Source organism: Takifugu rubripes, chromosome 15 (genome assembly GCF_901000725.2).
Source record: "Takifugu rubripes chromosome 15, fTakRub1.2, whole genome shotgun sequence".
NCBI lineage: Eukaryota > Metazoa > Chordata > Actinopteri > Tetraodontiformes > Tetraodontidae > Takifugu > Takifugu rubripes.
Window position 1 is genome coordinate 15,745,995 of NC_042299.1, and position 60,000 is coordinate 15,805,994.

General features: G+C 52.5%; 1 pseudogene; it reads left to right on the plus strand.

The window, feature by feature from the left end:
• The first annotated feature begins 7,279 nt into the window (after nt 1-7,279).
• Nucleotides 7,280-52,344, plus strand: LOC101077429 (protocadherin-16-like; annotated as a pseudogene).
• Nucleotides 52,345-60,000: the final 7,656 nt, after the last annotated feature.

Consider the following 60,000-nt stretch of genomic DNA (forward strand, 5'->3'; position numbering starts at 1 on the left):
AATGGTTGAGATATTTTGTTGCAAAGCCAATTAAAACAACGACGGGCCTAATTCCCGGGCTTACCACGTAAAATGGAAAAGAGTAACCCGATCCACAGGCATTCCCGCGCACGGGACAGCTGCCGGCGTGCCGCTGATCCAGGAGTCGGTGGAGAATTTCGTAAGAAACAAGGCTAGTCACCACGAGTTAAGCTAGCGAGGAGCCAGATTCCCGGTCTGGACCGGTCAAGTGAGGCCATTTCTCACAGGAAGCTCCCGACCTCCTTCCGCCCTCTGGAAAGGACCTTTCAACCAAACATGGGGCGCGTTGATTAATGCTAATGTGTTTGGTGGAACAATAAACACGCCGGTGCTGCTGCGTCCCTCCTCCCATTGGCCGGGAGCGGAGCGTGCGAGTGTGTTTACGGCTTCACCAGCACATGTTTAAATTACAAAATGGATCTTCGGTTTCCCTTTTCCTGGGCCTGTTGTGGCTCAGCTGGGTGGGATTCTTCCCCGTTCATTCATTAGCCAACGCCATTGTTTGCCTAGTGTCCTTCTGAATCTGAGGCGCGACATTCCTCTCTCCTTAACAGCTAATTTATTGCCGGAACACTTTAAATATGTAACACGGGGTGGCTCGGGATTACAAACATTACTCACCAAATATGTGCGCTCGCTGTAATCAAGCGCGCTCGTGTTTGCTACGTGTTTGACCATGTGCAGCCATCAGCTAGCTCGCGCATGCTAATGTCTTCCACATTCACTGATAAGAAGATTTCCTGATGTTTAACTGCTTCCAGTCTCTGGACCGCTGGGCTTAATTGGGGGGACGCACCCCTGGCGGAGCCCAAAGGAGAGGATGTGGAGCCTCTGGTGGGGTAACAGAGGGGCGGTTGGACTCCACAGGGTGCCCGTGTGGGGTATTAAACGTGCCGTGATGGGGGGGGGCGACGCCGACGGCGGCTGCTCGCCACCTTCGGGGACGTCATTTTTTTGGGAGGGTCTCTGCTCTGGGATGTTTTCTCCTTGGTGTCTCATTAGTTAAATTCCTCCGCATATTTTCCGTTTCTTGTTCTTTATCCTCTGGAAAACAGCACAAACCAAACACGTGCACACACTTATCGGCGGAACCCAAAAGAACCCGCCAGTACATTCGCTTGGCAAGGCGGGTCCAGAGATTAGTGAATCACCTCCAGCTGTGTTTTCACTTGCTCCCCGGCTCCGCTGCCGGTTCAGAGGGTGCGTTATTTATGTGCACGCAGACGTGCGCACATCTCCGCGCTCACGGCAGCTGAGCCGAGCCGGGTTTCCATGTTTCGGTCTCCGTCACCGTCTCCTGGCCCGCTGGGCAGGGAAACCCGGGACGACCCGTCACGGGGGGGGGGGGGGCGCCTGCTGTTGGGAAGAGCGAACTGTAATTCCAGTTTTGACGGAAAAGAAACAAATCCGAGTCTTCAGTTGTTTTCCTTTGCATCCCCGCGGGATCGAACGGGTTAAAACGTGTGGAGGATCCACCAGTAGGTCTATGGAACCGATCCCGCCAGTCTGGGGCTCGATGTCGCCGAGGAATTAGCAGTTTCTGTGATGACGTGCCCCCCCCTCGTCACCCGGTCCTGCAGCCAGGCCGTCTGACGAGATTCCAGAGTTTAGGAACGAAGGCTGCATTTCTCCTGTTTCAGGGAGATAGCTCTTAATTAGGAAAGAGGAATGGAGGAACAAATGAAAGGATGCAGGTTGAAGAGCCGCCTCTCACTGTAGCTGAGGAACTCGCCAGCGCTTCATCATGGTTAATTAAATTGTCCCGTCTTAGACGCACATTCCCGGCGAACCAGGTTTGGGTTTCGCAGCTCCTGAGTGCTTTTCCGGCTGCTCCCCCGGCCGAGCCGGGACCCGACACACTCGTGAACTCTCTGAGACGCGGCGGCATTAATATTGATGGTGCCCCGGGCCGGCGTGCACGTATGTTTCAGCGCGCGTGTAAATGTGCCGACGCCGGTCGTCTGGACGTCTGAGCGGCTGCTGTTGAGATCTATTAGATCCATAAACCCCCTTTTTAGGTCGAGTGAAAGAGCAGGAGAGGGCACGGCGCTGGTGAGGTGGCTCTATACAGCCCCAACCTGCCCCAACCTGCCCCATACAGCCCCAACCTGCCCCAACCTGCCCCATACAGCCCCAACCTGCCCCAACTAGCCCCAACTAGCCCCAACCTGCCCCAACCTGCCCCAACCTGCCCCAACCTGCCCCAACCTGCCCCATACAGCCCCAACCAGCCCCAACCTGCCCCAACCTGCCCCAACTAGCCCCAACTAGCCCCAACCTGCCCCAACCTGCCCCAACCTGCCCCATACAGCCCCAACCTGCCCCATACAGCCCCAACCTGCCCCAACCTGCCCCATACAGCCCCAACCTGCCCTATACAGCCCCAACCTGCCCCAACCTGCCCCAACCTGCCCCATACAGCCCCAACCTGCCCCAACCAGCCCCAACCTGCCCCAACCTGCCCCATACAGCCCCAACCAGCCCCAACCTGCCCCAACCAGCCCCAACCTGCCCCAACCTGCCCCAACCTGCCCCATACAGCCCCAACCTGCCCCAACCTGCCCCAACCTGCCCCAACCTGCCCCATACAGCCCCAACCTGCCCCAACCTGCCCCATACAGCCCCAACCTGCCCCATACAGCCCCAACCTGCCCCAACCTGCCCCATACAGCCCCAACCTGCCCCAACCTGCCCCAACCTGCCCCATACAGCCCCAACCTGCCCCAACCTGCCCCAACCTGCCCCATACAGCCCCAACCTGCCCCATACAGCCCCAACCTGCCCCAACCTGCCCCATACAGCCCCAACCTGCCCCATACAGCCCCAACCTGCCCCATACAGCCCCAACCTGCCCCAACCTGCCCCATACAGCCCCAACCTGCCCCATACAGCCCCAACCTGCCCCAACCAGCCCCAACCTGCCCCAACCTGCCCCATACAGCCCCAACCAGCCCCAACCTGCCCCAACCTGCCCCATACAGCCCCAACCAGCCCCAACCTGCCCCATACAGCCCCAACCTGCCCCAACTAGCCCCAACCTGCCCCAACAGCCCCAACCAGCCCCAACCTGCCCCAACCAGCCCCAACCTGCCCCAACCTGCCCCATACAGCCCCAACCAGCCCCAACCTGCCCCAACCAGCCCCAACCTGCCCCAACCTGCCCCATACAGCCCCAACCAGCCCCAACCTGCCCCATACAGCCCCAACCAGCCCCAACCTGCCCCAACCAGCCCCAACCTGCCCCAACCTGCCCCATACAGCCCCAACCAGCCCCAACCCCCAACCTGCCCCAACCTGCCCCAACCAGCCCCATACAGCCCCAACCTGCCCCAACTAGCCCCAACTAGCCCCATACAGCCCCAACCAGCCCCAACCTGCCCCATACAGCCCCAACTGCCCCAACCTGCCCCAACCTGCCCCATACAGCCCCAACCTGCCCCAACCTGCCCCATACAGCCCCATCCAGCCCCAACCTGCCCCATACAGCCCCAACCTGCCCCAACCTGCCCCAACCTGCCCCATACAGCCCCAACCTGCCCCAACTAGCCCCAACCAGCCCCAACCTGCCCCATACAGCCCCAACCTGCCCCAACCTGCCCCATACAGCCCCAACCTGCCCCAACCTGCCCCAACCAGCCCCAACCTGCCCCAACTAGCCCCATACAGCCCCAACCAGCCCCAACCTGCCCCATACAGCCCCAACCTGCCCCATACAGCCCCAACCTGCCCCAACCTGCGCCAACCTGCGCCAACCTGCCCCATACTGCGCCAACCTGCCCCATACAGCCCCAACCTGCGCCAACCTGCCCCATACAGCCCCAACCTGCCCCAACCTGCCCATACAGCCCCAAGCTGCCCCAACCAGCCCCAACCTGCCCCATAGAGCCCCAACCTGCCCCCCAACCAGCCCCAACCTGCCCCGACCTGCCCCATACAGCCCCAACCAGCCCCATACAGCCCCAACCTGCCCCATACAGCCCCAACCTGCCCCATACAGCCCCATACAGCCCCAACCTGCCCCATACAGCCCCAACCTGCCCCAATCTTTTAGTCTCAAGGTTCAGTGTTGGTTTAACAGTTTCAAAACAAATGTTTTAATGAAACTCAAGCTAAACTCTCGGGTTTCCTCAAAAAACCATCAAGAGCGTCTTTCCTGAGAATTCCTGCGCGTTAACATTTTTATTTTGACAGCTCTTCCCGTTATTCGTTCCCTCTCTGACTCCGCCGTCAATCCCGGGATCTGGCTTGTGTTTGTTCAGGGTGACACAGAAGCACTTGTCGGTCTAAACGAGCAGCTCCCGGCTCCTGGCTCCTGGCTCCGGTGCCAGACCTCTCCACCCACGAGGAGCTCTCTGGACCTCACTCCTGTGCTGTTCATCAAAGCAGAAAAAAACACCCCTCCGGTTGAGCGGGAGGTCATGCGGTGCGGCCACTGCTCGCCGTGGCGTGCCTGGCCAGGGCTGTTAAATCCATTATGAGGGAGGTGGGGTAGAGCGGGAGGGGGGAGGAGCAGCATGAAACGGATGGAAAGAGAGGTCTGTTTGGAAATGGCAGAGCTTGAGGAAAATGGACCATTGTTGACAACGCGGATGAAACGGCGTGGAGACGCTCGCGCGCATCCTCCCGCACGTGCAGCGCCGCTTTGGACCGCTCCGCTCGGCCAGAGCGGCGCGGAGCGGAGCCCCGTGTCTTTGAGGCTTTGAGGGTTCCGTGCAGCGGGGGCAGATTATGGGGGTGTAATGCCAGATAATAATGTGGCTGAGACTGCACGGAGCCCTGCGAGTCTGGCCCGCTTGTCAGTGCGGTTGCACCGAAATGATGTCACCCCTCGCGTGCACGTGTGTCGTGTCGGGATGCAAGAGGAGAGGGCAACACGGGGAAGGGAGCTTGCTGCTGCGCTTCCACACTCTGATCTCGGAATTCAGGATTTCTACAAGCGCTAACGTACCGGTTGGAAGCATCGCTTGCATAGACCAGCAGATCTTCCCAAAGCACCACTAGAGGGAGTGAAGCAGGTGTTTGGTTGCCTGTTTTGGGCCGTATTCTCTCAGCCCGCGGTGGAGTTTGGACCCGGCTCTCTGTGCTCCTCTGTTTTCCAGAGTAAACACATGTGAAACACTGCACACCTCCGAAACGGGCCGATGATGTCATGCGCCGACTGCTCATTGACAGTGACAGATTGCAGCCGTGCGATCTGTTCATCAGCATAACCTTTGGTTGACTCGGCGATGGTGAGAGAACCAGAAGGAACACGCACGCGCACATGCACATCCTTGAGAGTCCACCTCCTGACTTCCCACTTCAATCACAAGCCTCCGGTACGCTGCTGCCTGAACAGAGGCCAGTTAAGCCAAACACTGAAATCCCTCCTCGGAATGAAAGGGGTTTTTTGTGTGTGTCCTAATTTTACTTTTTTGCTCCACTTTGTTCTTTGTCTGTTTCCCCGGTGCTGTCAATGACTCCCGTATGGTCCTGCACTCTCTCCCAGGGCTCCGACTCGCCAATAGAAAGGTCTCTTTTCATCATCACGCCCCTAATTGTTCCTCAAACTTCCCCCTTAAACAACTCAAATAGTCCCACATGCACAAAATGGTCATCAGAACCAAGACAAACACCCGACCAAGGGAGTGCGAGTGTGCAGAGTCCCTGGTTGGGATTTGTAGCAACTGTCCACAGCAGCCGTCTGGACACATGCAAAGGTCAACGGGTGAGGGGGGGGGGGGGGGGGGGGGGGGTATCGGTCTCCTGCTATCTGTCCCAGTGGGGCTATAGAGTTTATTAATCCTTTCTCCTCTCAGGGCTCATAAACTGCTGGGTTAGGGGGAGAAAAAAGCAGGTGTTATGTAAAATAGCAGCAGGATTCATTCGCTAACATGCGTGTTATTGATCCCAGATAGTGTTTTTGCCCCATGTGCTGGAGGGATTGTGAGGATTTTCAGCTATCTGGCAAAAACCTGAATAAATGAATACAATCAAACAGGTCAAGCACTTCCATGTGTGACCATAATATAACCCCTCCTCCAATTATGTTACGAGACCAAAAAAGGTGTATTTTTCCACACCAGACTATAATATATAGCAGTCACCCGTCGCGATGACCTGCAGGAGCATCCATCCGTGCCTCGGTCCAGGCTTTGTTGAGACCCTGCAGCAGGCTAAATGCTGCCTTTCTCCTTTGGCTTGGACAACATTCCCAAAGTTAACTGCCCAGATTATACGTGCACAGGGGGAGTGATCGCACTGTTGAATATAGCGGGAGAGGGAAGGCCAACTCCCTCTATGGTGACTAAACTCCTGTGGGCTACTGGTCCTTTGTTTATGTCACACATTTGAACGTTTGATCATTTGGAGCAGTTAGAGTTTAAGACATGGACGTAATCCCAGTTCTTTCCTTTCCGCTCCGACTGGAACGGTTATGTCGGAACCAAACAGTCTTCCTCATCACACGATGCTTTGAAGAATTACGTGCTCAATAACTCTTCCCTTGTAAATATGAGATGAGCATGCACAGTTGGTTTTATTTTGAGCATAAAGGTTTGTAAAGCTTCTCGAAGCACTCGGTGAACATCTATCTTCTGAGCATTTAGAACAGTCACTCAGGTTCAATGGCATCACTTTTTTCAGTGTGTTTCCAGAATTTTGTGGTGATCTTTGAAAATATGCACGCTAAACCTGGGCCAAATATTTTTTGGGAAAAAAAAAAGGTTCTGATTTTTTTGACTTGAGGTACCAGATGTTGAATGTGTTGCTTTTGTAACTAAGAAAGTGTTAGGTGAGTTTCTGATAGCCTTCATAAAGTCTTGCCTTTGTTGCAGTCAGCGAGTATTTTTGGTGAGAACAAAAGTTTAAAGCATGTGTATCTCCTCCTGATGATAAATCTGACTTAGCTTGACCATAAGGAGGATATTATCCTCATGGATTTGTGATTTACTGTTTGGGGAATCTGCGAGCTCGGCTTACTGTCTTTACTTCTCTATAAAGGTCCTGTTGAAGCAGCTGGAAGCTCGCAGTATTTTCCCATGCATTCCAAATATTTCTCTATCATTCTGTACCAGCATTGCTTTAAGAAATCAAAATGTAGAGGGTATCTTGCCTGGTTCAATATAACTTTTAATTCTTTTGAGACAGTATGTGGCTTCGTTTGAGCTTCCATTGTTACAGGCTGATGCCTCTTTTCCTTTAGAGGAACACATGTTATAATCTAGCTGTTTGCTGTTGTTCAAGTTAACGTAGTACTTTAGTGTAGGGGTCAGATTCTAATACAGAGTCTCTCTGTCTCTCTCTTCTCAGGTGTAGCAGTGCCCAGTCATGCTGTTAACAAGTAAAAGGTCAAGACGGAGGTCGTGGGTCAGAGGACCCTCCGAGTGGCTGAGCCTGGGGCGACAGGAGCCGCTCTATTATTTCTACATAGTCCTCGTTCTGGTGCAGTCGCCCACCGTCCTCGGGGTGCTGGAGCTGCAGCTGGACGAAGGGCAGCCGGCGGGGACAATTGTTGGAGACATCAGCGCCGGGTTACCTGCTGGTGAAACTACCAGTCTGTACTTCATCTCAGACCACGAGGGCACGGGCGTGGGCAGCGATCTCAACATTGACGAGACCACCGGCATCATCACCACCGCACGAAGTCTGGATCGGGAAAAGAGGGACCACTACAGCTTTATCGCCGTGACGATGACAGGTGTCACGATTGAGGTGTCCATCACAGTTAACGACATCAATGACCATGCGCCCGAGTTCCCCAAAAAGAAAGCCGTGCTTAAAATCCCAGAGCACACAGCAATTGGAACGAGGTTTTCCCTGGAGCCTGCAACAGATGCAGACAAGGACCAGCTGACCACCCAAGGATACACTATTCGAGAGGGAAATGTGGGTCAGGTTTTCCAACTGGAAACCAAGAGAGCTACAAACAAGGTCCTGTATCTGGACCTGGTCATCGGTGAACTGCTGGACAGAGAAAACGCTCATCCTACCACCCCTTATGATTGAAGCCTTTGATGGGGGATCGCCCAAAAGGATCGGGTCTATGACCCTAGAAGTGATCGTGACTGACATTAATGACCACCGCACCCATGTTCAACCAGAGCCGATACCACGCCATCATCTCTGAAAGCCTCCCTCAAGGCAGCAGCATCTTACAGGTCCGCTCAGTCTTCAGTCTTCAGGCCCTGAATCGTTGCTCGGCTGCATTCTCACCATACTTCTGTGTCTAACCTTTTCTCTCAGGTCTTCGCGACAGATGAAGACGAGGGAGATAACGGTCTGGTCCTTTATGAAATCAACCGGCGCCAGAGTGACCCTGACCGCTACTTTGTCATGGATGTCAAAACGGGTGTCATTACCCTCAACAGGCCCCTGGACTACGAACTGAAGAGAGTCCATGAACTGGTGGTCCAGGCGAGAGATAATGCCAGCCACCCTGAGGTATTTCATGATATATTTGATCTTTTTACACAGCTTAAATAGCAGGAGAAGACTTCTAGCAGTTCATCTGATTTTGTTGTAGAGTTTGGGGGGAAATCCTTGAGCTAACCCTTAGTGTGGGTAAAGTAAGGGACCTCATGTGACATTTGTGTCATTTATCCTCCTAGGTGACCAATGCATTCGTGACTATTCATGTCCGTGACTACAATGACAACCAGCCCACCATGACCATCATCTTCCTCAGTGAGGATGGTTCTCCAAGGATCTCAGAAGGGGCCCAACCAGGCCAGTATGTAGCTCGGATCTCTGTCACCGATCCGGACTACGGAGAGTACGCCAATGTGAACGTGTCCCTGGAGGGGGGCGATGGGAAGTTTGCTCTTAAGACAAAGGACAGCATAATCTACCTGATATACGTTGATCAGGAGCTGGACAGAGAGGAGCGGGATTCTTATGAGCTCAGGGTTATGGCGACAGACTCTGGCACGCCTCCCCTCAGAGCAGAGTCATCTTTCACCATTCAGGTGACCGATGTCAATGACAACCCCCCCCTGTTTGACCAGCAGGCATACAGACAGACCATTCCTGAAGTTGTCTACCCAGGCTCCTTCGTTCTCCAGGTCACTGCTAGGGACAAGGACCAAGGCCCCAATGGGGACGTCCGTTACAGACTTCTCAAGAGCAAAAACTCCCATTCTGATTGGTTCTCCATTGATCCAGTAACTGGGATCATTACCACAGCAACTGTTCTGGATTTTGAATCGGAGCCAGCCCCCAGTGTGACTGTTGTTGCGATGGATAATGGCCGGCCGCCGCTGTCGTCCACGGCAAAGGTGGATATCGTGCTGCAGGACGTCAATGACAACACGCCGGTGTTTTCCAGCAACTTTTACAATGCCTCCATCAAGGAGAACACCCCAGCTGGGACCTGCTTCTTAGAGGTAAGGAAGACATGTTTACATCCTTCCACTCTCCTTTTCAGCCTTATTAAGGTTGAATTTATTGGGTTTTAATTCATTTGCACGGGAAATGCCTTTTTTTAAAATCGTCATGGTGCTCAGTCTCGTTGGCCAGAAAACTGCTGCCCTACTTATGGAGCCAAACCTGCGTAGCCCCTCTCTGAGGTGTTCTGTCATCTCTCACAATATTTATGGCCCTGCTCTGTTGCTTTCTCCCTTTCCTCTCCCACCAAAAGCTGGAAATCAAAGTTGTGCTGAAATTAAACCAGTCTGTGGTAAAAACAAGTCGTGCACTTGAATTTGCTGGTTCGTAGAAACGGCGTAAGAGTGGACGAGCAGCGGCGTCCACTGTGGCCATTAGGAGGCCAAGCCATTTGTAAGAGAAGAAGAGAAATTTGCAGAACAGCAGGGAGGAAAGCTTCACCTGCATTCCTCAAGCTACTGTGTGAAGATTTACTGTCTGCTGATATGGCCTCGCTCTCACCTCAGGGGTTACCGCGGCAACCAAACCATCGACGCGGCGTGGACACCGTCTCATTGTAGCTCAGCTGTCCCGCTTTTATCTGTTTGAGAAGCACTTGCTATGTGTAAGGAGGACCTCTCCTGAGGAATGAAACACGATAACTGCACGTTTGTTTGCACGTCCTGAACTTCTCAAGCACATTTTGGAGCAACTGCCGTCGCAGGTTGTTGTTAGTCCTTAAAGTGATCAGGCTGAGAAGAAGCTTTTTTAGCTTCTTAGACTTTAGGGAGCTGGCTTCTGTGTAGACGAGGCACACAGATGAAGGTGGAATGGAATGGATATTAAAGGTGACAGGAACACATAACAATAAAAACATGGTAGATGAAGCTAAATCGACGATAAATCTGTCATTGATTTTTGGTTATGATGCATTTGCAGGCAGGGCCTGAGTTTGAGTCCCACCAGCTCAGGTGGGAGTGATATTAAAGGACATAATTAAGATTCAGAGACACTCAGGTTCCCTCTAATAGTTCCTTTAGCATGTCACACTTGAACAAGTGAACATGTGACCCGTTTGTGCCGGTTGTTGTATTTTTCTGTCTCCTTGCAGTCACATAACAAGAAATGTCAACTTCAGCCGGGAGCTTTGATTGGAAAGGTTCTAAACAATGCAACGCACCTCTAATTAGGCTGGACCCAGTAACTGAAAACCCTGGACTCCACTCCAGAGGTCTCTGCAGTTATACAGTAATCCAATGTTAGTTGTTTTGCTAATCCTAGCTGGCAGATATTCTGGCACTAGGTGCAGGCATCCTCCCATGCCAGACATCATGGGTGGTTTTCCAAAGTACCAGCGTGACTGAATGAGGCTTGATCCGCTCATTCCAGCACGTTCCTCAAGGCTTGTTTGGACCGAGCCAAGATTCTTCTAGCAAGACTCTCCCCAAGAGGTCTGCTATTTGCAGGATAATAGTAGTTGGAATAGGTTTAACTAGGCCAGTGGAATATGTGGCTGTGCAGGTAAGGAATGCAGAAAAAAACCCAGCAGCATTCGATTTGTTCTGTGTTGTCTCCGTGTGCCTGCCAGCCGACTGTTGGGCCGTCTGGGTGAGGTGCTCCAGTTTTTTTGGGCAGCAGTGGGATTGTGGTGGTCTGTCACGTTCCGAACAGAATCATGGCAGGCAGAAAGGCAGAATGTTCTCAGAATTGTACCAATATTTACAATAGCTAACAATAGCTGTTTGGCTGGGGATTATTATGGGCGCCTGGCTGGCCTTGTTTTAATTTTGGACAGTTTGTGTAAAACTGGGAAAAAATGGGGGGAAATATGTTATCAGGGCAAAAGGCGGAATAACACAAATAGGGTAAGATGCAGTTTCCCTTTCTGCGCCAACCGCAGGGCTTCTTTTTCCCATTATTTTCCCTTTTTTCTGTCTGTCTTTTGTTGTCTCCTAACTCGGTTGATTTGCCGTCCTTCTGCTTCGCTTAAAAATTTCTAATTTTTGCGATTTCTCTCCCTCGCACCAACAAACTCAGGCAGCAAGAATGTGTAGGAAGCTGCTTATCGGTTCGGATGCTATAGTAATCTGTAATGTGTAGCGCTGTTTATGGAGCCTTGACACAAAGGAGTTATTTATTTCTTGGTTTCCCTGGTTTCCTCTCCCCCTGCTTCCTTTGAGCATTTCTCAGGCAGGCAGGAGAGGCTATGGTGCCTCTTTGTGTGTGTGTGTGTGTGTGTGTGTGTGTGTGTGTGTGTGTGTGTGTGTCTGTGTGTACATTCATCGGATTCAGGTTCATATCCTGAAGGTTGAGATCATGAGAACAGCATGAACTGTGGCTGCTGGTGAGAAGTGACAGCGGAAATCACTGGCACTAATATCGCTAAATTGTTCGGAATACTTGGTTCTAATCCTCGCTTTTCAGCATCTAAGCGGATTTCCCACGTGGATTCTGCGTTGTGGTGTCAGACCAGTCTGATGACACGGTCTCTCATGGCGTGAACGGACCACTGGGAAGCCAGAGCAACAGCACCGGCAGGATGCCGCGGATGAGAAGCGGCGCTCGCTAAAGGAAACACAAACCGATGACGGCAAAAAAAGGGGAACAACAAAACTTCCAAAACAGGATGGGAGATTTGCCTGCGTGCTGAATTTACATGCGCATGCCTGGATGTCATATGTCTCCGTACGTGCCAAGAACTCCCTTTCAGCAGGTGATGCGTCTCCCCTGTGATGTTTAGCATGTGGTTTCCTGGTCAAGGCTGTTAAACAGCGTTCAATCACATGGACAGACGCACAGATGTGCTTCGGGCTGCAGTTTGGCTTCTTCCTGTTACAAGGTTATACCTCACAGCTGGGCAGAGGAATTCAGCAAATAAAAGTAATTACAATATTGACATTAAATAACTGTGGCTCGTCTGGATAACTGACACACAGAATTCCTGGTGTTCAAAGTGTTGACTTTTCCCAGGGAATGATGGTTTCATTTTAGCCTCAGCAGGTCGTCCTCGCTAAAATGAGCTTCACCTTCCGAGCAGGCCTCGGCGGTCCGATGGAACCCCGAAAGAAAGTCATTAAGTACATGTGAGAGGGGTCAAAATGTGAGAGATGCTGCACACGGAATACTACACAGAGTATTCTTTACGGAACGACATGTTTAGCAGGTGCACGTGCACGTTCTCGCCGAGGCTCCTCCTCTTGAATAAGGCGCTGGAGCCAAACATGTAAGGAGGAAACGGTTGAGCTGAAGCTTCCTGTAACCTGAGGAATCTTCCTCGGTTGTGTGGAACCTGCAAACCGGACAGAAAATGAATGAATTGCTGTTTTCCTTCATCGGCGCCGCTCTGCTGAAAGCCCGATTAGTGTGTTTGACTCCGTCCATCAGTGTGCTTGTTGGGTTTAGAGTAAGAGGCGAGGGAAGAGGAGAGGCAGGCAGGAGCTAACCGCATCTAACAGCTGATCAGCGATGACAAACGCTCAGGGTTGCACACAACCAGAGGCCGGATCACAGATTTGACAAATGGCCGATCGCCGGGAACAGCTGGCCTCGGTTCTGACACACTCTCCTCCGTCTTTCCGTCTCGGAGCTGCAAACTGTGCCGATGAGGGATCTGGACATTCGGACCATCAGTCGACCCGTGTGGGGACGTTGTCAACTGTTCTCGTCGCACACACAGGTGACGTTGACAAGATCTTTGTGTTCCTGCCCAAATCCTCACATTCTGGGAATGGACGGACGTTTGCTCATATTTTCCACATTTTAAATGGAAATTAAAGTTAAATTCGAACTCTGAGACTAGCAATTTTTAAAAGTTAAAACAACATCCATGTTTCTCCAGCACACAATTAGCTGGGTTTTTGTTCACTTTGTGGTACAAACGGCTTCGTCCATAAAGGTCCCAATCATGTGACTTCCAGTACCGGAGCCTCAGCCGGAGCCGTGCTGGAAAGATGGCAGCTGAGCCACAACTCCAGCACGATTGGAAGGATTTTCATGAAAATGCCGGGAATGGGAATCAGACTGGCTTTCGAAATTCCGACTTTCCTTCGGAGCTGACATTTATTGTTTTGAGTGAAACGTCTTAACAACTCTTGGTGGGACCGGTCCATGATTTGATCCGACGCGTTGGTGTCTCTTTACATATCGGCGTCACCGGTCCGAAGCTTCGGTTTGTCCAGTTCCCCCTCATTCTTCAGTCAAGTGTGCATTTTTCTTGGCTGCGCTGCAAACAAATAAATGCCGCTCTCGTGTTTACGAGTGATTCCTGGCCCCGGCGGGTCATCGTTACATCCTCCAACCGCAGATCTTGGCTCCGCTGCCGAGACTCAAACTGCAAAGTCTGTATAAACTCGCGGAGATCCTTTTTTCCCCCAACAGTTCAGAGATCAGATTCCCTGCTGATTCCTTTTTCTGCTGGAATATTTGTCTGCCCATTGCCAGGTGTTGGATTCTGGCACGTGTTGGGTAAATAGGGTTGTTTTCTATCCCCAGGAGCAGCAGTTCTGTTCCATATCACGAGCTGCTGGCCGAGGCTGCGTTCGAGAGCCCAAATCAGATTGTTCGTTCATGTGTGATGTGACTGGCCGGTGCCTCTGTGGAGAGGATGGCCTCATGCCTCATTAAGCTCAATACTTTCTACCATATGGCAGCGAGGGGCTTTTCTTCTCCAAGCTGAATGGTTCCTATTCCTTTTCTTCATCTCAGCTGTTCCCAAGCATCTCTTTCCATTCCTCTGCTCTTCCAGTCGCACCTCTGTTGCCATACATGGAGTTTTACTGTTTGGGGTTTCAGGGGTGGGTTGATGGAGCCAAATGCGACTTTGGAAAGTACCTTGTTCCTTCTGTGCTTTTGTCTTTGAAACAATTGATTCTTCCTAAAATTGCATCAATGCAGGGCCACTAAATTTCGCCAGGAAATCTAAAACCCCCTTGAATATTAGATTAAATGCCACTGCAATGGAAAAGCACAAAGAGGTCGGTGAATTGCAAATGACATGAAACAATTTCCTCTCCACTCGTCCCAAACTGAAAAGTCAGACTCGTTTAACTTATTTTAGCATTGACGGGACTAAAATAGGGACTGTGGAACAGACAGTTATCAAACAGCTGCAGGCTCCGCCGCGACACCCCTTAATGGCCAACGCACCCGTTTTTCTGTCCGTCTCTGCTCGTCAGCTTATCGCTCTTCTCCAGCGCCCCTGTGCTGATTCTGCTTTGTGTTTCTGGTGAAACTTATCGGCCCTCCAGACGACCCCCGCTCCCGGCTGGGCCTCCATTTTCTCATTGTCTGAGCTGCCGTCGATGCTCAACGTAAGAGAAAGAAACTCGCTCATGGAGGGATATTCAAACGGCCCTGTGCCTGAACGACACACACACACACACACACACACTCACTCACACACACACACACACACACGCACACACACTCACTCACACACACACACACACACACGCACAAACGCAGCAGGTGACACAAAGCATTTGGCCACACTAATCTAATTTTCTGAAACTGTGGGTTAACGTGGTAAATGAATGAGTGCTCTCCTTGGCTGCGGAGGGAGTCGGGGTTTGCAGTTGGGGGCAGCAGGTGCTCAATAACTTTGGGGTGGTGAGAGCTCTTGTTTCTCAGTGTATCAGATTTGGCTTTATGGAGACATTTGAAGTCACTGTTGGGCGTGACAGGGGCATTCCACTCCGAGTTGCTGAGTTCAGCTGTGTTTTGTCCACAGGAACTTTCACCATCAATTACGAACCTTCGGAGTGGCCGTGCGTCTTCGCTGCAGGGGTCGATTCTCTGGAATGTTTGTTTTTTGTCCCATGCAGAAATTTCCCTGGTCAGGGGTAGTTTCAGGAATGTTGGTGAGGGCTGTCGAGCATTCCTGACAGGCTCGACGTACTCGCCATGTTCCCTCATTCACAGTTGTGGACGTCACGTGGTGACGTTCCCTGAGATGGACAAGAAAACTCAGAACAGATGGAGGAGCCGCTTTGTTTAACTTGAATGATGGAATCAGCAACTTTAAGGAACATGTGAGGACAGACAGGTCGACAGAGGTTAATGAACATGTTGTCTGTGTGCAAGAACAAGAAGTTACAGAAGAACTATAAGAACCTGGAGACCAGAGAATTGGATGAGGAAGACGTTGCGTAATGACACTATGTCACCGTGGCAACCCAAATAACAATGGTCACATTGTGGAACTAAAACTCCAAACTGTGACAGTCTGCTGAAAATATGAATGATTTAAGTGTTTTTTCCCCACGTGTACGCTCCCGTGCACAGTTTTGTCTTCAAGCCTCGGAGCTGTTGTCGGGCTGGCTCGGCTCCTCCTCTCGTGTCTCTCCCAGCGCCAGACATTTTCCTCTCACGGGTCCAATTCTGCACATCCTCGGATATTTATCTTCTCAAACGAATCATCCAATTAATTATCGCCTTCTTCATCTTACCTCACAGACCTAAATGTGGGCAGATTCGAAGGGAGACGTCGGTATTCCGTATCCAATGTTGGCTTCACGGCGCCAAAAGACACGAAATGAAACAACACCGCCGATGCTGCCCGGTCCGTACGAGATCAGAGAAATGGCGCCGCCGAGCAGAGCAGTTTTTATTCAATATGGTCCACATCAGCCTCCCACTTCCTTCACATCTCCCAGATGCGTTTCTGTCAGGCGTGTTGGCTTTTCTCTGGACTTCAGCTTTTATAAGGATGCTTCTCACCATGTGATGTCTATTAAAGAAGAAGAAGAAGAAGAAGAAGAAGAAAGGGAACGAAAGTTTCCACTTCCCTGGCGTGGACTCTTTCAAGAGAAGTTCTGACCATTTACCACCTGCCCACCCGAGCCTTTGCTGGACTTCGGCTAGGCGCTGGATAGCAATAATTTGTAAATAATTGTTCGTAAAGAGGAGGAAAATTCGAATAAATCCCGGTGGGTTGGGTTAAAGCATTAGAAAAACACACTTATTTCCACTGTGGCTCGTGCTGACTGCGTGTGCGCTTGTGGTCACTGGCGGCGTTGGTCCGACTGGACTGGAAGGGCTGCGGGAGTGGAAACACACTCACTGTTTTCATGGGAAGCGGCTGTGATTTGTTTCGATGAACTGTACAAATCTGAAACCGCAAAGTCAATGGTACGGGAACCGAAACAAGAAAATGAGTGATGACAGTGCGCAGAGAGGTGATCAGAAAGGGAAGCACCATTCCAGACTTTTGCCTGTTTTTCCTTTAACACGAGTGGTTCCATCTTCAGGCGTGTTCTGAGCCCCCTGGACCAGTGAACCCGTCCACACAGGACCAGCAGGGTAACATTTAATGAGTAGCTTTCAGTTAAAGAGTAATCCTTGGAGCTTCTTTCCATTTTACACTGACAGCCAACAGAACGTGGCTCAAACGTTCTAAAAACCACCCTCTACTTAAACAATTGTCTCTCCTTTCTGCAAGGTCTCATTTAATTGCACAATCATGGCAACATTAATATCTTAATCCGGCACTGATGCAGCTTTTCAGGGTCCTCATCAATAATAATGGGCTGATCATCCTCCAAGCTCTCAGAAGTGCACCCGGCGTTCTAATTGAGGACACTTTTGGGCTCTCTAGGGTGGTCTGTACGAGCAGGAAGAGAGATTCTCCACGCTGTATGTCTTTGCCTTCTTCTATTCCCACTGTTACGTTTGGACGGAGACCTGCGTTTTCGCAGGACCTCGCCGTGCCGTCGGATCAGGCGTAAGCTGTTTGTGTTGGAGTCGTGTGAGGACTGCGCGATGAATCTTTCTGACATGAAACAGTAGTCGCTGCGTGTTGTTTTAACCTCACACTGAGTGCATTTACGGGCTTTTGGCTCGGCCCGTAGGTATTGGCGGCGTTTGGGTAAATCATCTGATTTGGCCTGGGCTTCGTCTGCCTGTTTGAAGCACTTCTAGAGTGAGGATGTGTCAGATTTAGTGTCAATTTAGGAGAACCAACAATTCTGGTGCATGTGGCTCAAATTCAGCGCTGTGGTTTTGGATCAGATTTAGTGCGGCTTATCGCGTCCAAGTGGGCCTCGCACCGTTTTAAGGAAGTTCTTTCACCCACCGCGAGTAAATCTCTCGGTTTTGAAATAGCACATCCGTCTTTAAGTAGTAAAGTCCTATAGAGGATGTAGCGAAAGCAACATGTGACAGAAATGCAGAGGAGGTGTACATTACAGGTCTGCGTGTCTGGATCAGGAAAGGCAGCAGGCTCGGCTCTAAAATATCGCACTTCCTGGACCAAAAGGATCAGATGAATTAGCAGCAGGGGGTAGCTGCAGCAGGCAACTCTCCGTGTCTGCGTCTGGTGACCCTTGCCGCCGTCACTCACCACAGCTTAATGTTTTCACATCATGGCTCAGCAGAGCAGGACGCTCCAGGCGAATGGGAGCAGTTGGCTGGCTGGAGGATGAAAAGGGAAACGCTTTTTTATGACCTTACCAGAGGATTCCTTTCATTGGCTGACTCACACCTGGCAGTCGGAGGGCATTGGACCACATAAAAGTCCAGGCGCGAATACACTCAACGAGCATTTGAGGGAATTGTGGGCGCGTCTGACACGCAACCTCCAGAAGGTGGTCTACTTCATCATTCAGCAGATAGTATGTGTAAAACAGGTCTGTGGGCATAAATAGAGCTGTAACTAAAAGCTCGACACTGGAACCAGAAATGAGAACAAATAGAAGCAGAAGTTGTGACGGAAAGCTTCTGAAACCTTAAAGCTTTTTTGGCTGATTTTTACTGACAGCAACTTCAAATTTTGTGGCTTCACTCTTGGTCGAAACAGTGATTTCTAATGACATGTTGACATTGAAGCAGCCGTTTCAGTGAACGGGGGGAGCGGCTGCGCAGCCCTGCACCCCCAATGCAGTCCCACCGAGATAAGGTCGGCAATAAAAGGCTATAAAAGGCTGCAGGGACGAGGATGCGTCACTGTGGAGTCGAGCAGACGTCATCCAATAAATACCGATGTGGAAAACCAGTACGCACGGTAATATGAGTGAAACATGTGTGTGGTGAGATAATCTGCATTTGCAATCCAGGCAAAAACAAAACAATTAATACCCCCCCCCCCCCCCCCCCCCCCACACACACACACACACTGATGGGATAGTGAAACCTTTTGGTGCCCCGGGGGCGATTAAAGAGGGGCTGCTGATTGCGAGCATCTCGGTGCTAATGTGTATTGAGACAGGGATGCAGAACAGATGATTCCTGCTGCCATGAAAGGTCCCGACGGATTCGGCAGCATCTGATCACAATCAGCATTGATGTGATAACGGAGAGAACAATAAGGTTGGATTTAATTGAGTGAAAGAAGGTGAAGCATTCTTGCTCAATGTCCCATTTAGACTGAACAATGGAACTAAAAGATCATTGGCAGGTTCTGAAAACAAAAAAGATCTGGCCGACGGGTGCTGAAGGTGAATAAAGGAACATTAGAAACAGCTGATGGAAACTGGCGTCAACCTGAACATCGGGACTGTCAGAACTCCACGGGTTTTAAAACAGGAAGCGAAATCAGCCAACATGAGCCGTCACAAATGTGAAGGAATTGGTACAAAAAGCTGTAAAAACAAAGTCCCCAAAAAAGAAAAACTCTTATGACTGCAGATATATGAGGAGCAGATACAGTCCAGGATTGAGAGGAGCAGAGATGTCTAGATGCTGAGCGTGGCGCGTGCAGGTCATGCTAGGCTGGTTACCATGGCAACGAGAGACGTGGAAGCAGGTCAGGAGAGGTGGGGCCCAGCCAATTCATCAGCCAGGGTGCTTTTGTGTGACTTCATCTCGTCCTTGGAAAGAACTGGAACGTCTTTGGGGAACCTTCCAGCAGGAGCGGAGCAGCTGAGTAGCGTTAGGAGAGGTCTGACCAGGCGGCCACGTTGTCCTACACACACGGCGGAGTCGGTGCACGCGTCTCCGTTAATATCGATCAGACGCTAATTAAAAAGGCCCAGATGAGGACGAACGTCTCTGTCTTTGTGTAAGTGGAGGAGGGTGCTGGGGAGGCACCCTTTATCCTGAGGTATGTTTCTGTGCTCTCAGGAGAAAAGAGAGTGTGTGTGTGTGTGTGGGGGGGGGGGGGGGGGGGGGGGGGGGGGGGGGGGCACAGAGGAGCCGGCAGACTCTGAACACTCGCCCGTGTGAGGGATGGCTGCCATTACCTCACACAGACAGCATGTGCACGGCCGCATGTGTGTGAAAGGGGAACCGTGATGGTTTTCAAAGGGGCTGGAGCCATCGCTTAGTGGTAACCATGGTAACAAGACTCTCAGGTCCACAGGGAGGTAAGAGTGTGTGTGTGTGTGGGGGGGGGGGACGAGAAGAGGAGGTCTGTGTCTTGTGATAAGACAATCGACATTAAACCTGGAATGCAGTTTGGGTTTTTCCGACCACGTGAGGACACACTTTAAATTTTGACCTCTTGAAACATGTGTGCTTAAAATTGTGAATTCTTTATTATTATTTTCCACTGAAAACACATCCGTCGTCTCCCAAGTGAGCAGATACAGCGATGTGTTTAGGGAAAAGGCAGGAACTCTTGATCCGGCTTTCTGGAAACACACCTTAATTTGACACATACTTCCAGGATGTATAATATAATGCTTGTCCGGGACCAAAACCGTGACTTAATATGACGTTAATGATTCCCTGCCAGCTGAAAATAAGTTTTATTCGCAGGACCCATAAATCCTGCTGCTGCCTGGAGGTAAACTGAGGTAATAGTCCCGGTCATGTTCCAAGCACGCAGGGCAGGCGCGCTGGTTGGAAATAGCAAAATAAACTACATTCATGCGCGTTCTCTTTTTAAGCTGCAGCTCTTATCAGAACTGACGGCTCGGGTTGGTTCCAGACCTCTGCATCCACAATACTTCCTCCTCCGACTGTTTTGATTTTGGACGCTCGCTCACGCGCCGAGCCTCCGACTGCAGCTCTAAATGGAGCCCTTTGTTTTCTTAATTGTCAAATTAAACATGTCGCTCCATTTGAATGGGAAGCACATATGCCAGCTGCCCGCTAACTGGGGAGAAATGGGGGATTTAGTCCTTTCATTCCAGAAATGAGACCCTTCCCCCAAAAACAACAGCTTGCAATCTCTCTCCTCTCTCTCCCCCTCTCCTCTCTCTCCTCTCTCTCCCCCTCTCCCTCTCTCTCGCACCCTCTCCCTCTCTCTCCTCTCTCTCTCCCCTCCTTCTCTCTCCTCTCTCTCTCTCTCCTCTCTCTTCCCTCTCTCTCCCCCTCTCCTCTCTCCCTCTCCCCCTCTGCTCTCTCTCCTCTCTATCTCCCCTCCCTCTCTCTCTCTCTCTCACCCTCTCCCTCTCTCTCACCCTCTCCCTCTCTCTCACCCACATGCATGCATGTGTGCATGTGAGCACGCAGGGAAGTCAGTGCAACCTTTTGTCTGTCACAGAGTGCGGCTGGATGACGACGCGGCTCATCTGGCAACAATCACCTCTCGGGCGGCCTCGCTGTCTCTCCTTAGTGTGATGAACATGTTTAGTGCTGGGAGCTGCATGTGGAGCTGCATGTGGAGCTGCATGTGGAGCTGCATGTGGGGCTGCATGTGGAGCTGCATGTGGGGCTGCATGTGGAGCTGCATGTGGAGCTGCATGTGGGGCTGCATGTGGAGCTGCATGTGGGGCTGCATGTGGGGCTGCATGTGGAGCTGCATGTGGGGCTGCATGTGGAGCTGCATGTGGGGCTGCATGTGGGGCTGCATGTGGAGCTGCATGTGGGGCTGCATGTGGAGCTGCATGTGGGGCTGCATGTGGGGCTGCATGTGGGGCTGCATGTGGAGCTGCATGTGGGGCTGCATGTGGAGCTGCATGTGGGGCTGCATGTGGAGCTGCATGTGGAGCTGCGTGTGGGGCTACATGTGGAGCTGCGTGTGGAGCTGCATGTGGAGCTGCGTGTGGGGCTGCATGTGGGGCTACATGTGGAGCTGCATGTGGGGCTACATGTGGAGCTGCATGTGGGGCTGCATGTGGGGCTGCGTGTGGGTTTCAGTGTGCTTTAGGCTGCCGCCAGGACGCACCGTCCATCCCGGTCTGTCTTCTCCGTCCCCGCTTTTATTCATCCTTGAGGTGGATTTTCCCAGCAGACTCCTCAGTCCAGTCACACACCCTGCGTTTGACCCCTCGGGCTGACCTTTGCTCCATCTGGCTCCCTCTCGTTGTGTTCCTGCCCGCAGCTCCATGCAATAATCCGTCACTCCCAGGAGCGGTTCTCCTGCCTGTCCCTCCATGAATGCTGCAAGGTGCTTCTCAGAGGAGGGATTTGTTACCTTAATTGATGTCCCCTGTTGCAGCCCTGGAGAGACATTATTATCCTCCATCTCAAGCTGCCTTCATTCACAGAAGAGCGATGAGAGCGACGTCCTGAGCCTGTCCTCCCCCAGGTCCAATCAATGGCTCGTTTAGTATTCCAGCAGCTGTCGGTTCTGCCAGAGCGCAGAGAATTTGGCAAAGGACGTTCAAAAACTTTCATTTATCTTTAAAGTGCATTGATCAAAACCTTAAAACAGCATATTTCCCCATGAAAACAGCTCCAAAACGTGTATCTGCATGTTTCATCTCGTGTTGGCTGTCTGACCTGTGCTCTCTGCTACAGGAGCCTTTTCCCATGTTGAACTTTAGATCTTTAATAGTTTCCCGGCTTCCACAACACTAATCTTCATGCCTGCAAAACACTGCAATCGTTTCTTGGCTTTACAAAGAATTCCATTGTGGACTGAGAAAAGAAAAACAGCAAAACTACGGAACATGTGGTGTATCGCAGCAACCAGGATATCACAGATTAAACTGGAGAAGAAGCTTGTTTTCTCATCCTCCTGCATCCGTAACTCGATTCATGCCATGATGGCAACTCTGTGTGTGTGTGTGTGTGTGTGTGTGTGTGTGTGTGTGTGTGTGCGTGTGTGTGTGAGCTTTACTCTCTTCCCCATCGACTAAACACACAGCAGGATGGGATCCAGGTTCTCTTCGGCCCAGGAGATAGGGTTAGGGTTCCGTTCTGCCTCATTAGGGGAGTGAGAAGAGAAAATCTGAAATAAATGTTCAACCAAGGTGAAGCCGACATATTCGCCTAAACACACAAAAAGGGTCATGAAGTGGAGGCGGCAGGTGGAGCGCTGACGAGGCTCGTTAGGAGCTCACTCGCTCACTTTCTACCGCTTGTTCCTCCACTGAGGGGCGCGGGGGGGCTGGAGCCTATCCCAGCACCCTGGACTGGACGCCAGTCGATCGCAGGGGTAACACGTATAGACAAACAACCATTCTCTCTCACACTCACACCTACGTTTCCAATTAGCCTAGTTCCCAATCATGCATGTCTTTGGACTGTGGGAGGAAGCCGGAGGACCCGGAGGAACCCACGCAGGCTCAGGGAGAACACGCAAACTCCCCACAGAAAGTCCCCAGCCTCAAAATTCACCCTCTTTCTGTTCGAATGTGTGGTTATAGAAGGTTAAAGCAGCGCTGGTGGTCTGTGTGATGGGTGTTCCATTAATCCTGTAGCTGTACATTATGCCCTCTGCAACACACACACACACACACACACACACACACACACACACACAGACACAGACATGCACGACATGGCAATTATACACCTAATAAATCAGCCATTCACTCATTTTTCCATGTATCTGCTCAATGTGTGCTCCCTTTTGTTTCCTCCAATTAATTAACATCACAACACACACAAACACACACACACTCACATGCATGCTCACAAATAGAAAGCCTTATATCATAGCATTATCTAAGAGGTCACCTTGGCTGCTGTGCACCAGGAGCGTGCACATACGGCGTTCATTTGGTGGCTGACAGCTGGCTCCTGCTGTAAAGGGACTGAGCAGAGCCCTGAGTGCTGCAGCCTGAAATTCTGGGCTGTCGCCTCTCGAGACAGACAGCGCTCCCTCAGATTCCACCGTGGGGTGGAGCGATGGAGGAAACCTGGACTGGGGGGGGGGTGAACACAGGCTACTGTCTGCTTTAGCCATCAGTCTCCCACATTTGGAATGAGGGTGGGGATTCCTCCGGGTCGAGGGGCTTCAGCTCGACTGGGAAAACAGGAAGACCGTGTCAGACGTGCTGGTGTTCCTCAGGTGTGGAGGACAAAGGTGCATTGAAGGCCCGACGACGGCGGCAGAATTCCTCCTGACAGCTTCTGCTGCGGAGTTTCCACCTGAGTTCATATCACGAGTTCAGAAAAGCAGAACCAACATCGGGAGCTGCTGAGTCGGCTGTCAACGCAAAGACAAACAGATCAAAGGAAAAACATCTCTGGGTCGGGGCGACGGACATCCCGTGTCTTCAGTTTTCCGAGGCCTAAAGCTTAAAAAGACCCGGTTAGGGTCACCAGTTTGTTCTGGGCTCCGGCTCTGACATCAGTGTCACCATGGAGGGGGCCGATGTGAAGGTCAGAGGGGGCTGACGCCGCTTTCATAGTGGAGCCGCACACATTTAAACCGTTAAATTGGCCGCTGGCGTCTTTCTGTCCCTCATTTATGGGAATTTACAGAGAAAAGGAGGGCTGTGATTTACTGGACGGTTTCAGCTCGTCCCCACTCCCGTCTGCTTCCTCGCGTCTGTTCTTTCTCATCCCTTTTCTTTTTTTTTGCTCTTGCTCCAGACTTTGTGGTACCTGGGCACGGGAATGCTACCAGTTGGTTTCTAACCTGGCCCCTCCCTGTTTGGAGCTGTAATCCGACCCTCAGGCTCCGTCCTGTGTCCCCATCTATTAAAGTTACATTAATCACATGGGGTTCCTTCCTCACCCCTCCCGAACAGCCGTCCTGACTCGGTTATTCCCACCTCACATAAGGTCCTGGGGACCTGCTTCCATTTTATTGCGCAACACTTTTTATTGTTGTTTTTCATTTTGGAGTAATTCGTTTGAGAGCATCTATTGATCATGTCTAAAATAATGGTTCCTTTTTGTCTTTAGTACGTCACCACTGACCCAAAGGCAGCAGCACACACCCTCTCTGTCATTAGTGTGTGGAACGGTGGGAAAAAGTGAATTATCACCGATGATCTCAGCGCTGCAGCGCCGTTCTCTCCGTCTGGCGCACAGTTTAATGCCGACCACCTCTGGGGTGAGTCAGCTGTGAGAGAATTAGAGTAATTATGGGTTTAACGGCAGAGACACGAGCTCCGAGGAGGGGACAAGGAGAGGGCTTTAATCTGGGAGAGGGACTGGGAAAAACAGGGCTTCTCATCTCACACACACACTTCCTTTGGGTTCGGCTTGTTCGGCACGTTCCCACATCATCGAGGTCTCTGGGTCTCATCCTCAGTCCTTCAGGGTGGATCCAGCAGATGCATGTCCACATATGGATGTCTGCTTTAGCCCCCCCCTCCCCCCCCCTGATGGGTTCGGACCGGGCCGAGGCAGCGAGCCGGTGCTGAGATGGAAGCCGAACCACGTGTCCGACCTGTGTCCTTCATACGTACAGACCCCCGAAGGCCGAGCTTTTTCGCTCTCAAGAATTTAGGAAAAATGTCCGGAACATGATCCGGTGCAGAGATCCGGGTGGTTTGGACACCTGCGATGGAGCAGAGTCATGTGACAGCCGGCTGTGCGGCGCTGCTCAGGTGAAGGTCACCTTCCAGGGAGGGTGGAGGGTTTTCGTTGTCCTCGTATCCGTCTGACGCCGTTCGTCCTGGTACCAAACAGGAGCGACAGTTTCCCCCCAGAATCCAGTGGCCCAGTCATGAACAGCAGGCTGTCACGTGCACCATGTTGCTCGTGCACCATCCTGCGCCTGCTCCACTTTCACGCAGCTCCGGTTATCTGGAGGACCCAAACCTGTCCGGCTCAGTAAGCGTATCCTCAGGAATGTTCCCATCTGAACCCATCCTGTGTGTTTACACAACGTGCACGTAAATGTGGGGCGGCCTGAGCTGGAGTGCTCGTAAGAGCAGGACGGTTCAAACGAATCACTCATGTCAGCGCTCGCTGGGGGGGGGGGGGGGCGAGATTGGAGGTATGCTACAGTTTAGGTGTAAGCAAACAACAGATCACCTCCTTAGATCTGCTCTGTTTATGTGTTTGGTCGGGAAGAGAAATGCATCATGGGTGCGTGTAGACGGACGCCGGCGTTATTGAGGGAGGCGGAGCTGAGCTCGGCTTCATGTTCTTATCAGAGGAGCAGACGGCCCAGAGCTCCAGGCTGAACGTCGCACATCTGCTCTCGCGTGTCTCCCGGCTCACCGACATCTGTAAGGCTAGTTTAGAACGCTGACCGGCTCTCTAATGTTGCCTCCAACACCCACTGGGGATCAGGTTTCGTGCTTTTGCCTCAATATTTAATGCGGCAGCGCTAAAACATTTACTAGAGCTATTGGCCATGTGCTGGCTGAGGGGCCGCTCAGGTTTCGCTCCAAAACGTGGGTCTGAGTCACGAAGGCAACAACTGTGTTTATTGATGTCAGCGCACGTTGGCTGCAGACTGTTTTCATGAGTCCGTGTGCATCACAGAGAGGATTTCCAACCTTAAACTGACGGGATTATTCCCCATCTGTCTGAACTTAACTGCCGTCCGGCTTCAAAGACGTCTGTCGCGCCCGAATTCTGATGACAAAGCAACCGTTTTTGTTCTGTGTGGCGGCACGGCGGCGCCCGAGGTCGACTCCCACACTTTCATGATGCCAGGACTCAAAGTCGTCTCACGAAACCCAAGCTCCCCTCACGTTCCTGCTTCCTGGTTCTGGTCCTCCTGGAACGAGCCCCCCTGAACCCGAGCAGCTCCAGAGCACTGGACCCGCTTCGGTTGTCCACATGTCCTGAAGGACAGACAGACTCCTGCTCCACCCAGCAGGAGCCCGTTTGGGTTTCTCATAACTGATAATTCATGTTAATCCCAGCGTGAGAGTTGATCCCGTTTCCTAGATGATCCCAACATTCCTCAGTTCCTGGACCCATGTGGCACAGAACCAAGGTAGAACAAACAACTAAAGGAAGGGAAACATATTTGTCAACAGTGACCCAGTTCTCATGGTGAGCAGGACCGATTCCTCTGTTTGAATGATGCTGTTACCATAGCAACAACCAAGAAGCAAACCCTGTTCTCCATTATTGATCTTTGATCTTACACAATTAAGCATCTTCCTGTAATAATGTGTAAGACATGAAGGTCTTTGTCCTGCTCACAGCTCTGATCCTAGGTGAGGAGTTAAACAGATGTGCGCCCCCACCAGCACGGACCACCCCCCCCCACCCCGCCCCTGCCCCTGCCCCCCACCATGAGCACGGACCAGCCCCCCCCCCCCCCCCCCGCCCCTGCCCCTGCCCTCCCCACCATGAGCACGGACCAGCCCCCCCCCCCTGCCTAAAGCTTTCCTGCTTTATGAGTCTGGGAGAGTTTGCTTTCATACTTGTTCACTGGGTTTTTCTGTCATTTGGGGGCAGCTCTGGCACCGTGCACGTCTGTCCTGGCACGTGCACATCTGTCCTGGCACCGTGCACATCTGTTCTGGCACGTGCACGTCTGTCCTGGCACCGTGCACGTCTGTCCTGGATCTCCCCGTCGGCAGGAGACATTTGTTCATGTTGGCGTCACAGAATCAGAGGAGGATCTGGGCCGCTGGGGGTGTCGCGGACGGCGAGCGTGCACGTGTCCCCCTGAATCTGAGGTGCGATCCGAATCAGAAGGTCCAACAGTCCAAACAAAAGCCTCCAGTGTGCAGCAACCTTCCCAGTCAGTTTGGTGACCCGGTCATCAGCCGGTCACCGGGTTTAACTAGTTTAAAGTCATTCCTGTTGGTTAGAGCTGAATGTTGTTGTTGTCACCAGGTTAATGACAGTAATCAGTCCTCACTAATGTCGCCCTAATTAAGGCAGAATGTCACCGCCGCCGCCGTACCTGCTGGTAACCAGGTTAGACGGAGACGAGGAGACGGGGAGTGTGTGTGCAGAGTGTGTGCAGAGTGTGTGTGCAGAGTGTGTCCAGAGTGTGTGCAGAGTGCGTGTGCAGTGTGTGTCCAGAGTGTGTGCAGAGTGTGTGCAGAGTGTGTGTGCAGTGTGTGTGCAGAGTGTGTGTGCAGAGTGTGTGTGCAGAGTGTGTGTGCAGAGTGTGTGTGCAGAGTGTGTGTGCAGAGTGTGTGTGCAGAGTGTGTCCAGAGTGTGTGTGCAGAGTGTGTGCAGAGTGTGTGTGCAGAGTGTGTGTGCAGAGTGTGTGTGCAGCACGCAGCCCAGTGCTAGCATATCGTTCCAAGCAGAACTTCCGTCTTTGTTCCTAACAATAGTGGCAACTTCCTGGTTTATCGCATCATTTCCTGTCTTGTTTCAAGCCCGTCTCACACCGCAGTGTCCGGTTCTGGACGTCCACGTCTCAGCCACCAAACTCTGCAGGGTGAAAGCTGAAGGCTCCAGCTGGGCTGATTTAATTGTGCAAATTAGATCGAGGCGATTTAACGCAGCGTAAACCCTTCACGCAGATTTCCTTGTTAGCTTTGCGTAAACATGAACTTGTGTCCTCGACCACAGCCCAGAATCGGCTCTGCTGAGAGTCAGCTGACCATAAAACCCAGAAATTCCCCTTCAGAGCCGACCGGCACCACCTGCTCCGAGTGTTTCATTCCGTTATTCCGATGTGTCAGAAACTAGAGCCGAGCTGCGTCTTTTGAGCCAAACAACGGTGATTGTTGTCTGTAACTGTGGTCCCGGACCCAGACCTGGACCTGCCCCGGTGGTCCAGGGTCCAGCGCTCCCTCCTACCAGCTACCTCCTCAAACCCAACATTCCGCTCCTCAAACCGCAGCATCCCGACCCAAACCAGCTGTGCTTCATCATTGTTGAGGCCAAATCCCTCCGTAGCTTCCGAGTGGGCGGTCACCTGATCCACCTGGCCCCGAGCCTTGTTTACACCTGTGGGCTGTAGGTCCGGAGAGGACACGCCCACATCCGGCCCGGCGCCGCTCACGCTCGCTCCCGGATCGTGTGTGGACCAAAGCGGAGCCGTGATGACAGGTACAGTTCAGCCTGGGAACGTTCTGAATGAAAACAGTCTCCCGGTGCCACGTAGCAACGGGACACTGATTGTGTGTAATTTTCCAACCTATCGCTCCCTCGTGTTGGGAGGGTCGGGAATGAAGCCCGGTGTTGAACGGGAAGATGAAGTCAGTTGGAATGAATTCTGCAGATATGAAACTGAATAAGCAAATTTAATATGAAACCTTTTGGGACCAAAGGTGCAACGTTACTGGAAGAGAAGTTTCAGTAGCCCGGAAGCACAAACTGCGGAATTCTGTCTTCCTTTGGATGCGGTTCCGTTCACAGCAGCCTGATTTTCCTGCTCCCTGGTTCCTCCCGTACAGGCTGGATCATTCCCATCCTTTGTTGGCAGCATCGTGGGAGCGGGAGGGCAGCTCGTGCCACCCGCTGCCGCTCCGTGCCACCGGGAATGCTGCAGATTAGCACCAATCAAAGCGGGCCGAGTCTGTCCCCCGCACCTTGGTGGTTGGCCACACCCAGCGGAGAACAAAGGGAGCGGCTGGGGGGGGGGGGGAGTGGGAAGCACAGCCCAAAAGATGGAAAAACAAAGATTAAAACATTCCAGATTAAAAAGGGCTGGCAGGCACGGAGGCAGAGGAAGGGGAGATTAGGAGCGGAGTTTTTGGACCACGTGGTGTCAGACGGAGCGTTTGCTGCTGGACTCTGGAATCATGGAAGCAGCAACGCTCCGAAGCTCCCAGAGATGATGGAAGGAGACGGATCTCACCGATGAAACTGGGAAGCAGCAGCAGCAGTGGAATCCTGAATCCGAGGAGGAAACGTTGAAAAGAGACGTCAAAAATGAGGCTGAAATCTGTGGAACATGCGAGCAGAAGGCTGAGCAATTCCATGTGTTCCTCACTGGGAAGCCCGTGTGTGTGTGTGTGTGTGTGTGTGTGTGTGGTGGGGGTGTGTGTGGTGGGGGTGTGTGTGGTGGGGGTGTGTGTGGGGGTGTGTGTGTGGTGGGGGTGTGTGTGTGTGATGTGTGTGTGTGTGGTGGGGGGGTGTGTGGGTGTGTGGTGTGGGTGGTGGGGGTGTGTGTGTGTGTGTGTGTGTGTGTGTGATGTGTGTGGTGTGTGTGTGTGTGTGGTGTGTGTGTGTGTGTGTGTGTGTTTGGTCCCTTTGGAACAACAGATCTTGGAGTTGCTTCACAAACCACATCATGATCCCGTTTCCACATTTTGGGAGCTGCAGACAAAACCAGCTTAAGGATCCCTTAGGATTAAAGTATGCATGCGATCCGTGCACGTGTGTGTGTGTGTGTGTGGGGGGGGGGGGGGGGGGTAGCCTGGATCAGCTGTGAGGAGCTGGACCAGAACCAAGGAAGATGTGGAGGATCGGGAAGAAGCTCTTTCCCGACGTTCCAGGTTCCAGCCTGATGAACCTGGAGCAGGACACAGTTGATGAACAGGGCACCATTGTGGGCCTGGGGGGGCCCGGGGGGGCTCCTAACTGGGTCTGACAGGCCTGTTTTCACTGGTTCCTCTGGGAACGATGTGTTTGTTTCTGCAACGCCCCCCCCCCCCCGGTGCCGTGGCGCCACCTTCACGCTTCACTCACGACGCTTCACAATCATTACCTTCGGGGGGGGGGGGGGGGGTCACATCAGAGGGGTGGAGATGTGCACGTGAGAGTGCACTATCCTCCAGCAGTCCCCGGAATGAGAGACAACGGCCCCCCCTTTGGCCCCCCCTCCATATCTGTGCCCCCCCCCCACTATCAATACTGCTGAGCCAGGTGAATGTGAACCTGCTGGTGGGGAGCTGAGCTAGCCGAGGTGGGGGGGGGGTAGGGATGGGGGGGGGTAGGAATGGGGGGGTTGTGTGTGTGTGTGTGTGTGTGTGTGTGGGGGGGGGGGTCTGTCTCAGCAGGTGAATCCTGGATTAGATGGAAGACACGGCAGAAACCTGCCTCGGCCACCTCACCCCCCCCCTCATTTGGGAATCAGAAATCCACTCAAATCAGGCTTTGATCTGAGCAGTAATCTGCCCCCCCCACCCCCCCCAGCCTGGGTATGACCAACCATGTGATAGCGGGAATCACTGCCCATCAGCGGGGTGGGCGGCGCCCCCCCACCGGGAGCCCCCGGGGTCACGGCGTTGGAGGTCTTCCCACCCTGTGACTCGGAGCTAATCTCTCCAGCTCCGGGATAAACCCCCCCCCCCCCCCCCCCAAACCCAAAGTCCAACGTAGAAACGGACCTTTTCCCATCGTAAACACATCCCATAATATTCTGTCAGTGCTCGGAGGCAGCTCTTCCCGACCCTGGATCATCTCTAAGGAGGCTGACCCCCCCCCCCCCCGACAGGGAATGTTGTTCAGGCATCAGGGGTAAAATGGGATTTCGTAACTTTTCCAGTTTTGCTGACGAGACAGTTTAGGAATTAGCTGAAACGTTTTCGGAAGCTAACGAGGAAAAGCTCCCGATTGATCCTCAGACTTGATCCCTGCTTCCCTCTTTTCCCTGGTTTTCGATTTCCGGTTTCCCAACATTCACCACTGACCGTCGGAGCATTTAAGGTTCCCTCCAAAGCCCGGAATGCTTCTCGGAACGCTGTTCTGTTTCCAGACGGCGTCCCGAGCCGCCGACGGCGTGCGTTCCTCCCTGCAGGAGCTCCCGGCTGCCTGTTTTTCATAGAAATTCCATTTGGAGGAGCTGGAGGTGGACGGGAGCAGGGGTGCACGTGCACGTGCACGGCTGTTTAATGCCTGCTCCACATCAAGGATGCCCCAGTTATCCATGTTTGGGATTTATGAGCCAGTTTCTCTTTAGTCTGATGGTTTTCCTGCCGTGTGGCCGAGGCCTCGCTCTGACCCGGCGCTCCGACCCGGCGCTCCGACCCGGTGCTCCGACCCGACCCGGCGTGTCTGTGCGCTGAAATCGGAGACACACACGATACTGACACGTGTGTCTGTGTGTGTGTGAGTGTGTGAGTGTGTGTAGTTGTGTGTGAGTGTGTGTGTGAGTGTGTGTGTGTGTGTGTGTGTGAGTGTGAGTGCACCTAATGACCCCTAAACTAACCCTAAACTAGCAACACACTCGGTAGCAGCTCAAACAGTCGTTTGACACATTTTCAACCTTCTTGACGTCAAACTCGCTTAATTGTGTCCGTGATGCTAACGAGCGCTAACGTGGGCCGAAAGCACAAACGTCTGCTTCCTGTAGGTAGCAGGAAGTGGGTGACCCGTCAGTGACCCCGTGCTGACCCGTCAGTGACTCGGCGCTGACCCGTCAGTGACCCCGCGCTGACCCGTCAGTGACCCCACGCTGGCCTGTCAGTGACTCGGCGCTGACCCGTCAGTGACTCGGCGGTTCAGGAGCAGGTCAGTGACGGGCTAAGCTAATGAAGCTAGCGTGGCTGGCTGTGAATGCACAAGCAACTTAGCGGCGCTGACAGCCGTGACCCTCACGTGCACGTGACCGCGGAGCTGCAGCAGGTCAAGTCGGCAGCGTGCACGTGACCACGAGGAACACGGAGCCGTCTTCATTCCTCAGACCTGATTGTGTTTGGAGACGTCAGAACCACAACGTTTCTGCTAGCTTTTAACGTTTTTATTGAATTTCTTTGTGGCGCCAACGTGTCATTCGATTTACTTTTGTCACACGGTTGAAGAATGTTTCCAATGAAAGGAAATATTTCACTAATGCGACGACACCGGATCCGTGTCGGGTCGGCCTGGAGCGGGTCGGGATGCTCCGTGCACGAGCCGGAACAGCATCGTGCCTCTTTAGCGTTTGGGTCGCTAACGTGTTAGCCGGCCATTGTTGTGATCTGTGACATCATCGATCAGCACGTGTAAATGGCCTCTGTAGCCTAACGAGATCACACTCCTGTGCACGTATCCTGTGCACGTACACTGGGACAACAGTCAGCTGCTTCCTTTCCATGTGACCCGGCGTGAGGTTTGCTTGACCTTTGACCTGCACAACTTGCATTGATTAGATCACACGTGACAGAAGCCCCCCCCCCCCCGAGAACCTGGTTTAGCCAAACGAGCGCTAGCGTTAGCGACGCCGAACCGTGAACGTTAACGTGGAGGGAAGAAAAAAGCTGGAAGCTCGTGCGCCTGTAAAATCAGAGCCTGCGGCTCCGCAGCTCCAGACTCGGCTCCAGTCAGATTTACTTCATGAAGCAGCAATTTAGCTCGAATTGGAAACATGTCGGCTCTTTTCAACTTTGGCCAGATTTATTGTGTCTCTTTCGCCGCGAGGAAAAGACGGTAATCGATAAATAATAGAATCAGTCCCAGCTAAAAGCTTCCATCTGGCACCTCGCACAGCAACGTGCTAACGGCAGCATCGCGCTAACCACAGCAACGTGCTAACGGCAGCATCGTGCTAACCGCAGCGCAGCACAGGGAATCGTTGTCCCAGTTATTTTTAGAGTGTGCCGCTGTTTTAACGAGCGCGTCGTCGTTGTCTGTCAGGCTTTTGGTGGAAGGCATCAATTGGAAGTGGGACGTCTGTGGCGCTCCGTGACCTCCGCTTTGGTTTGAGGGACGCGTCCAAGAGGACGTGAAGATTTACGGGCGGGAGAGACGCATCCATCAAGCCTTCGGTAGTAACCTGGGTTTAGTTCCAGCTGGTTTAAGTTGCAAAATAAGGCGATTCCCTCTGAATCGGGTTGATTTATGGCGACGCCGCGGCTGAAGCTAACGGCTTTGTGGCCGCGCGCCGCCGCAGCTGCCGTGACCAAGATCGTGTGGCTAAAGTTCAGCCCTGATTAATGTGTCTTTGCAGCCTTTGTTGGAGCGCTGAGCTGGAGCGACTAACGAGGCCTTGATGGAAGTGTCCCGAAGCCTCGGGGATCCGATCCAGGAAGCATGACTGAATGGGCGGAGGGCTGCGCGGGCTTAGCGCCGCTATTCTGGTTTAGCGCAGCGAAGGCTTCCAATCAGTGGGGATTAGCCTGCGTAGCCAGTTTTGGTGTGTTTATTCTGCATATCAACTGGCAGGAAGTGTTTTCCTGCCAGACTAAGGTTGGAAAATGTTGCCTAAACCTGACAGATTAGCAACGTGATGGTTGTCTTTGAAATAATAAAGATAAGAAGGTTGGTTGAAAGTGTTCAAACTTAGCTAAAAGTTGCTAAGCTGACGCACACGATAAAGGAAGCACTTATTTTCCTCCCATTGTAGCTCTCGCTAACCCGCCTAAACACCGCGCACAGTAGCAGCCCGTGGGCACCAGCAAACCCTCTGTTAGGTCTGTCAGGCGACAGGCAACCACCTCCCATCAATCTTTTCACCCTCTCATTCATCCCCAAACCCAGCAGACGACTCTCGGTCCTTAATTACTGCTTTCTTCTTCTTCTTTCTTCTTCTGCTTCCTCTAAAGGGAGAGTAACAACTTTCATTGTCTTTTAAGTCCAAAAATCTGGAGGCAACATTCCTTTTGTGGGGCTTTTGGCTTCCTCTCTATTTTCTGCATATGTCGTCCCTCCTGTGCGTCAACGTGCGCGTCTGTAAAACACCTCGTTAGCTTCCTTGTTAGCAGATAGCGACAGTATAAGAAGTTTGGCAGCTACGCCGCCGTAGGTGGCAGCTGCTGCGCCGCCGCATCGTGCGTCACTGACACCTCCGGCTCAGACCTCACGGCCTCCGAGGGCTATAAATATTCAAAGCTACGCAAATAATAGTGATTTGTGTGCCAGTGAGGCCAGCTGTCACTTTAGAGTCCCTAAAAAGGGGGGAGCGTCACGCACGGCCACCGATGCTAAGAGCTGCCGCGTTGCGATCGATAGAATCGCCACCTTCTCGATCCCCTCCGGGTCCAGTCGGATGATGTCATCATCCTTCTTACCTCCCAATGACCTCACTTTTAACTCCATTCCTACCCTCCCGTTCCTTTCTGTACCTGCTCACCGGAAAGAGAAACAGCTAGCTTGTTTTTCAAGCTAACGGTGGCGGAGTCTTCCTTCCTTTTGTGTTTTCCGTTCAACCTTCGAGGACGCAAGGTCACATTTGTCACGTGGAGCTCGTCCTTTCATGTCCCTCAGTAATATTCCCGCTCTTTCCTCCTGCCCTGCATCTTTCACCTCCCTCTCCATCCTCGCCCTCCGGGGGTTTGATGTTCCTAATCGTTTCCAGCCGTGAACTCCAACATGCTAAAAGAGGGTGCTGAAAGAAACAAGCTAAAATAGAATGTTAAGGTCAAGGTAGAAAAGGAGATGAAAGCGAGATGGCAGCCGCTCGCCCCTGCTCAAGGTCTCATGCTTCACGCTAGCTTGTGTTGCTATGCCAAAACATGTGGAGCGTGCACGTCAGGAATGATGAGTTCCAGTTTAGAATGTTTACTGTCGGCTTTGTTGTCTGCTGGACAGCCAGAGGCTGAGCTAGCCGGAGGCTGAGCTAGCCGGAGGCTGAGCTAGCCGGAGGCCGAGCTAACCGGAGGTTAAGTGAGTGTTGTGGCTCCAACCTTAAACACAGTTATTGTCTTTATATAGCTACTCTCATTTTAGCCGTATAAATAACTTTAGCGTGATGGTTCCGATCGTCCCAGTGACAAGGACCAGGCAGGCAGCTGTAGTCGTGTTCCTTTACTCATTTATGCATAAAAGAAATCCCCGGCCTCTGATTGGCCGATCCTCTGCAGGTATTTAAGGGTTTTAATGGAGGAGACGTCTGAGTTTCTACTCAGGCTAATAAATAAAGAGCGGCGAGCCAGTTTAAGTGTTAAATTAGGATTATCGATGTAATAAACCTGGAAAAAAGCTGTATCCCTTGGAGTGTCATTTTAAATAACGGTTTCCTTGGCAACGATGATTGCTTTATATACACAGAGGGGGAATAGCTTAGCTTCGCTGGAATCCGTCGCTAGCATAAGGAGCTACCGAGGGACCCGCGTTGGGATCGTTCTGCCCCTCGCTGATGTTTTACACAGGCAGACTCCGAAACGGCGGAATTCTCCTGGAAAACGGCGTCAACATCTGGAGGAGATGAGCGGGATGAGGAGAGACACGGGAGCCGGGATGAGAGGGAGGAGGCCGAACCAGGTCGGACCAGGACACGATGACACAACGCTGAAGAAAAAGCAATAAAAACTTGGAAGTCGCACTTGGCCCAGCTGCCGGTCCAGGATAACTGCTGGTTCCGGACCTGCCGGTCCAGGATAACTGCTGGCTCCGGACCTGTCGGTCCAGGATAACTGCTGGCTCCGGACCTGCCGGTCCAGGATAACTGCTGGTTCGCCCGGACCTGCCGGTCCAGGATAACTGCTGGTTCGTCCGGACCTGCCAGTCCAGGATAACTGCTGGTTCCGGACCTGCCGGTCCAGGATAACTGCTGGTTCGCCCGGACCTGCCGGCCACCATGACAGCACCAAGTCCTCCCGGCTCTCTGGGCCAACGGCCCCAGCCCGGCTCCTGGCCCACTCCTCCATCTGGCGCGCTCACGTGCACGGTGCTGCCTCCTTTAACAGATGCGCTACAGGACCTGAGATCAAAGGATGGCGCCAGAAGCCGGAAACCTGGATTTATATTTCGTGCACGTTAATCTGCGCTGATTCTTCTGAAAGGTTGTTCCAAGGAACAATATGGGGGGGGCACAACAGGGGAGGGGGGGGGGGGGGGCACGTCGGCGCCACCGGGAAAACGGACAAAGTTTTACTTTATTTAGCGAGTTTCATCAACGTCCTTCCTGGTTTGGGAGTTTTTCCTGTAAAACCGGAGGTCAGGATGACGTCACCCGAGGACCCGGAAGGGGGGGGGGGTCGTGGTCCATTAAGCCTCTATAATTAGATTTAGTGGTGGGGGGGGGGGGGCTTGGACAGTCCTCGTCCACACAGGTGGCTAATCCATGAGCCCAGTCTCAACACCCCCGGGAGGTCCTAGACCCCCCAGGTGGAAACACAGACTCAGGATGGACAGTTTCACCAGGAGCCGCGTCTCTGGACACGAGCTCCCATCCCTTTGGTTACCGTGGAGACCGGCCTTCCTCTGTAGAACTAAAAACCATTGGTGTGTGTCGGATAGTGGGGTCAAGGGTCGTGTCAGGGCCTCTATGACATCGTCATCGTGACATCATTTGTTACCGGTCCGATCCTGAAGGGGAATTCCTCTGTGATGTTTGGACAGATGTTGGCACGACTGTATTATGGGACCTCCTGCTCGTATATAAGAATCCTGGCTCATATCGGCGTTCCCGTTCTGCTTTCTGGAATGTTTCTGCCTCACGGGCGGTTTAGCTCCGCTGGACCGGGTCTTAAATCTGCCTCTTTTCCTGCAGGTGTCGGCAACGGATGAGGACCGTGGATCTTTCGGAGCCGTGTCCTACGCTCTGGGTTCTCCCTCCGGAAGCTCGCCGCCCGGCCCGTTCACCGTGGGCAAGGAGAGCGGCCGGCTCTGCACCAGCACGCCGCTGGACCGCGACCAGGGAGCGGACAAGTTCGACCTGACCGTCACCGCAACCGATGGAGTGAGAGCGCCGCCGAGAGTTAGCGTTAGCTTAGCATAGCAGCGAGTTTCCAGGCTGGGAAGCCGATTCAACATTTTTAGGAAATCTGCCTGATTAAATTATTAAGGAACTCAGCTGCTGTGCTGGCACCAGAGGGGGGGGGGTCCATATTCTGACCCTGCATCGAAGGGGGGGTCCAGCAGCGTGGCGAAGCACTCCGAGCGAGGGGGGGGTGGGGGGTTCGGGGGGGGTGGAGATTAGGGCGGGAAAAGTGACGCGCAGCAGTGAAACGATGCATCATGTGACCACCTTCGTGCCTGTTTATAATATCCGTACCTATTTTATGCATCATTCATGCTGGGAGCGCCTCATTAAATCAGGACTGTCGGAAGGTCGGCGGCATTCATCCTTGTTTATTCCTCCCATGCGCCCCCCCAGCGCCCCCCCAGCGCCGCCATATTCCCAGCTCCGCCATATTCCCAGCTCCTTTCGGAATGCCTTCTGCCCCCCTCTGAGCAGGTGGAACCTGAGGCTTCTCCTCACAAAAGGCTGCAGGGGCTCATCACTCCCATATTCCTGAATCCAGAGCTTCTCCTCTGTCTCCACAGCGCGTGCACGTGTGCGTGCACGTGTGTCCTCGTGCTTCCTGCAGGTATTTCCCGTCCTCTCTCCGGGTCAAAGCTAAAGGCAACCCTTGTGTTTCAGGGCGGTCTGAGCGCGGCGGCCCGGGTTCGGGTGTGGGTGGTGGACATCAACGACAACCGTCCGGCCTTCTATCCCGTCCTCTACGCCGTCAGCCTGAGCACCCACAGCTCTCCCGGAACATCCGTGGTCAGAGTCACAGCCAACGACCCCGATTCAGGGGCCAATGGCAGGGTGACCTACCGCATCGCACCAGCAGGGGGCTCTGCTTTTTTTACACTCAACAAGGACACGGGTAGAGCAGCAGAACATTCCCAATGGAATAATACAGGCAGGATGATCTCAGCAGCTCTTTCTCGCCCCCTACAGGCGTTATCTCTCTTTCCCGCTCGCTCCATGGCAAAGCCAACACGGTTATCTCCATGGAGATATCGGCCGAGGACGGAGGGGGTCTGACGGCGCCGGTAAACGCCCGCGTGAATGTGAGCGTGGTCGGGGGCGCGGTGGCGTCGCCGGTGTTTGAACAGGCCCAGTATTTCTTCACCGTGCCCGAGGACGTTCTCAGGGGAACGCCGCTGGGAGTCGTGCGAGCGTCCGCCAAGACAGGTGAGGAGTCCACGGTTTTGCTGGCCAGGGCTCTGCTGGAGTCTGGAATCGGTTTTATCCAAGGATCCTCAGTTTCTGACGGGTACCAGTCGTGGCTGGGAGTGTGTCGCACATCTTTAGCTAAAGCTAAAGCTAAATTACTCAGATCATTAGATCTTTGTTTCCCCTCTGAATTAATGGCAGAGATGATTTGAACGGGTGGTTTAGTGGAAAGAGAGCGCTCTTCTCTGTTCAGCCGAGGCTTTGAAGGATCCCACACATTCATTGGTGTTGGGAAAATACACATAATAATTGGAAAAGAAAGGACGTTTGCTAATCAAATGGGTGAAACTCATCAGAAAAGGGACAAAATGGGGCCTCAATGCGCTCTTGAACGCATCCAGAAAACATCCATCGTCCGTGTAACATTTTAATTTGTCATGTGTCCTTGATGCAGGCGCTCCCAAGGACATTCTCTACTCCGTCTCCTCTGGAGACCCCGATGGCTACTTCACTGTGGACGCGTCCTCTGGCACCATTCGCACCGCCCTTCCTCTCGACCACGAAACCTGCTCCAGCCTGGACCTGGAGGTCCAGGCGCGCTACGGCTCCCCCCCAGCATACGGCACCACCCGGGTACGCATCACCATCTCAGACATCAACGACAACGCCCCCGCCTTCCTCCCGTCCTCATCGGAATCGCTGCTCTTACCTGAGATCACCAAAATGGGCGCGGTCATCTACACCATCCAGGCCAGCGACAGAGACTCGGGCCATAACGGGCAGCTCAGCTTTGACCTGCTCTCTGCTGGGGCAGCAGGCAGCAGCGGTCAGAGGACCTTCGGGGTGGACCGGGGGAGCGGGGAGATGCGGCTGATCGGGAGTCTCTCCTATGAAACGGTCCCTCGCTATGACCTTCAGGTGGTGGCCAAAGATGGTGGAGCTCCTCAGCTCAGCTCCACCTTCACTCTGGTGGTCCACATCCAGGCACAAGATGCCCGAGGACCCAACTTTGACACTCTGACCTACAGAGTGGAGCTGCGGGAAAACACCCCCCTGAACACGCGCTTTCTCCAGGTTCGGGCGCTCAACACCGAGGCTTCTGGGAGCGCTGCCATTTCCTACCGCCTCAGGCCCGATGGGGACGCTGCGGGGTTCGGAATAATGCCCGACGGCGGCTGGCTTTTTGTGCGCAGCTCCCTGGACCGAGAGGTGAAGGACATGTACCTGCTGACCGTCCTCGCCACCTCCGGCCCGGGAGGAGCTGGGAGGACGGGGAGCGCCACAGTGAGGGTGACGGTGACTGACGAGAATGACAATTCCCCCAGGCTGAGCCAGGAGAGGGTGTTCCTGGCCGTCAGGGAGAACCTCCTGGCAGGGACGGGGTTCGGCAGGGTGTCGGCCACGGACAGAGATGCCGGACTAAACGCTCGCCTCACTTACAGGCTGCTGCACACGGACCGCCACTTCCAGATTAATTCACAGACCGGTGAGATGATGGTTGTTCTAACAAAATGAGTGAGCTAATAACACAAATAAAGCAGCTGGAATTATCGCTGCAGTCCCAACAAGCTTACAAACCTTATAAATTCAGTGTTGGATGATTCCCTTCCCTTCTTCCTCTCCAGGGGAGGTCAGCACCCGCCTCGCCCTGGACAGGGAGCAGCAGTCCAGCTACCAGCTCGTTGTGGTGGTCCAGGACGGGGGAACGCCTCCTCGGAGCGCCACCGGCACGGCTCACATCACCGTTTTGGATGAAAATGACAACGCTCCCGCCTTCAGCCACACCAGACCTGACAGGGAACTCCTGCTCCAGGTGGAGATGAAGCTCCCCCTCTGATGATTGAATGATTTCTCTGTTGACACTTATCTGAGCGTCATGGCTTCCTCCCGTAGGTGATGGAGGGGCTCCCAGCTGGGACCGTTTTAGGGACGGTCACAGCCAAAGACCCAGATGAAGGGGAAAACGGGACGGTGCACTACTCCCTGTCGGGTGAGTGTTTCCCTGCAACTACAAAGAAGTTTGGAAGCGGCCAGAGTTCCAACGAACAACGGCAGGAAATGATTTAGCATTAACGACACACAGCAGCTCTGTTAATCTACAATGGCCCTAATTACTCTGGAGACACTGAGCGTAATAAATCACAGCTGATTTGAACAAGACTTCCACAAAGTGAACCCATCCTGGATGATCTCAAAACAAATCTTGCGGTTTTGCTCGGCTGACAGGCTGAGAGGCGGCTCTTCTCCGTGTCTGCGTGCTAACGGTGCTGGCTGCTAACGGCTGCCTCCTGTCATCCCTCTTGCTACAGGCACAGTTGCTCTAACTCATCCCTGATCTGTTTCACACTCATTGCATCAGTCCCATAAAGTCTTAAAGCCGTATCAGCCATCGGGTCGGTGAGAACTTTGACCTTCGCTGGTTTAACGTTAGCTCAACTTATCTGATTGTAGGTGCCAGAGCGGAGCGCTTCACCCTTAACCCCGTGACCGGGGAGCTGAAAACGGCTTTCCCCCTGAGTTGGGGGGAGCGATCTGAGTACACCTTCATGGTGACCGCTGCTGACCACGGGACGCCGGGGCTCAGCTCCACCTGCCGTCTGCACATACAGGTAATCGCAGCCTCTTCCTGTTCCCCCGTCAGGCAACTGGAGGCATGCTAATCTGGTGGCTAATCTGGTGGCCATCAGTATAAATGGCAAAAGGATGGAGGTAAAAACGAGAAGGAGAGAAAACATAACCTGCGCCTGTGAAAACAACATCATTTTTCAAATCGGATGTGGGCTTCCTACTCCAGAGGTTTCTGCAGTAACTGGAATCCAGAGTGAGAAACCCAGACCTGCCGGCAGGAACCTTCTCTGAGGAGGTCAATTCTATGCATCAACAATATCAGGAATTACCAGAAAAAGATGGAGAAAGGGTCTGCAACAATGGCATCAGGCCAGCGAAGGGTGGCGCCTCGCTTTGACTGTGGAACTTCGGAGAGGAAAAGGACGCTAATTACAGAGGGAGCGCTCGTCTAAGAATTTGCCTGCAACTTAACAAAACTAAGATTAGACAGAGAGGAAACAGGCACCTCGGGATCAAACGCTCCCAGATGAGATCTGATGAGAGCCAGCTGCCTCAGATCACTCCCACTGAAAGGGAATATGCCACAGTACGGTAGCAGGCACGGACGTGTGCACGCACACGGTCGCGCTCACCGTTAAAGAGCTAGCTAATGATTTTGCTGCACCACAAAGGCGTAGTCCAGTTTCTAGAGGTCCCGTTTAAAACTGGTCCTGGTGAGCCGTTAGCTTATCGCAGGAATGCACCAGGTTGCAGCAGCTCGTGGAAATGAAAGTGAGAGATGGGGTGTTGTGATGACAGACCCAGGGCTCGTTAAGATCTGCGTTTGCTGGGGCGCTTTGATCAGCCCCAGAGTTATGCCGAGCCCCGAGGCTGCTGCTCAGAGTGGCGAAAGACCTCTGGCACGCACGCACTTCCCATGTGAGCGGAATGCAGCACATGGGGGCCGGACTGGAATATTTACAGCTTTCTCTCCCATTACGCCCGTCATTATTCTGTCACAGGTCTGTGAGGATTATTATGATAATAACGGCCAAAAAAGGGGGAACAGACGATAGTCCGAGGTTAAGTTCAGGGAGGGTTAGTGAGAGGTAAAGTCCACCGCCGGGACACTCAACTAGAACAGTATTATTTCCTGGATCAGGCTGATACAGTTTTTTCCTCCTCCTTCAGGTTCTCAGCTCGACCCGCTCAAATCTCAAGCCCGACATGCTGTCAGTGACCCTGAACACGGCGGAAGGCACTCCTCCAGGCTCCGTCATTGGCTCCGTTCGTTCTCAGAACCACCAGCAGTCCTCCTCAGTAGAAGGCCAGGTCACCTACTTGGTCGTGGGGGGTACAGACCAAGAAGGTACTTTCATGGTGGACCACTTAAAGGGTGACGTGTTCCTGGTGCGGGAGCTGGACTATGAGAAGTGGCCGAGCTACACGCTGCACGTGGAGGTGTCGGACTTCTCCCAGGCCTTTCCCAGCAGCCGCCTGCTGCAGCTGAATATCGAGGTGGAGGACAGGAACGACCATGCCCCCCACTTTACAGAAGACCCTGTTACCATTGTCATCCCAGAGAACATGGAGCCTGGAGCTTCCATCTACGCCTTTCAGGCCTCAGATAAGGTAAAGTTAAACCACTATCTATGAGTTCATATCGTAAATATTCAGCTTTCATAAGGTCTGAATATATTTAAAGGACGGCAGTGGCCCAAACAGCGAACTCGTGTACTCCATCGAGCACTACTGGCCCGAAAGGGACGAGCTCCTGACGCTGGATCCCGTCAGCGGCGTTCTGACCCTGGGACAAAAGCTGGACCGGGAGTCCACGCCGTCTCTCTTCCTGGTGGTGCGAGCCACCGACCAGGCTGTGGATCCCTCTCAGAGGCGCTGGGGTTCGGTCACCGCGCGCGTGTTTGTAACGGATGAAAACGACAACGCCCCCGTCTTCAGCTCGCCGTCCGCCGTCAGCGTGATGGAGGATCAGCCTGTCGGGTGAGTGCGCCGCTGTCTCCTGGTTGGTTGTGAGCTCCACGGGTGTGTGTTGAACACCAGCCTGTGTGTGTGGTCAGGTTTGTGATTCTGTACGTGATGGCTCGAGATGAAGACGAAGGGGAACACGGAAGGGTGTCCTACAGGATCCAGGCCGGCAACAGCGCTGGACGCTTCAGGCTGGACGCCGACACCGGTGAGACGCAGCATCCCGGACTATGGGCATCAGGATGGGACGGGCAAAGATCGTCTGGCACCATTTAATGAGATGATTGATAGATTAGATCATTGGTAGTTTATTACCGATGGAGACAACCTGAATAACCAAACGTTCCCGAGCTGTCCTGATTATCCAGCGATGCAGTTGCTGGAACGCTCACACGTGGTGTTTCAGGGCCTCTGTGCAGTGTTTCACTCCAATATTACTTCCCCTTTCCTCTAATTTGTTCTTGGGGGACTGATTTGGACCTGGTTCAGGGAGAGCTTTTGATATCTTAAATGTGTGTATATGTAATCTCTGCATCCTGGGAACTATAGATTCTGTGGGTGTGCTTAGATCTGGCTCAGGCGGGATTCGGAATCATAAAGGGGGCAGTTGATGCATCTTCCAGATGGGGTAAAAGGGCTTTATTTCATTACTGTCCAGTGAGGGGGGTGTTAGCAGGGGTGGGCTCACTTCTGGTTTGTCTCTCAGACATTGTGACTGTGGTTAATAATGGCTCTAACAGCACCTCATTCTGAGACGTCACATCAATGAGAGGCCAATCATTAACCTAATTGCTCCTCCATGTTGCCAACAACATTTCTGCTAACGACACCTCTAGCTTGCTTTCTGCTACCTTCCCTGGGAAGGAAAACCAACCAAATCATTCCTTTCTGATCATCATATGCAGAAGCATTCCTGAGTTTTCCTCCCATCACACAAAGTTGCGTTTGGATCAGCCAATCCAGAGAAGGACGGACTGCTTTTCTGATCTGGTTGATGTTTGGATCAGTAACACTAAATTGGCTCCATTCTGAAACAGTCCAGTAAATGTTTGTCATGTGTCCGTCTTTGTCTGAAACATGGGAACGAACAACCTCATGACATTCCAGTCAGCAGGAGCTGGATGTCTTTGGCATTTAAACATCATACACATCTTTAGGGCTGCAGGCCAGATAACTTAAAGAAGAACCTCTGGTGTAAACTCTCCTGTACTGGACGTGCGTGTGGAGAGTAAGTAAAGCCAGAGTTGTGAAGTGACAACATGTACTGTAGAGGAAAAGGGGGGAAAGTTGGGGGAAACAGGAACTTGGGTCAGGATTTGATTTGCGTTGTAGATCCAAGTTTGGGCGATTTTGGATTCATAAGGCTCACAAATGGAACCTGTTTGTTTCTGCACTTTGAGATGATTTAATCAGGAGTTCCACGACACAGGTCACTTATGGTCGTTCCTCTTTTTCAGGCTCCCTCTCCATCCTGAAAGCTTTAGACCGGGAGGAGCAGGACGTCTTCAATCTGACCATCGTAGCGGAGGATCATGGGATTCCTCAGCTGTCCAGGTCCCAGGTTCTGTCTGTGCAGGTGATCGATGTGAACGATGAAGCTCCGGTGTTCCAGCGGGCAGAGTTCGAGGCCCAGGTGACGGAAAACCAGGGACCTGGAACAACTGTTCTCAGAGTCACCGCGGTGGACCGGGACCAAGGTGGGTCTGGATGTGTCAGCGATGAGTCCAGCATGCCGCCAAATGTTTACAAGTGTGATCTTTATTGCACAAATCCTCTCTTTTGTTTGGTGTGTGGGCCACTGCAGGCTCTAACGGCCACGTGACCTATGGAGGCGTCACGGAGGAAGGCTTCGTGATCAACCCCGTGACAGGAGTCATCACAACCACGAAGGAGCTGGACTCGGAAGCACAGGGTCACTACACACTCACAGGTACCAACGTTGGGATGGTTTCTGTTCTCCAGCTGCAGGTGAAATGGGCCACATCACCTGAGCGGTTCCCTCTGCAGTGTATGCCAGAGACGGAGGCTTGCCTCCCAACTTTGCCAAGGCTTTGGTGCGGGTGGAGGTGCAGGACGTGAACGACAACGCTCCGGTCTTTGCTAAGCTGTGGTACGGGTTGGAGGTCCCAGAGAACCAGGAGCCTGTCCAGCTCTGCTTCCTTAAGGCGACGGATCCGGACTCGGGTGCTGGAGGAGAGCTGGAGTACAGGATCACCGGTGAGAATCACGTCTTTTATAGCTTTTTTTCAACTCTTTATGCAACTTTAAGTGTTTTAACTCCCAACAAGGTTTTGGCTTTGGAAAAAGCCCAGTCCTATTTGTGAATCCGTCATTATTGCCACATATGTTTATCTGCTGCTTGTGAACAGTGCGTCACCCTCGTCTCAACCAGGACTGCTTTGACCATTTTTGGGAATAACCTTGTCCACAACGTGCAGGAGTAATTCTGTAAGGAGGGATACATGCAGCAGTCAGACCAGCCTACTTACGTTTGACAGCCCTTTATATGAAAGGATTAATCAGCATAGAGCTCCCCCAGGCTTGCTTATGAATTTCTTCTGTCTTATGTCAAATATGTCCAATATAATATATATTATGTACCTGTCTGGAGAGAGCTTAGGCTTAAGTGCAGGGCTGGCACAGATGTTTTATTTCCCTGTCTACTTTTAACACTTAATCCATACAAATACTTGACATTTTTCGTTGGGCTCGGCCTCTTCCTGCTGCAGCTGGGGACCCCGATGGAGACTTCCACCTCCACCCCAGCACAGGAGCCCTGTCCACCTCGCGTGGGCTGGACAGGGAGACGAGGGCTGAACATATTTTGGAGGTGGTCGCCACGGACCGAGGCAGCCCTGCTCTTAGCACGACTGTCACGGTGCAGGTCCAAGTGATGGACGTCAACGACAACAGCCCCGTCTTCAGTGAGAGTAGCTACTCGGTGGAAGTGTCGGAGGATGCAGCAGAGGGTTATCAGGTTCTGGAGGTAAAGGTTCCAGGTTCCAGAAGAAGTGGAATATGTGCTTCCTTCCTACATCCAGATGACATTATTTTGTGAATCATGTCTAGGTGTCAGCTGCAGATGCTGACGACGCCCTGAATGGAAAGGTTCTGTATTTCCTGAGTCACGACGCACATGGAGCTTTCACCGTGGACGAGAACACGGGAATAATCACCACTTCAGCAGCTCTGGATCGGGAGAAATGGCCGTCATACAACTTCCAGGTGTTTGCAGTTGACCTTTCACCTGCTGCACCCAGGAACAGCAGTGCTCAGGTAAAAGAAGGGCGGAAACTCTTTCTTTTTATTCACATTTTGCACGTTTATTGCACTGCTCACATGTTTCATACATTACAGGTGACAGTCGCTGTCCTCGACGTCAACGACAACGCTCCCGTCTTCACCCAGGATCCGCTGGTCATTGAAGTGTCCAGCAGACATTCCCAGAGGGTCCTCGCAACCATGAAGGCTGAGGACAAAGACTTTGGAGCCAACGGTTCCGTCTTCTACCGTTTCGCCACAGCGGTGAAAGGCTTCAGCATTAACTCACTGACGGGGGAGATCCAGGCCACTGAGCCGCTGCAGGAGCTCACACAGGCTCAGAGAACACTGATCGTGGAGGCCATGGACCAGGGCAGTCCGGCCCAGTCTGCACAGGGAGTGGTGGTGATTTACGTGAAGGAGGTGGAGTACAATGGCATTCGCTTCTCCAGAAATGCCAGAGACGTCAGCATACAGGAAAATGCTGCAAAAGGTTTGAGCTCTAAGAACAACACCTCTCTTACGTCATCACCCTGGTTATTGCTCACCTGTGCTTCACAAATGCAGGTACAGCCGTGGCTCAGGCTCAAGCTCAGCACCCAGATGGGACCCGCAGGGGCATCAGCTACAGCCTCTTCAGTGGGAACAGAAAGAAGGCCTTCATCATCAACTCCTCCACAGGTAACGTGAAACATTTGCTTCACCCAGTTGAATTTGTGATTAAATTGTTCATTTCCAAACCAATCTGTGTTTCCAGGTGAAATCAGGGTTCAGAGCTCGAAGGGGCTGGATTTTGAAGACACCCCCAGACTACGACTCGTAGTGAAGGCCGACTCTGTGTCCTCCACATCTTTCATGGCGATAAACTTAATCCTGCAGGACGTCAATGACAACCTTCCACGCTTCCAGCTGAAGAATTATGTGGCCTACATGAGGGAAGCACAGGGATACGACCTGCCAATCATACAGGTATCACATGACCAGCCATTCGGTCCTGTCTTTTTTGAAGGCGTAGTTTTCTGATGATGATGATGATGATGATGAAAAACTGCCATCTTCCTCTTCCAGGTGGTGGCTGAGGATGTGGACCAGGGCCAAAACGGTCAGGTGACATATTCCATCCAGTCATCAGGAATGAGCGGGCTCTTCAAGATCGACCCTGTGACAGGAAGCATCACCACAGCCGCCATCATGGACCGAGAGATCTTCACTCAGACCAAGTAAGAACAGATCGGAAGTCAAACTACTTTCAAAAGCCTGCAGGTGATATAAAAAACGTCTAAAAGCTGCATTTCCTCGTTTCAAATGTTCCATTTTGTGAAAAGCAGTCAAATCAACTTGTGTTTGATGTTTCCTCGACCTGATGAAGATGAAGGTTTCTCTTTTTTCTGTCCTCAGGCTGGTAGTCACAGCAACAGACAGAGGGAGTCCACGACTGGCTGGCTCGGCGACACTGACAGTGATTATTGTTGACCAGAATGACAACAGTCCCACTATTCCGCTGCCCCAGGAAGTCCGTATCCCGGAGAGTAAGTGCTTGATTCCCGACAACAGTCATTCTTCCTGACATCAGGATCATCTGACGTTTCCTTCTGTTTGGTTTTTCCTCAGATATGCTGATCGGCACAGAGATCACTCTGGTGACCGGGAACGACGTTGACTCCAGCCCCGCCCTTTCCTACTCCCTGCAGCTTGACCCGACGGCCTTGGGCATGTTTGGGATTCACCGCTACAGCGGAGGCATCTCCCTCACTGCTCCTCTGGACTTTGAGGAGCAGACGTGGTACACCCTGACTGTTAGGGCCACAGACAGCCAGCACCAGACTGAAGCCAACATCACAATCCTGATAGAGGACATTAACGACAACACGCCCGCCTTCACCCACGACCTCTACCAGGTAGAACGGCTGTTGCTGGGCTTCTGGTGGCATTTGGGTCGTTTCATTGCATCAGTTTTCCTCTTGTCTGCTGCATTGAACCTTATCCATGTGTCCAGGTATCATTGCCTGAGCACACACCAGCAGGAAGCACCGTTGTCACAGTAACCGCAACTGACAGGGACTCTGGAGAGAACGGAAAGATCACCTACAGCGTGATGTCATCAACGCAGGATGGTTTCTACATTGACCCAAATAACGGTTTGCAACATTCATTCTCTGGCCTTTAAAGAAGATAATAGCTCAGTTATTATGTTTGGACATCAACCTGGTCCGACTGTTTTTGCTGTCTTCACCCCAGGAACCCTGTTCATCGATCACAGAGCAGAGTTTGACCCTGAACGTCCAGCGGTTAGTATTGTCATCGTAGCGCGCGATGGAGGCTCCCCTTCGCTCTCCTCCCTGACCACGGTCCAGGTCCAGATCTCTGACGTCAATGACAATGCTCCTGTGTTCCACCAGTCAGAGTACAGGTCAGCCTGCAGGTTCCTCCACTCACAGGTGTCGACCTCAGAGTCGGCAGTGACCCATTTAACTTTGCTCATTCCACAGAGCTACTGTTTCTGAAGATACCATCCCGGGCTCAACAGTCCTGACGTTCGAGGCCTTTGACAGTGACCTTTCCCGAGAAAACTGTGGCTTTGACTTTGCTGTTGCCAGTGGAAACGAAGGAAATGCATTCCAGATTGAAAGTAGCGTGCGCTACCTGGAGGGGCGTGGCTTTCAGACAGTCGGGACTCTGCTGCTGGCCGAACACCTTGACTTTGAAACCAAGTCCTTCTACAACCTGACTGTCGTGGTGTCGGACCGCGGCGTGCCTCAGAAGAGCTCCAGCGTCGCTGCAGTGCTGACCATCGGCGATGTGAACGACAACCCTCCGGTGTTCAGCAGAGCAGAATATTCCGTCTCCCTGAGCGAGGGAGCCGCTGCTGGGACTGAAATCATCCGACTGACTGCTACAGGTTGGATTCATTTCGTTGATTTATGCTCTCAGGCTTCCCTTTGTCTCCACTGTACATCATTGTTGGGTGTTTTTCCTAGACCCAGACTCAACCCCCAATGCTGAGGTGCAGTATACCATCAGCTCTGGGGATGAGGTCAACCTGTTTACCATCGACCAATGGACGGGAGCCCTGCGACTTCAACGCACACTTGACCGGGAACACCAGGCCACACACAGTGTCATCATCCAGGCCACCGACGGACAGGGACACTTTGCTCTTGCTCCAGTCATTGTTGAGGTCAAAGATGTGAATGACAATCACCCGTTCTTTCCCGTGGAGGTCCTGACCGCCAGCATCAGAGAGAACCAACCAGCCAACTCAGCCGTGACCGTCCTACACGCCATCGATCACGACACGGGCGTTTTCGGCAAGCTGAAGTACTTAATGATCGATCGAAGTGGCGCAGGCAAAGACAGTTTCTCTGTGGACCAGAACTCAGGGGAAATCCGAAGCAAAATTCCCTTTGACTTTGAGAAGATCAACTCCTTTAGTTTTGTCGCCCTGGCCATAGATTCAGGGAACCATTCAGCCACCGTGACTGTGCAGGTGTTTGTCACAGGCGAAGATGAGTACGACCCTGTCTTCCTGTCCTCAGATTTCTCCTTTGAGGTTCCAGAGGGGGCTAAAAAAGGCCAGAGTATTGGCCAGGTCCAGGCCAACGATGAGGACGCAGGGGTGGATGGGATTGTTCTCTACTCTCTTCCCACCAGTTCTCCATACTTTGATGTCAACAAAACCACAGGAGTGATTTACCTAAAGCTTGACAGTACAGGCACTGGTGGTGGTGGTGGTGGTGGTGGTGGTGGGTCAGGACGGACCAAACGGGAAACCAGGCTGATGAGCCTGGATGTGAAAGCTCACAGCCCTCTGGATGCGTCTCGCACCACAACAGCCCAAGTGAGCATCGATGTCTCAAACACCAACTTTGGCCTGGCCCCCGACGTCAACGTCCTGCTGATCAGCATCATCGCTGCATCGCTGGGCTTTGTTGTGCTGCTCGTGGTCCTGGCCGTGGTGGTGTTCCTTGTCAAGTCACGCAGGAAGAAGAAGGGCCAAGAGGCTGCCAACGCTGCCTCGGGGACGGCGCTACAGAAATTAGACGAATGCAACGCAGGTGCGGGAGGGGACAGAATCTACCACCAGACTTTGCCGGGCTATGCTGGGGATCAAGGAGGGCCTGGTGGAGGTTCCTACACGCGAGGCGGGTCCTTGGATCCCTCTCACTCCAGCGGCCGAGGGTCAGCAGAGGCAGCAGAGGATGATGAGATCAGAATGATAAATGAATACCCCCGTGTTGCGTCAATCACCTCATCCATGCAGGAGCACATCTCGGCCAGAGGACCAGACTCCGGAATTCAGCAGGATGCTGATCAGCTCTCCGATATCTCTTGTGAGCCTGCAGCTTTAGAAGGCAGCTCTTGGTTCAAAGGAAAGAAACTGGGTGGAAGTCTCAGTGGAACCTTGCTCTCAGGCCAGCTCCCCGTCTACAGGGACGAGGGTGGCGGGTACCTTGGTGTAGGCCGTGGCCTCAACATTTCCCTCCCCAAGGATTATGCCTTTCCTGAGGATGGTAAGCCGTCAGTGGACGGGTCCCTCACCGCTATAGTTGCCAGCGACGAGGAGCTTCGTGGAAGCTACAACTGGGACTATCTGCTGAACTGGTGCCCTCAGTTCCAACCTCTGGCTAACGTCTTCACAGAGATAGCCAGGTTAAAAGATGAAACCGCCCAGCAGAGTCAGAACCCTCGCCAACCCTTCCAACCCAAGCCCAAAATAGATCCCAAACCCAGAATTGACCCTCCACCGCTCATAACATCTGTAGCACACCCGGGAGCCATGTCTGTGCCCCCTAAGGTTCCTGTGATTGGACGAACTTTCCCCCATTTGTCCACGCTTCGCAGGTCCCCAATCAGTCACGAGGGGTCCATTTCCTCAGCAGCAATGTCCCCCAGCTTTTCGCCCTCTCTGTCACCACTGGCGGCTCGATCTCCAGCTGTTTCTCCCTTTGGGGTCAACCAAGGTCCCTCAGCATCAATGATCAGCACCAGGGAGCCTTCACTGGACCGGAGTCCCGAACATGAGATGAGAATTTGATGGGAAAATACTGGACCAGAGAACTATTTAAGAAAAAAGGCTCCTAAGCCTAAAGAAAACAAGGTGGTCTCACCCATTCCGTAAATGGGCTTTTCGGTGCCGTCGCACTCCACAGAACCTTTGTACAGATCGTGACACATAAGCCAAGTCTACATCACGGCGCATTCATCACCTCCCGGTTGGTTTCTTAGCATTTTTGGTGTATTTTGACTGCAGTCTTGCAGAAATGCACAAAACAACAACATGTGCCTGGGGTAATCAGACGGAACTGCCCCAGGTGGAGAGGTAAACGGACCTCTCGGAGCCCTAAAGTCCGAGATCCCTCAGAGTGTACGTAGATGTGTAGTTTTGGTGTTGCCTCGCTGGCTGGCCAGAGAGCTCAGGACCTCGTTCCTCTCTTTGTGTCTGTGGACAATCTGACACTCCAGTATTAAACGGGTCTGCTTCCAAATGGCCTCTGGACGTGTGTGACCCAGCAGACGGGATGTTGTCGAAAGACACCGTCGCCGATGCATCGCACAGTAAAAGAGGGACACTTCAGATGACCTCTTTCTTTTGATTCTGCTTTTATTTTTTGATATATTTTTATACCTAATTATGATTTCCGATGGAGAAATGCCGTTATTTTCCTTGGAGCGGTTCTTGTTTCTGTGTATTTTGCATATATGTATATTTGTGTGTATGCAGGCTTCACTGTGTGGTGCGTCTCTTGGTTCTCGGGACTGTTTTGACACGAGCGCCAAGCAGACATTGTGTTTTTAGCGTTATTTATATTAAAACATGGACTTTCCGCCACATTCTGACAGTAGCAAATCAAACACAGCTCACTATGCTTTGTTGTTTCTTTGAATTTTACTCCTTATTCCCCACTTGTCTCAAACCCAAAGCAGATATGGGATGAAAGCCTGTCATCGATCCACGTGATGTCTGTTTCTGCAGCTCTCTGCGGCGCCGGTCCTGGTCCTGGTCCGGGCTCCTGTGCAGTGGCGCTCCCTCAGTTGTTCAGGGAGAACTCACTTTTGCTGGTCACCGTTGTGTCTTTGAAAGGAAATGCTTCCAAATGTCCCGTCAGTCACTCAATGAGATACATTTTACTGTGAAATCGCTGAGCTCAGCACAGTGAAGGGGCCTGGGCTCCGCAGAGGCATCAACGCCAACTACTGTAGCACACCAGCGGCACCAGCCTGGAAGCACCAGCCCCAGCGGCACCAGCCTGGAAGCACCAGCCCCAATGAATGTACATTATTGCTGTGGCTTTAGGTTCTGCATTATCTCTCTCTTCTGTGCATTTCCCCCCCGTTTTAATGACGATTGTCGCTAACATGAGGTGTTGAACTGATCCCACATGTTAAACTCTGACCTGTCCAAGTTCATTGTTCAGCGTCTCTCTGACGCTCTGCTGGAAGAGCTGCGCTGAGCTTCAGCACCACGCGCCCTCGGATCAGAGCAAGGCCACAGAGAAAAGATCTGGACGTGTATTTAAAGCAAATAATAAATTCCTACTGATCTCTTTTGATTACCTGGAGTCTGGCATCATTTGTCTTCAAATTCCAATCAAATATTTGACTGAAAAACATGATTTGGGTTGTGAAGCTGCACATTTGAAGTTGATCTCTCATTGTGTGCAATAGCAGAGTGACGCAGCATTCTTAATGACTCGTAGCACAACGGATGCCAGAAAAATGGAAATCCTCGATAGATCCTCACGGACGCATCAGTAATCCAGGATAAATATACGTTTCTCTTGATTACAGAACTCAAACTGCCGACTTCCCATCCTGAAAAAGTTCACCACTAACAATTTCCTATATTTGTTTTTACTTGGTGTTTCCTCCAGTTAAAGATGGAGAACTGGCTATCGCTTACAACATAAACATTTTTTTAAATGTTCATTGAGTAGCGCATTTACATTTTACTGATCAGAACAGCAGAAAATGTTCGTTTTGCTGCCGTGGCCGAATGGAACGATGTTTATTTCATGTGGAGCGCAGCCATGTTTGTTTAGCTGCTGGGCTTTTCTGCCTCATTTGGCCGACGCACCGTCTCAGAGGCCGAGAGAAACGTGGCTTCTATCAGCACGCTAGCGAAGGAAGCAGAAGTATGGCGTGCCGATGGCGTACCGAGGGCGTACCGAGGGCGTACCGATGGCGTACCGATGGCGTACCGAGGGCGTACCGAGGGCGTACCGACGGCGTACCGAGGGCGTACCGAGGGCGTACCGAGGGCGTACCGACGGCGTACCGAGGGCGTACCGAGGGCGTACCGACGGCGTACCGAGGGCGTACCGAGGGCGTACCGAGGGCGTACCGACGGCGTACCGACGGCGTACCGAGGGCGTACCGAGGGCGTACCGAGGGCGTACCGATGGCGTACCGATGGCGTGCCGAGGGCGTGCCGAGGGCGTACCGATGGCGTGCCGAGGGCGTGCCGAGGGCGTACCGATGGCGTGCCGAGGGCGTACCGAGGGCGTACCGATGGCGTACCGAGGGCGTACCGAGGGCGTACCGATGGCGTACCGATGGCGTTCCGATGGCGTTCCGATGGCGTTCCGATGGCGTTCCGATGGCGTTCCGATGGCGTACCGATCCTGACTGGCAGGTCAGCTGGACATTACTGGTTGTTTTCAGGTTTTCAGCTCCACAATAGTCACTTAAGGAGCTCGAACGCTTCGGCCCAAACTGGGCATCATTACTTCGGGCTCGCCTGTGTCACGTGTGCGTTTAACTGCCGTCGAGTAAAAAGAGCGAAGGAATGAATTCTTAAGAGAAGCACAATTATGTACTCTGATAAATGTTATCTCCATAAATACATGCCTTCAAAAGAAAACATTCCAGCACGGCCCGGCTCTCACTGAGCCGTCTGCAGCTGCGTTTTCTGGGGAAAAGGGGCCGTAAACATCTCGTTAACCAGCCTGGTGCTGCCGTTACCGTCCAGGTGCTCCTTTCTTTGATCAGCGCGGGTAATCAGCCCATGAATCAGAGCGCTCGCTTTACTCTGAGGCCGTTAAAGATGCTAACTAGGACCTGGGAAAAAAAAAAACTAGGAAAGCTGTGGTCGCGGTGGTTCTCAGAACCGTGGAGCAACGGCGGCTCTCGCTGTTGGAGGAGTAACCTGCTCAGGTACGGTCCATCCGGGATGGGACCGCTCAAACACTGGACAAGTCAACCCAGTAAACGTCCTCAATGGCTGTGTCGACTGGCTACGTCTGAAGCATCTTGGTGTTCCTCTGGGGCCTGTTTTGGTTCCACGCTACTTTGTAGCGCCCTCTGTTACTCTTCTTTTCAACTTCCTGTTTCTTTTCGAACCTAAAAACATTGAAAAGCTCTTTCATTTGCACCAGCAGCCACGGCACCACATGGCTCCTGAGATGGTTTGCAAAAACTTCCAAATGTATATCTTTTGTCTCCTCCTTCCCCGTTGGCAGGTTGTTGTGTTCATGGGGAGATGCAGGTTTTTAGAATTACTAAATAATGTGTTTCTCATATAGAAGAAATATAAGGCAGTGTTGTTTGGTCAGAAGACATTCTCAGTTGTCATCATCCTTTCTTGAGGGATCTGTTCATAATTTCTTTTATACCCAGAAATGTCTTCTTGAGAGCTTCCAAGAACCACAACCATGACCTGAGGAATTTTGGAAAGTCAACTTGTGCTCCAAGGTCGGGGGGGGGGGGCACGGGGTGGGGGTAAAATGACTGTGAGCACATTCAAAGGCTCAGCAGGACCTTTGCTGCTCCCAGCCAGGTTCCTGCTGTTGGCAGGTGTTCCCACTGCTGCCTGAAGAAAAGTCTCACAATCTTCTGAGCCAGAGGACTTTTTCCTACTGGGAGTGAGATTTTTACACAGGACGGATGCTTGTTGTTTGCTAGCATGTTAGTTGACTTAGCTGATTCTGTGATTGGCCTGGTGGCAGTGGGGGGGTGGCAGTGGGGGGGTGAGAGGAGCCAGAGGAGACAAAGCAGCTCCGGGCCTAATTTGTGGCACCAAAACCAGAGATTTTTAAATAAACAAATTGAAGGAAACGATTCCCCTTTGAGTTTTTTTTAGCGCATTTTAATGTGCAAAGTTTAAACATAGATTAAGCACCATTAATCATGTATTTGAAGCATGAGAAATTAAATCATTTTCTGGATGGCAGCGCAGAGTAATCATTCAGCTCCATGCGACTACATAAAAACACGCGTCTACATTTCCATATGAGCGCTCGCAGGTGTCCAAGGCTCTGCCGGAGCCCAGAACACTTCAGTTTATGGCCAGTCAATCAATCCGCTGGCCGTAAGAGGGCCGAACGTTCCCCGGACTTACGAGCGGCTCACGCTAGTGGGCCATGGCAACAACAGCTAGAGCTTTATGGTAATAACGTACAGTAAAATTCACACAATACTACAGAGCAGCAACCAATTTCCTCGGGAATTCCACGATTCCGACATTCCATCCTCACTTCTGCATCTCTGTGTTATTGAAGAAACTGTGACGAGTCGTCTCTAAAAACTCAGAGTTGAGGTCGATTTTCCACTTTATTCGTCTTCAGGCAGCGGCGAAGATGCACCTGCACTCGTGTTTAGGAAAATTTCGGGAAGGACAACGATTTCTGCTCCGTGTGCTGAGAATTAGCTGGCATTCCGTGTGTTTACACGGTGATTATGGCAGTTTCGGAGCCCATCCATCATCCTAGAAAGTACTTTTGCCGACAGGATTCCAGTTGTTGGGTTGTTGTGGTGCAGCTGCACGTTACTTCTGTTTGTTAGGGATTGTTTGTATGAGGAATGAAGCTCGTTAGGCTGCTTACGCAGAAACGCATGTTCGGTCCAAAACCACTCGGGGTGTCATCGGCTAAAAGATATTAACGTGCGCTGTCTTTCATGGAGTGATTGTTTATGTCTGCAAGAGTCATGTGGATGGCACCCAGCTGGAGGACAGCGAGGGCGGGAGGGAGGGCGGGAGGGAGGCGGAGCACGCCATGATCGTTCCATCTTCCCCACGGAGAACACCCCTAATGGGCTCCATACGCGCCCCCCCTCCTCTGATTGTCCTGTTTTGCTCCTCGGCTCTGCAGTAGACGACGGCAGCAGGACAGCTGCTCCCGGGTCGGCTCCCCGTCGCCCTGTTAGCCAATCAGGACTGTTGAGTGTCAGCAGCACCAACAAAATGGAGGTTTGGCATCTTGACTCACAATTTTCCTATTTCCACGGGTCCTTTGTGATCCTTCATGGCTGCGACGCTCCGTTTTCCTCCCTTTTGTGTCCGAGAGGTCGCCAGAGGTCCTAAAGGAGACACCCAGCTTGAATAAGCACTCAAAGGGAACGCGGCGAGGACACAGAATCACTTCTGGGAACCAAAAAAGGAAGGAAAATGGTGGTGATGCAAAATGGGTCTCAGGTTCCGAGCCATTACGCTGATTTATGAGCGGACGATGACACGCTTCCAGCCTCATTTTCTCAAACCCACGGTTGCCCATTCACGTGTCTGTGGGCCAGCAGGTCACATGCACACCTGGTGCTCCCCAGAGGGTGGAGCATGCACACCTGGTGTTCCCCAGAGGGTGGAGCCCTGCTCCAGAGGGTGGAGCATGCACACCTGGTGCTCCCCAGAGGGTGGAGCCCTGCTCCAGAGGGTGGAGCATGCACACCTGGTGTTCCCCAGAGGGTGGAGCCCTGCTCCAGAGGGTGGAGCATGCACACCTGGTGTTCCCCAGAGGGTGGAGCATGCACACCTGGTGCTCCCCAGAGGGTGGAGCATGCACACCTGGTGCTCCCCAGAGGGTGGAGCCCTGCTCCAGAGGGTGGAGCATGCACACCTGGTGTTCCCCAGAGGGTGGAGCCCTGCTCCAGAGGGTGGAGCATGCACACCTGGTGCTCCCCAGAGGGTGGAGCATGCACACCTGGTGCTCCCCAGAGGGTGGAGCCCTGCTCCAGAGGGTGGAGCATGCACACCTGGTGTTCCCCAGAGGGTGGAGCCCTGCTCCAGAGGGTGGAGCATGCACACCTGGTGTTCCCCAGAGGGTGGAGCATGCACACCTGGTGCTCCCCAGAGGGTGGAGCATGCACACCTGGTGCTCCCCAGAGGGTGGAGCATGCACACCTGGTGTTCCCCAGAGGGTGGAGCCCTGCTCCAGAGGGTGGAGCATGCACACCTGGTGTTCCCCAGAGGGTGGAGCATGCACACCTGGTGCTCCCCAGAGGGTGGAGCATGCACACCTGGTGCTCCCCAGAGGGTGGAGCAGGGCTCCAGGAGCAGAAGGTCCAGGCCCCCACCTGGAGGCCACGGACAGGCTAACCTGCAGGGCCGCCACCAGCATTCCATATCAGTCAGGAACACATTCCACATGAAATATCAAGCACGTGCACTTTTGTGCACGTTTGGATTTAGATTTAATGGAAATCTCTGGATTAGTGATTCGTCTTTTGGCTGAACACAATTGCACCAAGTTTCTGAAAGCTGCTGGTCTCCAACGTCTCCAACGAGTTCAGTTGGAATTATTTTAGCACTTTTTCTTATTATCTAACGCGACTTTATTCACAGAACGTCGAGAGTTTAATTCCTGCAGAGGATTAGCTTCCAAAAGGATTCTTCTTCTCCCGGAGATTGACTGGCTGACGCTGGCGCTCGCTAACGCCCACTCTCCTCGTCTCTGTGGGGCTGTGAGTCCAGGTTTTTATGGCTTCCCCGGGGTGAACGTGCACCACGACAGTGAGCGTGTGCGCTCAGAGACAGGAGCCGGTGAACGTCGGAGACAAAGTCAGCGGTTCAAGCGAGAATGTTCCTAAGTGTAATAAATATTCATCACCTATGGTCTGAGACGGAGAAATCCCTCCGCTCCGCTTCAGTTTTATTCACAGTATTTAGTGTTCATGTCAACGCACACAAAGCCTCCGTTTAAGTGCACAATCGTTTGGTTTCAGAACTTTTCCATGACAGAGTTTGCTATTTCGCTAAGCTACAGCTGCTAGCTGCTAGCTGTTAGCTGTTAGCGGGCCAGAACATGCATCCCTCAGGAAACGGTATTCCAAAAAAGTCACTAATGCTAATGCGGCAAACCCCAAATCAGCATGGAGGAGCACCAGGAGGATCGGGCTTCAGAGGGGAGGGAACAACTTCAGCATTTGTAGGCGCACTAAAGGAAGAGGTTATTAAATGGAATGTTTCTCAGTCACATCAGCGCCGAGGTCTGTTTCATGTCCCGATAGCAAGACTTTACTCAACGTTTCCCAACTTCCCAATCTCTGCTGAGGCCCATTGTTCCAATCCGTGGATATCTTGAGCAGCAGACACGTCTGTGGAGCGGAGCATTAGTGAGCATTAACGTAAGAAGCATTAATGTGAGGTGGATCGCTCTCATCGCTGGGACGAGGCAACTGCTTGTCACTTCAGATTAAAGCGTCGGACTCTTCTCCAGCCATGTAGCATTAGCTTGGTGCCTAATTTAGATAACAGGGATGGAGCGCGTTGATCTATTGGACGTCCTCGTCGCTATTTTCCCTCCATCTTGCTGTTAGATGGGAATTCTGAAAGTGTTGAAAACACTGCCAGACATTTGGGAGCCAATTTGAAGGTTTTGCCGTATCCTGTCAGTAGGTGTGGCGCTGAGTCAGAACGCTGACAGGATCCAAGCTGGATCTGCTCAGTGTTATTTAAACATGCTGCTTTCATTTTAATTGATGAAGCTTTAAGACTCACAGCACACCGAGACGCGGCATCAGCTTCACAAAGGTGGAGAAGAGGAAAGGTCCGGAGCCGTCATCATCATTTCATAAATCATTACGGTAAACGACGGCGTCGGGTTCCTTTAAACGCACTGAGTCACGGCAGCTGTCAGTAGTAGCAGCAGCTGAGTCAGGACGCTCCAACTCCTGGGTTTGGTTCTGGGCCAGTGTCTCCAGGCTCCACAGCTCTCCCAGGGTGTCTCTTACAACCCTGTTCTGTACGTAAAAAAAAGAAGTTTGGCAATAAAACCGCATTCCTCCTCCGTCACCAGACCACGAGTGAAAGTGCAGGAGCAGAGAAACCAGACGTCCAACCGCCCGATGTCCAAACACACGTTTACGTCTCATTTCTTTAAATCAGTGGTTAGCAAAGATCACCAGAGTAGCTGGGAGCTAATGACGTGATGTTTCACGCATTTCACCACGATGCTCAGGTCGTGCTGCGGCTCTTTCCTGTCAACCCCCCCCCCCCCAACCCCCCCAGATGTCTTCAGCTCTGGAAAGACCTGGATCGCTCCACCATCTGGGCCCAAAGGTAAAATTAAAGCCTTTCTGTATGTTTTCACAGGTTCTGAGGGTTTGATGCCGTCTTATCTTGTTCTGATGAAAGGAAATCGCTCAACACCCTTTTTTTTTCTCTCCGTCACAGTTTATTTTCGCGCTTGTGCCCGATGGACGTCGGTACCGGCCGCTGCTCCGGAGTTTGTTTTCCATGTGTCAGGATGAAACATGGCGGTGGGGAAACTTCCAGAAAGCTGGGGGAGTTCTGGACGAAGCCGCGTTGGCAAAATCATTAGAGGTAAAAGGAGTGAAGACAGTTCGCACCGGCCGATCCGTTTATTATCGCTCAAAAGAAACGAAGGTCACGCTGACAGGAATAAACTGCAGATGCAGCTGATCAGGATCTTGAGTGAGACCTGGGGCTTCTGTCTTCATCAGACACTCTCGGATCAGCTCTCCGGGCTCCTCACACTTCATTTCCCCTCTTGAAAGGCAAATATCATAATATAACGACCACCACCCAGCTGTGAGGATCAGGATCAGGATCAGGATCGGGATCTGGATCGGGATCAGGATCTGGATCGGGATCAGGATCTGGATCGGGATCAGGATCAGGATCTGACGCCGACCTGCTGCAGCTTTCCATCAACCTGCAGGACGTCGGCTGTTAACAGGTGAGCCTCAGATCAGGTGACCTGACTGCAGGAGACGCCATCATGACGTCGGCGTGATTCCGATCACGTGCTGTTCCCGGGATCAGCGGAACGTCCGTAGTTTTCTGTCAGCCCCTCGTTTGGAAGGAGCAGGAGGAGGCTTTTTTTGACAGCTCTGTCTCTCGCCCTCCTGACCCCCCCCCACCGTGCACGTTGTCCAGGTCGTAAAAGCTCCCGCTTGGGCTCGTATGTAAGATGACGTCTTGGCTACGCCGCTTGGAAGCACAGTGAGATGTCAATCCCAGCGAGGAGGAGAGGAAC